At 39.4% G+C, this 72,089-nt stretch overlaps 3 protein-coding genes across 4 annotated transcripts in view; 2 read left to right on the top strand and 1 right to left on the bottom strand.

The window, feature by feature from the left end:
- Nucleotides 1-16,698, top strand: part of TMED10 (transmembrane p24 trafficking protein 10) — a 22,463-nt gene extending 5,765 nt beyond the window's left edge. The window contains exons 2-5 of the mRNA XM_060758349.2: nucleotides 1,425-1,545; nucleotides 9,933-10,006; nucleotides 14,576-14,702; nucleotides 16,311-16,698. Of these exons, the coding sequence (XP_060614332.1) occupies nucleotides 1,425-1,545; nucleotides 9,933-10,006; nucleotides 14,576-14,702; nucleotides 16,311-16,432 (444 nt within the window). The 3' untranslated portion in view covers nucleotides 16,433-16,698. The remainder of the gene's footprint in view (nucleotides 1-1,424; nucleotides 1,546-9,932; nucleotides 10,007-14,575; nucleotides 14,703-16,310) is intronic.
- Nucleotides 16,699-36,044: 19,346 nt separating this feature from the next.
- NEK9 (NIMA related kinase 9) lies at nucleotides 36,045-68,388 on the top strand. Its single transcript, XM_060758450.2, has 22 exons — nucleotides 36,045-36,391; nucleotides 41,327-41,504; nucleotides 42,392-42,447; nucleotides 43,399-43,469; nucleotides 46,068-46,173; nucleotides 49,351-49,482; nucleotides 49,809-49,919; nucleotides 50,282-50,346; nucleotides 52,183-52,233; nucleotides 53,304-53,496; nucleotides 55,812-55,956; nucleotides 57,059-57,259; nucleotides 57,593-57,639; nucleotides 59,319-59,474; nucleotides 60,055-60,163; nucleotides 62,365-62,526; nucleotides 62,857-63,027; nucleotides 63,218-63,277; nucleotides 64,657-64,847; nucleotides 65,778-65,939; nucleotides 67,265-67,474; nucleotides 68,182-68,388. The coding sequence occupies exons 1-22, from the start codon at nucleotides 36,173-36,175 to the stop codon at nucleotides 68,302-68,304; spliced, it is 2,919 nt and encodes a 972-aa protein (XP_060614433.2). The 5' UTR covers nucleotides 36,045-36,172; the 3' UTR covers nucleotides 68,305-68,388.
- Nucleotides 68,389-70,782: 2,394 nt separating this feature from the next.
- The window catches only part of ZC2HC1C (zinc finger C2HC-type containing 1C), a 6,959-nt gene continuing 5,652 nt past the window's right edge, over nucleotides 70,783-72,089 (bottom strand). For both annotated transcript variants that reach the window (XM_060758479.2, XM_067462892.1), the window contains one exon: nucleotides 70,783-71,232. In XM_060758479.2, the coding sequence (XP_060614462.2) occupies nucleotides 70,927-71,232 (306 nt within the window). In that variant the 3' untranslated portion in view covers nucleotides 70,783-70,926. The remainder of the gene's footprint in view (nucleotides 71,233-72,089) is intronic.

Here is a 72,089-nt window from a genome sequence, read left to right as displayed (position 1 = left end):
GTGGACTCAGATAACCCAGATCAAAGCAGATACTGTGAGGTTTTCTTCCTTGATATTCTGGATTATATGGCTGTGTGGAAGGGCCATAAGACTGCATTTGACTGTGGATCAATAAAGTTTTAGCTTCATTGCAAATCATGTGTTAGGTTTTCATGTCCTCCAGAAGGTCACGAAGGTGCAACAGGGTACACTGTATTAGAAATATGTGTTGCTATCATGTCTTTAATTGTTTTTTAATACCAGGTGGACAGCCAGGTTATTTGTTTTGCAAGGGCACACGTGTTCACCTGATATAAAAATTCCAAGATTGTTTTCCAACAGCAATACACACAGGCATTTTCATTGTCTGGTTTAGGGTTTCTACTTATTAGTGATGACACAATACTTAATTTTTTTCAGAGAAAGAAAATACAGTTAACTTTTATGTTCCGGAAGAATGTATCTAGTGTGCCAATTGACTGCGCAGAGGAGGTTTTTTAATAGATATCTTCCCACTGAATCAGTGATATGTGGGTGTTTATTGTTCAAAGTAGCAGCCTGGCAGGCAGATCTATGAATGTGAACATGATGATGTTACTGTGCATAATGTAGAGCACTGTGGCACATCATTCAAGCTGGGTGCACCCCCGCTAGTGTGTAGGCTGCCTTTTAAGCTGTTTGCCCTACATGGACTTAGTTTGATGGGCAACGTGCCTGGCTGTGTGTAGGCAACTATCATCTGGTGCCAGAAGAAGGGAAAAGTAGACATGGACCAATATACTTATGGGAAGGAATTAGTGTAGCATCTGAATGAGAACCGTTTCAGTGCATGATTTATGTATGTGTGTTTTTTTTTTCTCTTCAAATCATCTATTGACTTTTGTTAATTCCATGAATTTCAAAGATTTTCTTAGGAAAGGAATACCCAAAGATAGTTTTGCTAGTTCCTTCCTCTGAAATACCAAGACCTGATGTTCGTTGGTCTTCTCCCATCCAAGTACTAACCAGGGCTGACTCTGCTTAGCTTCCCAGAACAGATAGGATCTGGTGCCATTAGGGGCCAGATTTGAGAATATTCTTATCTGTTCACTGTATTTAGCAATACCTGAATTGACTTTTAATAAGCTTTCAGAAGTCATTTTAAAGCTTTTGTAATTGTGTTCATTTTTACAATTATTGCTTGGTAATGTAATCTATAACTCAGTCTTTTTAGTGAACTGGTTCTCTTTTATGTATTTTGAGAGAGGCTATCTCCCAGTTTCACTAAATTATTCAGATAATGAATCTAAGGAAGTATAATTTATTTTGATAACCTAATTCACCAATAATAAAATCATGATGACAATAATTTCTTCAGATATGAAGAGAGCAAGTTAAACCCAGATAGCTCTCATAGGACTTGTTTATAAACATGATTTTCTCTCATTTTCTTCATTTTTCTACAGATTACTGACTCATCTGGGCACATTCTCTATTCCAAGGAGGATGCTGTTAAAGGCAAATTTGCTTTCACCACAGAAGACTATGATATGTTTGAGGCCTGCTTTGAGAGCAAACTCCCTGTAGGTGAGTGTGAGCAACCCTTTGGGATACCTTTTGCATGTTTTCCCCTTCTTTTCATTCCCTCTATGTGCAGTACATTTTAAAAAATAACTTTTCTTTGGCAAACAGGAATGTCTTCCAATTGGGTTGTTGTAGGTTTTTTGGGCTATTTGGCCATGTTCTATAGCCCGAAAAATCTACAACAACCCAGTGATTCCAGCCATACCCAAAGGTATGAAAACATTGTCTTCCAATTCTTTACTGAAACAAAAATTAAGAATTGTCAGTTGCTAAAATTACTGATGAAGCCAATATTTTATTTATTTATTTATTTACAGTATTTATATACTGCTTTTCTCCCTCTGGGGACGGGGACTCTAAGCGGCTTACAAAAAATAATGGCAAAATTGCATAATAAGCCAATAAATAATTACTTCCCAGAAGTTCTTGAGTTTGAATGAGAATTCAGAAAAGTCTGGAGAAATATGCAGTTTAAAATTTGGAATGAAACTTGAGAAAGAATAGGCTAACGAAAAGGGAATTATGGCTGCGTCCTAACTCTCATGAGTCATTACAAGTAAGAGTCCTCTTCTGGCTCCCACATCAGACAGATGTGCACTCCTTAGTGTTTAAGCATAGAGTCCCAGAGTTCTCAGATCTTACCATCACATATCTAAAACTGGCAGGATGTGGAACTGCTTTCAACCTGTTCACAACTGGAAAACATAAATTGATAAGGAAAGTACTTTAGTTTTACAATCAACTCCAGTTTCTTCCTATATGTGCAAGTAGAATACCACAGTGTTTATACTGATCGTGCTGTACATGTGGCATCTTTTTCTTTTTCTTTTTTTCTTTTTTTTTTTTTTGCAGTCTGTCTATTACATCAGAACTGGGACTAATGTTTGTTCTCCCCATTCCCATTCATAGTTTGTTCCTCTGATAAAGCAGTGGAGAAAATGGAAAATCTGTCTTTTTATAAATCCATAGCTAACATTTTGGTGGTAGAGGCATGTCATGGTTGCAATGTCGTTTTGCACTACAAGATGAAGAGGAAGTGTGCAAGACGTCGATTATGAACCTAGATCTTGGGTACAGTTGCCTAACAAGTCATAGAGCTTACATTTCCTTTAGGAGTGACGCATTTGCCTCTTCTTTTTTTCTGGTGTCTGTGCTTTATGTGTTGAAGTTCAGGGCAAATAGTTTATATACCTTTGGGTATTTTCTTACTGCTTCTGATCATAAATCGGCATAGAATCATAGAGTTGGAAGAGACCTCATGGGCCATCCAGTCCAACCCCCTGCCAAGAAGCAGGAAAATCTCATTCAAACCACCCCCAACAAATGGCCATCCAGCCTCTGTTTAAAAGCCTCCAAAGAAGGAGCCTCCACCACACTCCGAGGCAAAGAGTTCCACTGCTGAACAGCTCTCACAGTTAGGAAGTTCTTCCTAATGTTCAGGTGGAATCTCCTTTCCTGTAGTTTGAAGCCATTATTCCATGTCCTAGTCTCTAGGGCAGCAGAAAACAAGCTTACTCCCTCCTCCCTATGACTTCCGCTCACATATTGTCTCCTCTCAGCCTTCTCTTCTTCAGGCTAAACATTCCCAGCTCTTTAAGCCACTTCTCATAGGGCTTGTTCTCCAGAACCATGATCATTTTAGTTGCCCTCCTCTGGACATATTCCAGCTTGTCAACAACTCCCTTAAGTTTCAGTGCCCAGAATTGGACACACTATTCCAGGTGTGGTCTGACTAAGGTTGAATAGAGGGTATTCATCTTACAGAAGTTTTAATGTGACCTAAGGCTTTGCTTCTCACTATCCTGCTAGAAATCCCAGATCATGTGCCTCCTGTTTTATTAGCCCATAACGTTAAGTGAGAGAATCATAAGAAGTTTTATATGTCTCAATGTGTCTTCCATTTCTCCAATTAATACTGCTAATAATGCAATACACTAAATAGTGACAAAATTAAAAATAGATCCTATCAATCATCAGTATAAGCAATCAAAGCAGCTAGTGTTGGTTCCCCTCCATGGCTTCAGCTATAATAATTTTTTACATCTATATGAGTGTGGAACTAGTAACATGAGATGCACATTTAAAAAACATTAAAGTATTTACCAGTGTCCTGTCATGGTATTTAGCACAGTGTCCTGTTGTGGAATGTTTTGTACATATAAATGCCATTAAGTAAATAATCATAAAGTTTTTTGCTCGAGTTCTTGGTAGCATCAGCTGTCCTTGATGTGATTATCACTGACGATTTTGGATGCTGTAGCAATCATAGATGCAGGGTTATATTCCCCTGAGAAGTGAAAGTCAGTGTAACAGACAAGTTGGCCGTTGGGTCTCTGAACAACTGAGTTTTCTTATGCAATTAGCCACAAAAATGGGGAAGAGGAAGCGAAAGGAACAGCTTTTTGCGCAGAGAGTTTAGCAGAGGGAAGAGCTGATTTGCAAGACTTGAGGAGATCCTTGTAATAAGTGGTTTATTGCTATCACAAAACTCTTGCCTTGCGCCACTCACTTTGCTCTTTGACTTCAGGTCATTGCCTACGCAATTCTCTGCAGGTATTCTTGCTGTTCTTGTCACAAACTGAAGCATGGAAGGAAGAGATAATGTGTTTTGTTTGATGAAATTTTAACTCATTTGTCTTAAATGTAGCCCCATGTCCTTCAGTCCAGATTGTCTGGCAAAGCTCTCTATAGGATAAAAAATCCCATGATTTTCTTCTTTAATAGCAAGCAAATGTTCAAAGCCACATTATTTCACACTCAAATTCCTGATTCACCCTCTGGTTTATATCTTACTTGAAATTGCAATAGACACGTACTGTTGTCACTGAGACAATAAGCAGTAATTATTATGTAGCCATCAAGATATGGGGAGATTTTAGTGAGATCTTTGGAGAGTTGGGTGTGCTTTAGACTTGATAGTTGGTCTTCTAGAACCATCTGCTCCTGTGTATGTGTGTGTGAGAGAGAGAAAGTCCAGATTCCAGGCAAGCACAGAAACTGGTGTTCAGAAGTTTATTCATTTGGGGTAGTTTTATGGCCAAATAAAAAATGGTTAGCTTATAGCATGTCCATACTGTGGAGGGGAAAGTCGTGCCTCAACACTGGGCTACATCTTTGACATGTAGTCCATAGCCAAGAGAAAAGAGTGGTTGTTCCAGTTGGTGTTTCCCATTCTTGATCTTTTCATTCCTCCGGGAAACTCCAGATTGGTGTCACTTTTTGAAGATGTTCAGTATGAAATTGGTAAGAGACACCCAACATTTCATCCATTCTTTCTTGATAAAGATGCCTAATGGAATGGAGGAAACCAAATAGTGGGAGTGCCTGCTGATGGGTGTCATTTCCCAAAGTTGTACGGAGCACTTTTAGAAACCAGCAAAAATGCTCCTATCCTACAGACAAGTGAAGGGTAGATGTTTGCGAGCAGGGGCATGTGCTGTCAGGCACTGCCATTTGAAGGCAGTCATAGCTTTTGATGAGCAGTGCCCAGTGTTCCACTTACCCACTCTTTCTGGTTTTCTCTTTAGGATTGGAAAGACCTGTATATATAGTGTAGCTGTAGCATATGCTTATCATGATGTGTATATTTGTTATTTGGTCTTAGTCTTGTGGGTCAAAGGAACAAATTTAGAAGTGGATGCTGCATGATCTGCAGTTTTGGCCATTTTGATGTCAATGGCATATTAATTTTAGATTGATTATGTGCAGGATTTGTGTCAGAAATATTGTGCAAACTATCTGTCCTGTAAAGCGCCTTTTCTAGTTTTAAAGTAGATATATTGCAATTGTGGTAAATATCTTGTTGAGGCAAGAACATTGTAGTGCGTAGAGTGTTCTCCCTTTAAAGTGGAAAAGACCCATTGTGAGTTTTTATTTTTGTTTACTTATATATAGTTTTATTGTGAATCTGGTTGTTTTTAACTTTATGCAATTAGATATAGAATCATAGAAGTAGAGCGGGATATGTTTCTAGTTCACAATATGAATTTCTGTGGGTTCAGTCTTTTGATGTCCTTTTGGATAATTCATGATTGATACTTATCTATCAGGTGTTGAAAATCTATATTGTTTTCCATATGATTTCCACTATTATGTTTGCTGTGAGTTTAGCCTCATAACTGACCAAATGTTGGGTTGTTGTGAGTTTTCCAGGCTGTATGGACATATTCCAGAAGCATCACGAACCATTACGAAGTTTAAGATCATCTGGAGAGGCCCTGCTCTCAATCCCACCGCCATCGCAAATGCAATTGGTGGGGATGAGGGACAGGGCCTTCTCAGTGGTGGCCCTCCATCTGTGGAACTCTCTTCCCAGGGACATCAGATTGGCCACCTCCCTCTTGTCTTTTAGAAGGATACTCAAGACTTGGCAATGGGACCAAGCATTTAACCATTGAATAGCAGCAAGTGAGAAGAAGACTTAAGCAACTCGTGACAATGTATTGACCCGGACTTGGATTTGGATTTTAATTGGCGTGTTTTAATTAACAGTTTTTAATGTCTTTTAATGTACTTGTTGAATGTTTTTATGATGGTGATGGCATTGAGTGGTGCTTGTTGTGAGGCCACTCTCGCCTGACGTTTTGCCCACGTCTATTGCAGCCATTCTCAGAAGTTGTGAGGTCTGTTGGAAACTAGGCAAGTGGGGTTTATATCTCTGTGGAGCATCCAGACATGGGACATTCCACAGATATTTCCCATGATTCCAACCGTAAAAGCCTTCGACAACACATTGACAAAATGTTTTTTTCTGATAAATGTCTGCCATCTTAGCCCAGAGACCCAAAGCTGCTGCTATTTGCTGCTATTTAATATTTACATTTATTCTGAAGTTATGCAACTGCTCATTCAGAGCAAAACATATACGAATAAAATATATTGCCGTTATGAAAAATGCTTGTAATATTTTGTGCTAATAGAAGTAGTTCATCCTATCCCATGAAGAATGCAATTTCTCTCCCTACCCATTCCATGTCTTTCTTTTGCAGTGCTTTGCTGCCACCTATCTGTGAAGTGGGCCTAAAATAAATATTTCCAGGTTAAGGGGGAAAGGGTTAGTGTTCATTACATAAAGCCAGAGTTCATTATATAAAGACTTCTCATGTGGTTGTTCTTGACAGATAAAGGGGTGGATCAGAGGGAATAAGGAGATCCCCTTTCTCCTCCCTCCCCAAGTACATTTGTCTGCTGGTTGTATTCCATCATACCAGGATGTGGATTTTTGTTGCTTTTACATACCTTGTAATCTCTGATTTATAGCACACACTAGCATAGAGGTTTTTGGTAAGATTTACTTAGAAGAGGCTTGCCAAGCTGAGTGAGTGTGGCTTTTCCAGGACATCCAGTGGCTTCTGTGGACGAGCAGAGATTTGAATGCTGGTATCCTTGAGCAGAGCTTCTTAAACCAGCCTCATAATGGAGCAGGAAAGGGAAATGTGTGGAATGACAAAATGAGGGTGGCGGGGGGGACGGGACCCTACATGCCTCTCCAGGCATTTCTCCCCCCCCCCCAATCCACATCTTGGGGCCCTTCAGCTATGTGGAAGGGGCCCTAATATTTCTGCAGAGCTTGGCTTGGAATAGGGTGGGCCCTCCATATCCACAAGTTCAACCATCTGCAGCTTGAATGAATATATCTCTCTCCAAAAAGCAAACCCCAACCTTGTCCTTTTGTATATGGGACACCACTTTACTACACCATTTATTTGGAACTTAGACATGCACTCATTGTTATTGCTGTGGTACAGTTGGCTCTCCACATTCATGGATTCAGTCATCCAATATTTTTTAAAACTTTGATTTGTATACCTATTTTATATACTTGTGGTCTTATAGAAAGGGCTCATGAATTGAAAAAAGTTTTAAGAAGTCCTGTCCTAGAGTCCTAGCCCAAGATTCAAACCACTACGCCTCCCTGGCTGTCAGGAGATCAACATATACAACTGTTTTTCTTTTTTATGGCAACCTACGTACTCATTTATTCCCCCTCCCCCTCCAAAATAAGTCAGAGCTGTACTGCTAATGGTTTAGCTTTTCCATAAAAGAGGTGGAACCCTGAAGGGTTCTTTGCAGGGTGAAGTGAGTATGTTGGTTAGCTGTCTAGCCTCCTACCCATATTATTTTTAGCAGGGGGAAAATCTCATCTTACAATGCAAAACAAGCTATATGCAGACACCTAGACTTTTGCAAACTCCAATAATCCTGCACTGTCAATTGCATGAGGGTATGTCAGGGAAAATGTTTATCTTTTTAAAAAATTGCTGAAGTTGGCAAGTACATTCCCCAATATATTAATAAATAAACAAAAATGAAAACCAAAGTACCTTGTGCCCATCTTCGGGTGGTTTGGCCCACGACATGGATGAAAATTGACCCCACACATTTCACATTTGTCCACCTTGGATCCTTTTTACTAAATAGAAGCCAAATTTGCATTTTTGTGCAGTTTACCCCCACAGTGGGTGCATTATCTATGATTTTCATTTGTAAAAATTAGAATAACTAATGTTCTGATAGAATAGGTCTCCTACTGTATCTTTTTATTATATCCTACTCTTGTTTAAGTTAACTCCTAACCTCACCAATGGGTCTAACAACAATAATTTATTTATTTGTAGAACACCCTATCTCCCCCAAGGGATTCAGGGGTAAATTTCTTGATTTGGGACCCCCAGCGGGCAATGTGGACTGCCAAAATGCTACCTAAAACCATAACTAAGCCAATGGACAGAAATCAATGTATAGTTTTGAAAAATGAGATCCTTTATGTTCACCAGTAAAGGAACCCCCGAGATCTATTCAGAATATGGGTGGACATGGCTTATTCCCCCAAAGTCCCCTAGCCCTCCAATTGTTCAAGAATTTGCATGATTTTTAAAACCACACAATAAGAGACCCACACAAAAATGTGCAGAACCACCCACATCAGTTACCACCAGTCATAGAGATTTCACCACTTCAAAATATGTATGTGTTGGAGTCCCTTTTGAAATGTTGACAGGGGAAAAAAAGATATTTTATATGTTGGGCAATATGGCCCACAAGGGACCTTGGGAGAATTTCCTCCCAGTCTCCATGATGTTGCCAACACCTAATTTAGAAGGTGAATTGCTGGTTCTGGAGACTTCCAAGAGAAACAGTTTACTTTTTAAAAACTTGCTATTTCTGTGCCATAAAGCTTCCATTTGACATATTTACCTTTTTATGAGTCTCCTCTTAAAATCAGATTAATAATGTTAAAAAGTGAAAGGTATCAACACAGCTCATCTGGAATTGAAGTAATAAATAAAAATATGTTGACATAACCTTAGGGTACAAAACGTTCCTAAAAGACCATAGCTCTTTTCTCTTCTGAAAGTCGAAGACTAGAGAACCAACCTACCTCCAAAAAAGGCAACCTATTAATTTTCTTGCCCAAAATGATGTATATAGCCATATCCATGCATATGTGGCATTGGGAGACAAGAGTTTTAGTAGCTTTTATTCTAACATAAGTACTGTATATAATAGTAGTAAGCCCCATTAGACTCAATGGGACCTGCTTCCGAGTAAACTTGCATAAAATCTCTCTCTAACTTATATTTCAAAGATTTTTTCAGGAAAGAGCCTACCAACTCTATAATTTCATCCTTCTTGATAGTTCCTGGGATTGGTTGCTAATATCTGGCATAACCAATCAGACAAATCCAAAAACAAGTCAGCTGAAATTAAACCTCATAGTTACACCCACTAAGCCAGTCTGGCTGCTTGAGAAATATGTATACATGTCCCAGGTTAATTGCAATCAGAGGCCGCGAAGAAAGAATCTGAATGAGGGGGAAATAGACTGGAGGAAGGGGGAAAATTTTGGTAGCAATGTGACTGTCGTACTCCAAATGATCCTGTATTTATCTAGGTGACCTGCAGTCCTAGAAGCATGATTTCTGATTATTTTTATTTGTTCAGTCCAATATACAACTTTGGGTTTGTTTATATGTTTGTTTATTAAATTTATATTTCACCATTTCCCAAAGACAGGACCTAAAAACAGCTATACTAGCTTTTTCATTTAGCTAGGGATAGCTATTTAGCTCCCTCCAACTTGTCTGGCTCTATGTTCTGTGTGTTTCCTTATTATGAAGAGGAGGAACAAAGCTCAGAAAGCTGGAGTGCCTTGTGTTCTGCATGCTTCATGTGCTTACTTGCAGTTTGATCTCATTACTTTTGGAAGTTCTTCATCCTATATGCAGATTATTTCTGTAATTTTAGGCATAAAGGAGCTGCTGCATTTGCTATTCATAGGCTTCTATGAGAACAGAGCTGCAAATCCCTCCTGAATGGGATGGAGGGGAGTAGGAATTTCCTGGCAGCCTGAGCATTGCATACAATGAATCCTTTCATTCCATTTCCAGGAACAGGGCGGATGCCAGACCAGCTCGTGACCTTGACTATGAAGCATGGAGTAGAAGCAAAGAACTACGAGGAGGTACAGCACTGCCTTTGCTGTTTGTGGCTCTAATTCTCTTCCTGTCGCCCGTGATGTTGTGTGTGGCCTTATGGCTCACGGTGTGATTTTGCTTTTCCTAGCCAATTTAATAGCCTGCCTGCTTCATAGAGTAGACTTCTCTCTTAGTGGGGTTATTAAATTTGGCTGAATTCATTGTGGTGAGGAGGTGGGAAGAATCTCTTGCTTGGCAGTGAGTTTACTAGCTGTGACAAATCCAAAAGGCCTATGCATTTTATGTTAGAACATTTTATATTAAAATAGCCTGTGTGCCTACTTAAATAGTGAATCGTGTATTTAAAGACATGGCTGCAAATGTTAGGCAATTTTTAAAACATTAGACTCCAAGTATGGGAAGATTCCTTTGTCACAACTCTACGAAGCATCTGACATAAAATCTAATTTAATCAAGGTTGCATTAGTTGTTACCATGGGGTAAATCCAATTTTAATTCCAACAAGAGTAGACCTGCCATACACACTCGTATAGAAGTCAACCTCACGTATAAGTTGAAGCCAGGTTTTAGGGCCTAAATTTTGGGTTTCGGTATGAGCTGTGAATACGAGCTATTGGAGGTAAAAGTTGAGGTTTGACACGGGACTTCTTGGATCCATTTCATGGTGAAACAAAAATACTTTCACCACAGGCCCTTGGCCACTACCATTTCCCTAAGCAGGCACTCAAAAATGGAGCAGGGAGATGAAAGGCTAGATCTTTGTCCATCCCAGGAAAACCTAAAAGAAACACTGACGACCCCCCCCCCCCCTTTACTTTGTCTACTGTATTGCCACATCTGGCAACATATTTTTGAATGCATGGACAAGAAAATAGTGATGTTAGTGATTGCTCTTTTGCATTACGCTGCCATGGAAGGGGAGCAGATGGAGATGGTGTTTCTTTTGGGATAGGCTCTTCCTGGACAGACTGTTAAGTCACACTAACAGACTTGTTAGAGTACACATTATGTTAAGGCAGTGGTTTTCAACATGTGGATCCCCAGGTGTTTTGGCTTATAACTCCCAGACATGCCAGCCAGTTTACCAGCTGTTAGGATTTCTAGGAGTTGAAGGCCAAGAGATCTGGGGACCCACAGGTTGAGAACTATTGTGTTAAGGCGTGAGGGCAAAGTGGAGCTACTGGCTGATATCTGGAGGAGTTCTGCAGATCTTTTTAGATTACCATTTGTGCAAAAGGTATTTCCACATTCACAATATTTTTTCTTTTTCCTTGTAGAATATTTACCTTTTTGTTTCTTCATCTTATTTTTAAAACTATCAGATTTTGGTTGATTAAAGTTAGGGTAGATTGCTTTCTTGAACCTACTCCTAACCTTTAGAACTAAAATGCAGGGGGTCTTACTAAAAAGGCTGATTAACCCTGTTATCACCATTATTTATAATGTAGTATTATCTGTGTACATCACGCTTTACATGAGTGATTGGTCTACAGTTGTTAATTTGCTAGTTTCCTGTCCCTTAGTCTTCTTGTTGCCCCATGCTTTCGAGTAGTTTCCAACCGACTGTGCCTGCCCCCTTTTTCTCTCCCTCTATGCCCCCTGTTGGGATGGAGGGGTGGGGTGTCCTTCCATCATTCAAGGATGCTATTATGTTCACAACTGCTGAGCTTTCATTGTCCCCTTGTGGCCTTGCAGCACAGACTGATTGTTGCAACACTGTCCTTTGTGCTATTATATTATGAGTTCTGTTCAACGCGTCCTACACTATGCAAGACCTATTGTGTTCAGTCATGCTCTCCCACTAAATGCGTTGAGAAATGTTCTTTAAACCAACTTACAGTTTGAAGCTGGAGGTTCTGAATCTGAATGACTACTGTTCCTCAAATAATTCTGTTCCTCTCATGTGGTTTTTCTGGTCTGTTACACTTATTCTGTGAGTGATAGACTAATATATATTTATTTTGTTAAGGACTATTAAAATGTTAACTGAAGTAAATAATCAGAAACCATCAAGTTTTCTCTAAATTGAAAAGTGAATACAATACATTCATGGGTATGGTTCACAAGTGAAGAGAAAAAAATATTCATCCCATACATTATGTTTGTTGTAGCTGACAAAGGAGAGAAGTAGAGAAATGTTGCCCTTCTCCTTATGGTGTTGCTGTATACAACTCAGGACAAGGTATCTCCTATTCTGGGATAACTGGTATACAGCTTGGAAGAATAAATGCTAAAACTCCACAATAAAATCCTATTTAACTTTATTCAGAAGTAAGTTCCATTATATTGAGTCATTCTTATCACTATTTTGGAAATAAAGTCCTACCTAACCCAAGGCCTGCCATCAATTGTCAATTTTCAAAACAGGATTCACTTCTTACTTCTGACAAGTGTGGCAAAAATCTGTCACACCTCCCTCTTCAGTACAGTTGTTACTGCTTTGAGTTCTTTTATTTGTTTTCTTTCTCACAAGCTGTCCTAAAATAACAAGTTTGTGTAAGTTGCTTGAACTGATGATAAGTATTTTCCTTCTGAGTGCTAAAAACTTATTACCCAAGTTATTGTAATAAAATGATGTGGGTGTTTAGCTAGGGCAAACACTTAATTTACCTGAGAATTAGCCCAGTTGAACTCAGTGGAATCTCCGAGTTAGAGATTTAAAAGATTGTGCTCTTCATCTATAAGATCGCTTTCTTTGTTGGAATAAGAGCTTTGGTGGACTTTAACTATATAAACTCATTTCAGTCTTAAAACCAAGAACTGTTCTGTTTCCTTGTCTTTTAATGATGATATGGATGTGTGTAAGAACAAATATGTGCACTAAAAAGGATGTTCTTAAAGCATTTGTTGTCCTTTTAATTATGAACACATTCTTGATTAATTTAATCTAATTAATTGATTCAGTAGTGTACACACAAGTTAAGAGACTTCAAAAGAAACTATCTTTGGCATACATCAGACAGTTACGCCAAGCTTGTCAAGATACTGCAGTTTACAGCAGTAGACGGGTCATCCTGCTGAGACCAGCCACAGTGAGGTGATGACCGCACTCTTGTGTACAGCTGTAGTGGTTCTCAACCTGTGGGTCCCCAGATGTTTTGGCCTTCAACTCCCAGAAATCCTAACAGTTATAGGCTAAAACTCCTGGGGACCCACAGGTTGAGAACCATTGAGCTAGAGCTTCATACCTCAGAAAATAGGAGGAAAGACTTGCTTGGTTATGGACAAGAACATGTTTCCTGTTGTTGAAAATACTTCAAACTATTAGAAGTGCAGCAAGTACTTGATGTTTGCATTTAAAGATTTTTGTGGGGTGGATTTAAAATAGGATTTCCGAGAATTCTGCAAAGTCAAGAAAAGGGCTGTATGCATTTAATGTTTAATGTTTTCCTAGTCATGTGTTCCTTATTTTGTGATGTGATCTCAGCCAAATGGAAATCACTTTAAAATATCCAGTAGAATTCTGCTTCGTGTCAAAATGAGAGCTTTGGCCCATTTACGTTGTACAATCCATTTAGACTGAAGGGAAATTATCAGCGTCATTTTTTTTCAGCTGATGTCACACAGCCAAATCAGATTAGCTTGGTAGTACTATGGCATCATGACCTTCCTGGTATGATCTTGATTGGTTAGACCACATTCTGAAGGGGGAAGTTTAAGATGGCAACTGAAGCATTCTCATTTCCAAACATTTTGGGCTCCTGCAAAATTCTCCCTCTGAAAATAGTCAAAATAAGAAGGGGAAAAGGTCCTTACTTACACATTTTTAAAAGTCCTGTGTTATTTTAATACAACTACCAGTACTTACATTGTTTTATAATAATGTTAAAATATACAAATCAGAAAGAATATGAGAGGGCTGTGTAATGCAGTAGTAGAATAGTGTTGTACATAGGGGAACCCAGCCAATGAAAAAGGCTATCTAATATCAATGACAAGCTAGTCAGTGGAAAAAATAAGCTGATTTTAGAGTCAGGGCTCTGCCCTTTAGTGTTGGGCGCACAGTCTTGTTTTTCAGTCATGCCAAACCTAAAAAATGAGATGAATTCAAAAATCTTTAGGCCAGTGGTTCTCAACCTGTGGGTCCCCAGGTGTTTTGGCCTACAACTCCCAGAAATCCATACCAGTTTACCAGGTATTAGAATTTCTGGAGGGTGAAGGCCAAAACACCTGGGGATCTACAGGTTGAGAACCACTGCTTTAAGCAAAGGGAGGAATATTTATCTTTGGAAGGGTGGTCAGTAATTCTATTAGCCACAGTATTTATATGCTCATTACCTAAGTGCTGAAAAGTTCTCCAATAAAAGAAATGTTTTAATGGGAATAAGGCTTAGAGTGCCTCCTTGTGGCAAGGCTTTCACTAGTTTGATCATAGACCCATAGAAGACTCTTAATAGTGAAAACTTTTAATATTTCAACCCAAACCTACATTAGTCACACATTTCTATTATATGTGTGTGTGTGTGTATCTGTAGCTAATGTCATATATGCACATTGTGTTTTATGTTATATACCAGTATGTGTGAAAGGTAAAGGCAATTCATGACCTTTCAACTTTGGTATCTTAATTTGACCTACATTTCTTCCTTGATCAGATTGCTAAAGTTGAGAAGTTGAAGCCATTGGAGCTGGAGCTGCGAAGACTAGAAGATCTTTCAGAATCTATTGTCAATGACTTTGCCTATATGAAGAAGCGAGAGGAAGAGATGCGAGATACAAATGGTAAGTATATGTGTACGTCTAACATATGTTGTTATGTGGCATACTTGGGTGATATCAGCATAGTTGGCTGATAATTTAAATCAGGCTGTCCAGTCCACCACATCATTATAGCCGATTCCTCATGGCTGAGTATGATTGCCTTCTGGATCTGTGTGGTCTATCACAATGACATAGATTTCCAGATGAAAGGTGGTTCCAAGAGGTCCACCTATGTATAGATGAATTATCAACTTGTAAAGTTGCTGTAAAGATTTAAAAAGATTCCACCACCATAAATAAGGTATTATGAAATGATTTGGTGCTGTGTTGCTGATGAAGAAGTGGTGGTCAACATTTGACCAACCATATATTGTTGGCCTGCAATTCCCGTTATCTTTTGCCATTGTCTATCCTAACCAAGGCTCATGGGCATTACAGATAAACAACTTCTGGAGGGCCTTTCTCCAGTAAGCCTTTTACCACCTATCTGCTGTAGATGAGTTAATCCTTTCTGTGCACTCTCATATTAATCTCGCTATTTTCATTTTATCCACACAATTCATGTTCATGTTGACTTCTTAAGAGTGTGTACATTTTGTGTTTTAGATAATATAGGTGGAATAGTCTTAAATTAAATAACTATTAATTTTTTTCATGTCAGAGGCGACTTGAGAAACTGCAAGTCGCTTCTGGTGTGTGAGAGAATTGGCCATCTACAAGGACGTTGCCCACGGAATGCCCAGATTGTTGATGTTTTTAGCATCTTTGTCGGAGACTTCTGTCATGTCCCCACATGGGGAGCTGGAGTGACAGAGGGAGCTCAGCCCGCTCTCGTCGGATTCCAACTGCTGACCTATCGGTCAGCAGTCCTGCTGACACAAGGGTTTAACCTTTTGCACCACCAAGGACTCCCACTTTGATATTAAAGTAATCTTTGTAGAGTGTGACACACAGACACACACTGCTTTCAGAAAGCTTTCAGAATACCTGAGCGAGGCAGCTGAAATATGAAAATGTCACCATGGAGAAATTTTACACAATATTTAAAATATATTCTGCCCTGTTTCCAAGGGTCCAAGTAAATGTTCAAAACATCATAGACTCTGATCACTGGAGTCCTTTTTGACACTGCTTGCATCATTTTTAAGTGAGCATGTGTTAATACCATTTGTGAGTCCTTTTTAGATTCACCTTTATGTGAAGCACTCAGAGAATTGTGTTACCTTTGCATCCAATCATTTTGGTGCTTATTTTCATGTCAGTGCTTTAGGCGAAGAGATATTACATAATAATAACAATAATATTATACTATACTGTTTGTGAGATTGAAGTCATTAAAGGTTTATGAGACTGATATTGATTGCAGTTTGTTTTGTTCTGCAGCTATTGTTGCATTTTACTGATCTTAAAGGGGAGAGGGGGTTATGATGTTTATGTTAGTTGTTATTGCTTTGTGTTTTGTCTTCCACTTTTTGTGTTTTGCGTGTTTGCACCTTGAGTGCTTATGAGATGCCCCGAGTCCCTCCGGTAGATGGTGGCGGGGTATACATAAATTTGTTGTTGTTGTTGTTAGGGTTGTAGGGTACCATGGTATCTTTTTGAGTAATAGACTTTCTTTCTTTGTTTCAGAGTCTACCAACATTCGAGTATTATACTTCAGCATTTTCTCCATGTTCTGCCTCATTGGATTGGCTACCTGGCAGGTCTTCTATCTGCGTCATTTCTTCAAAGCCAAGAAGCTTATTGAATAGCAAGAGGAGCATTTTTTTTTAATTTTTAAATTGAAACCCCAACAGGACAAAACAGAGATCTGGCAATGTTTGTTTATAGCTAACTTGGAGTTAGCATGCCAAACAGAACTTTTTCTGCATTTGGCTCCCAAAGGGAGGGAAGATAACGTTGGCATAGGAAAAAAAGTGAGGAGTCTCCTGAACTATTTTTGGATAATGTTGGGAGGGACTGCAGTTGTGATTTGAGGGGGACTCTTGAACAGAGATGAAATAAAACTGCAGTTGGATTTTGCGCTGTCTTTTTCCTCTCCTTTACAGATAAGGTTAGGTGACCTCTTTTTTGTATATCAAGAAACTGACTATCATGCCAGTTGAAAACATAGTTTGTGAAACTTGAAACAGTCTGCTTGTTGCTGTTCTGCATTTTGTGAAGGAATGGCACAAATGTGCTTGACACCAGTTCTTCCAGAAGCAGGCCTTGTCGCAAAATAATTAGTAGCTATACCTTAAGAGTAGGAAACATGACCTTTCGTAGTTATCTATCAAAATGTTCACTGTTTCTATTGGTGAAATCATAAAAGATTTAAGGAAATTAAAGAGATCATATGACACAAGTTAAAAAAGATGAGCTGTTGAGCAGGCTTTAAATCACAAGAAGCAATTGCCAGATGCATAATTGAAATGCACACTCAGGTTAATTCCTCTGTGAGGAATATTCTTGTCTTCTCTCCTTCACTCCAATCCACCATCAACGTAAAGCTCTGTGATCTGCCAAAGATAAAAGTAAAATGGCTACCTGGTTGATACCAGACCTGCATTGCAACATAACTTAAGTTATATCCATGTACTTCTAGCCGTACATTTACATGGACACTATTGTGTGATTACCTAATGGCAGTGACATGAGCCAATGTGAGGTATTTAGATCAACTCTAGTTGTGTGTTGATTTCATAATAATGTAAAATGGTTTAATGCATATTAAATATTTACAGTTACAACACAACAGAAGTATGCAGAAGTTCTCTCTTTCCACACCTCCCTATCTCTGTCCCTATCCCCCAGCCCCTATCTACAGTTGTATCTGTCTGTAAAAATACCATATGAGTACATACACATGACCCTTGAGATACCTTATTTTGAAAGGGGCCGTGGTGCTGCCTCCCAGCTATGAATGATTATGTGGGGATGCAGTGCACTTACAATTTCCTTCAGTCTTTTCTGGCTCGACAAGGAGATTGATTTGTCAGTCATTGCTACCCAATTCTCAACAAGTGGAAGGCTTCTTTGGGGTTTATCTCTTTTACTAGAAGACAAGATTACCATCCAGGCTACAGGAGAGTCTCAAACCAGGAATTGAATAAAGAACTGGACCAGACTTGATCTTTCAAGGAAGGTAAGTTTTCTTAGGCAATGAATGCTCTGGGGGTGGATTGACATTGCCTTCCTCTGAATGGAGCCTACAGCATGTCATGTTTCCTGCAGTCTCCCTTCCAAGTGCTAACAGGAACTGGCACTGTTTAGCTTCCAAGATCAAACAGGATCTAGTTCCTTAGTACTTGGAATGGAATACAAAATGCTGTAGATTCTATTCAGAGGAAAGCAGTAGTAAATCTCCTATGAATAAATGTTGCCAAGAAAACCCTGTGATAGGGTCACGAAAAATAAGAGTGGACTTGAAGACACATAAAACACAAGGAAGCTTTATTCAGCAGGCATATAAGGAAAGATTACAGGCATTACCTTAGAATGTAGGCATCATATGATCTCAGGAGTTTCTCCTGTTGGGTCTAACAACTTGAAAAGACAAATTAATTTGAGCAAAGTACAGGCAGTCCTTACGAACAATATAGGTTCTGTAGGTTTGTTCTTAAGTTGAATTTGTATGTATGTTGGAACAGGTACCTATTTAAAGTGTAGCTTTGGATAGCATAGGGAAGAGTTAACACCCCTGTGGTGTTTGTTTTGTTGTCTGTGCCCCAGTTCAGAAGATTTCACCTCACTTTCTGCCTCTGTGATCATTGGGTTTTGGAAATTTTGGCTTGTGGAAACGAGAATTCAATTTTCCCCATTATGGCTTTTTAAGGAGTGAATTTCCCTTCGGAGAGGTAGATTTCTCTCATTTCCTTTTGTCTCAACCTCTTTCTTAAATATAAGTCTGATCTTGGTAACTCTGGGACTGTCTGTACAATGATGCATCTGATCCAACTAATCCCAGTTCTTAACATATTTATTACAGCCATTTTTTCTGGGCTTGCAGCCATATTTTTAGAAGACAGTAGCCTAACAGAGGAATGCTGATCTGGAGTGGTTGTGACTTTCCGAGAGGTATTCTCTCCAGGACAAAGTAAAGCAGTCTATTCTGAGTCCTACTGACATGCTTTTCCTGTTGTAACACTTACGTTTACTTCCAGACCTGACAGTGGGGGGGCTTCCTGAGAGAGTCACTTGGTGGAGCCTGTATCCTCATATAGAAGAAGAGAGACAGATGTGAAATGAGATACTTTGAGACTGCAAATGGAGAAGGACATTTTTATTGCTTTAATTTTACTACCTTTATTTTCAATTACTTCATGACCATTTGAAAGTGTGGTCTGGTCTTTCTGTCTTCCTAAACTGTCACTCTATAACAGGCACAGGAGTTGTTAGGAATTGTGGGACTTTGGAGGGCCAAAACACCTGGAGGGCCAACGTTTGCCCATGCCTGCTCTATAACAACCCAAGCAAGCACTCAAGATTCAGGCCTATGACTCTAAATTATTTTTTTTATCTTTGCCGGATGAAGAAGCAAATGAGCTTCACAAATAATGTGATTAATTTTGTATAGGATAGTTTGCCTAATAAAAGAACACCGATATGTGTATTTCAGATTTTGTATTCTATTTTATTGGCTACTTTGCATTTTATATGCCTTGTATTTCCTTCATACTGAGTAAAGAACAATACAATAAAAACAGTTCACGCTGCTAGATTAAATACCCTCAGTGCATCTGATTGACAAATTTCTCTTTGACCATTGATTTCATAGGCAGGAGAATGATCAGTGTTTAAACTACTATTATTTATTTATTTCCTATATTTATATCCCGCCCTTCTCCCCCCAAAGGGGGACTCCTCTTCCATTGTAAAAAGCACTGTCCTCAATTTTTTTCTTTCTTTGAGTAAAATAAATTAAAACCTAGTGCAAAAGACAAGTATAGCATAGCAGTACTATTGCTATATACCTGGCTTAGTTTCAGGAAGAGGGTGAACCATGTATTATAGATCATATACCAAGTTGTAAAGTCTTCCTAAGTAGGGAAACCATTTAGCATTTTTATTATCTTTAGAATAAAAAGAACACTACATTCTACCATTATATAAAAAACAACCTGAAAAGCAAAACACAACAGAGAGAAAACAGCAAAAAAGAAAAAAACAATAGAGAAAAAAACAGCAAAAAATTACCCCAAACCTTCTATATGCCACTTAAACCCAGCAAAAAGGTTAATACTACTGCGTGAAGAGAATCCTGCAGACTACCCTCTTCAGAAGGTCTTTGGCGCTCTTAATTCTGGGTACAAAACAGGAATGCCTGGGCTGCATTTGGGTATCACTGAACTAGACATCTGAAGATTTTGTCCAGTGCTTGTTGGTTGATTAGAATATCCATAACTCATTGTTGATGTTTTGGTAAGGAACAGAGGCATCCATAAATCTCTCTCCCAGTTCCTCTCTTTGTTCTGCAACTCAGTAAATCTCCACTTATGAGCACACAGTAATTAATCAGTCCAGTCTCAGTTCAGCAAAGAATGAGTTTTCCCCCTTTATTTATATTTTGCACAAAAACTCAACAGACAGAAGTAGCAGACTTAACATTGCAATGCACAAACATATTGTTTACTTGTCTTGTCGAAGGCTTTCATGGCCGGAATCACTGACTTGTGGTAGGTTTGTCGGGCTGTATGGCCATGTTCTAGAAGCATTCTCTCCTGACGTTTTGCCTGCATCTATGCCAGGCATCCTCAGAGGTTGTGAGGTCTGCATCCTATTCAAGTTGCATACAGAACACATCATGCAACGGGCGGGGCTTGACGAATCCAAGGCTGGAGTTAAAATTGCTGGAAGAACCATATTCTCATATCCATAGAGACATACAACTCTATCACTCCTTTTCACCTACAACTAAGGAGGCTGTTCAGGTCCTAAACCAGTGCTTGGCTGTTGTGACGATCTGGATGGGGGCAAACAAATTGAAATTGCATCCAGACAAGACAGAGGTACTCCTGGTCAGTCGAAAGGCCAAACAGGGTATAGGGTTACAGCCTGTGCTGGATTGGGTTACACTCCCTCTGAAAGCACAGGTTCACAGCTTGGGAGTGATCCTGGAGTCATTGTTGAGCCTGGAACCTTAGGTTTCAGCAGTGACCAGGGGAGCTTTCATACCATTAATATTTGCGCCCGTACCTTGGGAATCCAGACTTGGCCATGGTGGTCCACACTCTTTTTACATCTAGAATAGATTACTGCAACACACTCTACATGGGGTTGCCTTAGAAGACTATTCGGAAGCTTCAAATGGTCCAACGAGCGGCAGCCAGATTTCTAACTGGGCTGGCATACAGGGAGCACACAACTCCACTGTTACATCAACTCCACTAGCTGCCAGTTTGCTACTGAGCACAATTCAAAGTGCTGTCTTTAGTCTATGTAGCCCTAAATAGTTCTGGCTCATCTTACCTGTCTGAACATATCTTCCTCTATGAACCATCACAGAGGTTAAGATCTGGGGAGGCCCTGCTCTAGGTCCCGCCTCCATCGCAGGTGTGGTTGGTGGGTACAAGAGACAGGGCCTTCTCAGTGGTGGCTCCTCAGCTATGGAACTCTCACCAGTGAGATTAGATCGGTGCCCTCCCTCCTAGCCTTTAGAAAAAAAAAACAAAGACATGGTTGTGGGACCAAGCCTTTGGCCAGTAAAATAATTCAGTGCAAGAATAATTAGGAAATATGTGCAATGACAATTGGAATGACTATGGTGTACAATTTGTGGATCATGTGATTTTAATATTAATACTTGGATGTTTTTAATGCTTGTCTTAATGTTTAAATGTTGTTTGTCTTGTGTTTAATGGTTTTTAATTATTTTAATTTATAATTATATGTTACTATTTAGTTATTATAATTTTTCTTTCTACATGTATATTGGCATTGAATTTTCGCCATTAATATGTTGAGTTCCCCCTGGGGTAAGAAAGGCAGTATATAAATATAGTAAATAAATAAATAGATAGATAGATAGATAGATAGATAAATACTAAGGACTTCTACTACTGGAAACAGCATAGATAATTTAACTGGAAAATAATATAAATTATATACAATATTTTAAAAGTGATGTGACATTGCAGCCAAGTAATTACATGCCTCCCTCATACTTCTTTTGCCTTTTCTGTTGATCATGGGTACTTCAGCTAATACTGTATAGCTAGAACCAAGAAGAACCCAGAATGTCTCCATATTGGTTCAGCAAATTTGTATTTCTTCCAAATCTATTGTTCAATAGATTTTATAATTTTGTTTTTTGGAAACTGTCAATCTTTTGTACTGGATTTTCTGATAAATATTAATGCAATTTGTTGTCAAAACCAAATTAGTTGTCCTTTCCACTCCTTTGAGGGCAATGGTGAGTGCTCAAAACAGTACCTGAGACGCTGCTAGGGATGGATCTTGAACCAATTTTCCTGATATTGTTTTTCTTGCATATTCTTCAGTGTGGATTGCCTGCAACACAGTCAAATGGCAGCAGCTGGCTCTTCCACACATATTTCAGCTGTCTCCAAGATTGTGCTGTGTGTCAAAATACATTTTTGCACTTTCCTGGCTGTGCAAATTGTGGCAAAAATAACTTCAACAAAGGAGTTGAATCACACCTGTTGATTCCATATGGTTTGCACAACAGCTGTTGAGCCTTGCTTCAATTTTTAAAAGAATTCCAGTTCCAAATATGTGTGCAGTTTTGGCTCTCATACATGAGGGTTAAAGAGCAAATGCCTTCTTTCTACTGTTTGAACCATCAACTGCATAATGTGCTGCTGAAAAGACTGAGTGGGTTAATTTTGTGAAGCTATTAAGCAATATGATAACGCACCAGCCATTATCCCTCTTCCCGCAATGGCGTTGGTCTTAGAAATCCAAAATATGCTCTTGCATACTCTGTCTCCAGCAAAGGGACATAAGAGAATTCTTTCCTGACAAAGGAATGTTTTGATTTAACATTATCCAAGAAGAGGAGGCCAGAGGAGAGGTTCTCATAAGAGAAATAATTGTAGAAAACAGTATTGCTTGGGAAATCTCAAACTTCTTTGTTCTTTTGCTCTGTGAAGTTTTTTCCCCTTTGTTGCTGCCTGCCAGTTCTTTGTTTTAAAACAGATACGATAACTCTCCTCACTTACTCTTTTCAGTGTCTGGAAATAGTTCCATCCTGAAATAGAAATGGTGCTGAAAAGGTTGTGCTTCAGATGTACGAGTTATTTTTGACTTCACAATCAACTCTGCTGAACTATTAAAAGAAGATAATTTTAATTTTCTCATTTGTTCTTGTGATTTTTTTCAATCAAAACCAAACACACACACATATGCATAAATATACACATTAGATTTTTCCTTCAATGGTAGTGATACAGGTTGACCTAACCCATTTGTTTTAATTAATGCTAAATATAATTATTGTGGAAACTTGTACAAATGTCTTCTCTGTAACAAGTAAGTCAAGGATTTGTCAGTTTTTCTCAACAGTTTTTTCAGGGAGAAATACACCTCAGAACAATGTTGATTAACTTTTTCTTTCTAGCATCTGTCACTGGAGGAGCCCCCGGTGGCACAGTGGGTTAAACCCCTGTTCTGGCAGGACTGAAGACTGACAGGTCGCAGGTTCGAATCCGGGGAGAGCGCGGATGAGCTCCCTCTATCAGTTCCAGCTCCTCATGCGGGGACATGAGAAAAGCCTCCTACAAGGATGATAAAACATCAAATCAGCGTCCCCTGGGCAACGTCCTTGCAGACGGCCAATTCTCACACCAGAAGCGACTTGCAGTTTCTCAAGTCGCTCCTGCCACGACAAAAAAAAAAAAATCATCTGTCACTTGACTAGTTACTATAGAGAGAGAGAGAGGGAGCGCGCATGTGCATTTGTATTGGAAATTGACATAAGTCGGATGTTCTTCGGATGTTTTGGACTTAACTATGTGTGTTGTGACACGTATGTGTGGCATGCACCAAACATTAAGAAATTGAACCTTTTCATTGTTTTGATTCTTAAGTTTCAATTCTCTTGAAAGTAGCTGTGACGCAGTTAAAATTCACACAACTTTGCTAAAGCCAAGATAACATAAAGTGTTTAAAAACCTATTATTTTACCTTCGAGTTTTGCTGTGGGCGTGACTAAACTTAATGGAAATTGAGAACACAACCATCTTAAATGTAGTTTTGGAAAGTGAGATCCCCAGTAGCAGGTAATGCAAAAGACCCTGCCATAAACTACATTTCCCAGAATGCAATTCTGCGCAGGACCCAAATGGGCTTAAGGACCAAAGTGATAGCTGGCTGCAGCAGTAACCATTTAGAAGAAGAAGAAGAATATTGAATCGTTAAAGAGGATTAAAGTAAGTGTATTTCAAAACAATTCCTTTTACTTTGGACCATTGCCATAAGTAAGGCACTGTGGGGGGCAGCCAGCCATTTAAAGTCACTAATACATGAAATTATTGAATCTGCAAAGAGGACTAAAGTAAGTAAGCAATAGTATAAATCTGTGCTAAGTTGAAGTTCTGTGGTTGCGTGTCATAAAGACAGACGGACATTCAAGGAGATTGCTGTGGTCTTTTTGGGGATAAATTGTTTTGATCTAAACTTTTTAAAATCCCCCAAAATCTGTTAATGTGTGAATCTTGCTAAAATTTCTGAGGATTGATGCCCTGGTTATCTTGTGCATTGCATAGAAAATTAAAGTAGACCGCTCTTGCAGTTTTTTAAAAAAAATATTGTTTATAAAAACTTTGAAAATTTGCTAAAGGTCTTTGGATAAGTAAAGTGTTATGAAACTTGATGGGCAAAAAGTGGTAAATGTGTTCTACCATTGTAGCAAGTTTCACCCCAATAGCTTTAAAAATGAGAGAGATAGGAGCCCCTGAAGTTTCACCATTGACAGTGTTTTCATTAAATAATTACAAAGTTTCGTTAGTCTTGTTAGAGTTCCAAAATTTTCACCTCTCAAACAATAGAAACACTTTAGAAACAAAGCACCAGTACCCGCTAGTTTTGTAAGTACTTTAGAACCATTTTTAAGGATCGCACATGCCTAATACACATATTGCCCAGTAAACCAGTATACAGCTACAATTCTTAACTCTCACCCAAGACAGACTGATGGTGGAAGCAGAAGCTGTGAAGCTGCAGCTAAGCCTGAAACTGTATCCATTATGCCACACTGAATACAAATATATCAATTCCTAAAGAAGTTGAGTACTTGACGTATTCTCCATATTGCAACACCAGATTTGGCAAATGTTTTGCCAATAAATCAGTAAACAAAAATCAGAATGTTGGAAGATATTTTCCCAGAGAACTGAACAAGAAGAACAATACCAATAGGGAGATTCGTATTTGGTGGCAGCATAGTTGTATGTTTTTCCACTTCAAATTTCCTGAAGGAAGTCTGATATCTCTCTTTAAGTTATGTGAACCCCAAGGGCCACATACATAATTGTTTGTGGCTTTAATTGCCAAAGCGGTTATGTACAACTGACACTTCTTACATGTAATTTAACAAAAATAATTTGAAAGGTTCACTGTCATAATCTAACTTTTGGAGAATAACAGTAAGTCTTGAATAGTTCTCTTTAAAAACTTTCTTCAGTTTTTAGTGGAACAAAGGTAAGATCTACTTGCTGCTTTTCTCATCCTTATATATACTGCTTTTCTTGATATTTTGTTTCAGTAGCACATATTTGCAAAAACAAGACCTCTCATCTGTCAGAATATGTCCCATCAGTCCAAAAATAGAACAGCCAGTTAATTTCTGTTCTGAACATCCCATAAAGCAGGGACGGGAATTTATGATGTTCTCCAGATGACACTGATATACAGATGCCTAGATTCTTTGCCATTGGTTGCACTGATTAGGGCTTTTCCCAGTTACGGTATGATGATGGTTTCCATCTCTGCCCCAGAGCATTCTGCCCCTCATTCATGACTGTGGCAGATCTCGGACTTTATTGCAGGTGTGCTTTGATAGATACTTTATGATGGTGTGTTTTAACTGTGCCTGTGTCTTGCCTTGAGCTGTGAGGTAACAAAATAATAATCATCATCATTATTGATATATAGTGAAATGAGCACTTCCACAATCTCATTTCTTTTTACTCTCTCATTTGCTCCAATTTAAAAATCCATGGTCTCACAATCATTTGTTGTTGTTCATTCGTTCAGTCGTCTCCGACTCTTCGTGACCTCATGGACCAGCCCACGCCAGAGCTCCCTGTCGGCCGTTACCACCCCCAGCTCACAATCATACTTTTGCATATTATTGTTACCCCGCCTTCCTGTGCATTTGCTGTTCTCTTTTTTCATGGTTCTAGAAATAATTGACAGCAACAATAAAAGGTAAGTATTACTGCAATATATTTAAATAAACACAAAACTGGCAACTTGGTAGCGAGGGGGAAGTGGGAGAGAGGAAGATAGAACTTTATGGCCAGCATGCTGGCATAGAAGTGCAATGTATCCATTACATAAGATGGAGAATGGGAACATTGTAGGATTGCAAGCTATTGGTGGGTTTTGCCAGTCAATAATAGGAGATGGGTTAATTGTGGGGAAGAGGCAGATTGGTAGCAAGATGCACTCAGCATCGTGTGATAGGGACCATCAGCTTCAGTGTTGGATTATCAGCTTTGTGCAATAAAGTCCTACCTTTTTAGTCTAAATCAGGAAGAATACTGACATTCCCTTTTCAAACTCTGTGCCACACACAGTTGATGCCAAGATAAAGTCTAGTTCTGAAGTTAAATAGCTGCCAAGATCTTCTCAATATGGATAATGTAGAATGCTGCAGTGCTTGGCATGGATATAAAAACAGAAAAGGCAAAGCCTTGGTGCTCATGCTGCAGTTTGAAGATCTCTAAAACAATTAACAGTTAGTCTTGCACACACTTGGCTGGATAGGAAAAAGTGCACACTTAAAGAAATTATTACATTATTCCCAATGGTTTATAACAATTTATTCAGTTTATTTATTGTGTCAGAAGCAAATTGAGAATACAGTTATATAAAAACCCACAAACCAAGTTAAAAACAACATTATGCTAAATTTCCTTTGACCAGAAGCTGGCCACTTGGAGTGCCTATGTAACAAAGTCCTCTATTGTGCAAGTGGCAGGGCTCAGGCTGCATTGTAGTAAGTGGCCTGTGGTTTACTCTTCTCCACACTCGCATGTTGTGGACTCCACTTTGTAGCCCAGCTCTGCATCTCGTGGTACCGGAGTGCAGTCTGTTTAGCATCTTCCAGGTTATCCACTCTTGTGTGATCAGGAGGGAGTTTCTAATCCGGTATCAGCCACTGATTGAGTTTCTGGGTTTTTACCTGCCACTTTTGGACTCTCGGTTGCTGAGGTGTTCCTGAGAGTGGTGTAATACTAGCTAAACAGTTTAATTTCTCCAGTGGTGTTAGGTGCGGACATCCTGTGATAATGTGGCATGTCTCATTAAGGGCCGCATCCACTGTTTTAATGTGGTGAGATGTATTCCACACTGGGGATGGATACTCAGCATAATAATACATTCTATTTCTTGCCTGCCTCTCCTCACGGCTCGAGTTACAACATTGTAAAACACACACTCAGTCAAATAAACATATTAAAACTTATTTCCACAAAATACATATTAAAATATACATCATGTGAGCATGGAAACTGAGCTGAGCAAGGCTCTTGCGTTTTTATAACTGAGGGTAGGAACTGAAGTGTGAAGCTCCCAGTTCAAGATTTTATTTATTTATTTATTTATTATTTGAACTTATATGCCGCCACTCCCCTGGGCTCGGAGCGGCTTACAAGAATGGCTAAAATCTAGCAGCTTCTGTGCACATAATGCATATATCATGATTGCTCTGAACCTGACACAATATGAAAAAGTGTTATCTGTTGACTTTGCCTGTCTATCTCATGGAGAAGATCCCTATTGAGGCTGATTTGGGATGTATCAATATGTGAGTGCATGCTCTGTAATTGTGCATGTGCTAGCTGTGGGTCTTTCAAGATTCTGAACTGAGTTTGTGCAATTTAGGTTAGAGGTTCTTGGCGTTTTCTGTTTTGTTTTGTTTTTACCCTAAAGATATTGTAGTATCGTTTAACTCCTTTTCCAGCCTAATTAAAACAGTAAAAATAAACCAAAAAGTTGCAGAGCATTGTTATGAATTAAACAAGATTCTATTTGTGTTGTAAAAGAAATTATAAAAAAACCCCAGTAACCTATCTGGGGTGTTGTGTGATTTCCGAGCTGTATGGCTATGTACACACACACAACACCCCAGTGATTCTTCCGGTGAAAGCCTTTGACAATATAGTAACCGATGTAATTAAGCCCCCGGAGGTGCAATGGGTTAAACCCTTCTGGCGGCAGGACTGCTGACCGAAAGGTTGGTGGTTCGAATCCACAAGACAAGGTGAGCTGCTGTCTTTCAGCTCCAGCTTCTCATGTGGGGACATGAGAGAAGCCTCCCACAGGATGGTAACACATCTGGATGTCCCCTGGGCAATGTCCTTGCAAACAGCCAATTCTCTCATACCAGAGGCAACTTGCAGTTTCTCAAGTTGCTCCTGACATGAAAAAAGAAATCCAGGCTAATGGGATTTCACTGATACATTTGCCACAGTCCAAGACGCAACAGCATAATTAAATGAGGAATGTCAGATTTTGTGAGGATGTGTCTCTTCTGGCAGTAGCCAGCTAATTCATATCAGATGCATGAAGTATAATAGGGAAAGATTTAAATGCTTGAATAAGCATTTTGAAAGGAATTGGCAACAAGCAAATGCAGCTAATGGTTTTCGGTATTTTTTGTGGCCAGTCACATTGCACAAGAAATGTGCAGTGCAGGCCGAAACTAGCTTGCTTCCCTATAATGCCATATTTTGAATAATGCAGAACAAAACAGTTCTGAGGCTGCTAGATTAATGTAAATCAATCTGGTTTGATAAAGCAATATGTCAGATTTCTTAAGAAGGGAAATTCCCAGTGTCTTCAATAACCAGCCTTGCAACAAGTGCTTGCTTGAATATCTTTAAGCATATGAATAATGCAAAGCTTTCTTCCAAATGCTAATAATTTAAATATGATTAGGACTTTCCAGTTCCACGAAGCATGGATTATTTATGTTGCCATTCTTCCACTGATATTGGAAAAGAAGCAATATAAGTATTTCCCTGGGATATTTACTGTTTTCAAATGGTTTGTGGCCTATCATCAAAATAATAGGTTATTTTTTTAATCACAAGGAGCTGACTAGGGCAGTATTTAATTATCTGAGTATTGAAAATAATAATAATAATAATAATAATAATAATAATAATAAAAACAATAAGAACAATAAAAACAACAACAACAACAACAATAATAATAGTAATAAACTTTATTTATATACTGCTCTATCTCCCCAAGGGGACTCAGGGCAGTTTCCAAGTAACAACACTGGAACAGACAGAGTAAACAACGTAAGCATAAAATTAACAAAACAACATAAGCATGAAATAACACACACACACATAAAAAAAAATAATCCTGCCTGTTCTTCATGCCTGTTTGTTAGGGCGAGGAAAAAGGGTCAAGGCAATTAAAAAGGCCAGGCTGAGGCTAGTGCAACATCAGAATATAGGGACCAGGGAATTGGGTAAAGTGCTATAACCAGCTAACAGCAATAGCAAGTATGGGTCTGTGGCTGCTCATTTCCAGGGCCTATTAGAGGAATGACCAGAGTAATAAGTAGGAAGCACAAGACCATATTCTAACAATGTCTAGGGCTGGGCTAGTACTGGTCATTCTCAAAGGCTTGTTGAAACCACCAGGTCTTCAAGCACTTACAAAAAGAGGGGAGGGATGGGGCCTGTCTTATTTCCTTTGGAAGGACATTTGAGGTGGGAGCCATCATTGAGAAGACCCTCTCTCTCATCCCCACCAACCGTACTTGTGACGATGGTGGGAGCGAAAGGAGGGCCTCCCTGGAAGATCTTACGAGTTCACGCTGGTTCATAGGAAGAGATGCGATCGCAAAGATAGGTGGGGCCTGAACAGTTTAGGGCTTTATAGGTCATGACCTGCACCTTGAATTTGGCTCGGCAACTTATTGGCAGCCAATGAAGTTGTTTTAATAGGGGCGATGTATATAGTTTGCTCCAGTAAGGAGCCTGGCTGCCACCCATTGTACCAATTGAAACTTCCGGGCTGTCTTCAAGGGCAGCCCCACATAGAGCACATTGCAATAGTCTAGTCTGGATGTAACCAAGGCAAGGACCACCCTGGCCAAGTCAGACTTCACGAGGTATGGTCGCAGCTGGCACACAAGTTTGAGTTGTGCAAAGGCTCTCCCGGCCACCACCGACACCTGAGCATCAAGCGACAGCGTTGAATCCAGGAGGACCTCCAAGCTACGGACCTGCGCCCTCAGAGGTAGTGTGAACCCACTGAGCACAGTGGTTCTGTGCTCGATGGGGTTCAATATGGTTTTGTAATGTATATCATTTTACTGTGGGATACACCCTACTGCTCTACCAGCTTTGCATTTGTTACTAGTTTGATAAAAACAGTACTAGAAAGCAAGTATGCTTCCAGCTGTTTCATTTGGATGCTTGAGAGAAACAGTGCAGACAATTCAACAGCAACAGCAGCATGTAATTACTGCAGAAAGAGCTAGTTGGGACATTTCTTTCTGAAGCATCCATCATGTTCCCCTTAGGGAATGCATGTAAATTTGTCATAACCATTGTGCTTCTTGTTGGCTTGTAAATAAAGCAGAAAGCAACAAATTACTCCTTCTGCAGTGGTGGTGCAACTAAAAAAAAGATTATCATTTTTTTTTCATTAGTATCATAATATTTCAGATGTTACTAACTGAAATTTTGGACCATCAGTGATTCAAATTTCACCTATTTGGATTACCTAAGAGAAGAATAGTCAGAAGTCTGTTTCACTCTCAGTTATTGCTTAGTGTTTTTAATGAGTTATGTGGCATGTTGAATAGAATTTTTATAATTACCACAATCAATAATAATCACTGCCATCTTCTGTAATTTTTTTCCTGTCCTGGGACTCAAAATAGCTTACAGAAGGTGAAACAAGTAGAAATAAAAGTTCACATTACTGAAACATACAAGAATTATAATTTAATGTGATTATGATTAAAAGCAACGTATACATAGGGTGGTGTGATTAAGATTTCTAGATTAAAATATAAATATTTTGAATAAGATGAAGGTATATTAAACATGGTAACAATTAAAATAACTTTAAATGCAACTGTTCCTGCCAAATCAGAACAATTCTACGGCCTGCCACTGCTGCCTTTGAGAAAGTATTTCATTCTCTATTAAAATAGTGTTGGTAGTTCCTTTGGCACACCTATGAGTTCAGCTAATCTACATTTAGTGCATGGAAATGAATTGGAATAGAGGGAAACAAGAAGATTTCCCCCTCCCAGGCCTCTTCTCTCAGAACAAGCAACCACAAAACAAGCAAAGACAAGTTGCATTTCCAGATCATCTGCATCTTCAACAGAGCTTGCACGACATGAAGGGCACGTGCAGCATATGGCTTTTGGCATACCTAAGGGCTAAATATCCTAAAGGCAAAAGCTCCAGTGTAATCTTGGAAGCTAAGAAGGGTCAGCCCTGGTTAATATTTGGGCAGGAGATCGCCAACAAATACTAGGTGCTGCAGACTATATTTCAGAGGAAGGAACAGGCAAAGCCACCTCTGAGTACTCCTTGCCTAAGAAAGTCTATGGAATTCATGGGGTCAATGAGTTGGTAGGTGGCTTAAAGGCAAACACCTACTCACATATTGTGTAGGAAACCAATTGCAGGCTTACATCATTTCCACTGGTGGTACTGCTCTGAAGCTAGATGGATAATGAACAGCACCACCTCATAATTTCTGTTTAGATCAAATCAATAGGAACATGTTAAGTCAGCATTTTGTAAGTCCCTTTTATTTTTTATTTATTTATTTATGCATTGGTTAATATGCATTCCCACAGACCTCTGAACAAACCTCTGAAGATGTTTGCCATAGAAGCAGGCGATATATCAGGAGAGAATGCTATGGAACATGGCCGAAAAATGCAAAATGCAGGGCAACCCAATGATTCTGGCCATGAAAGACTTTGACAATGCATTGGTTTCCTTTGCTTTGAGACAGTTTAGAATGGTCCATTAATACTGCAAGATTATAATTTTAAAAGGGCAATGAAAGGAGCTTAGAATAATGTATCTATTGTTATTTATTGTTAATATAACTATCAATGGCTTGTTTAATAAAGGTGTTGTGTTTTATTTCAATGAGAAACTTCCAAAGTGCCTCATCTAAATGTAATAATCTCCACCTACAGACATCCTATTTATGTGATGCCACATAAATGAATGCTTAAATACACATCATGCAATGTGTGACAGTCTCACATAAAGACAACATTATTTCCAGACTGTACTGTAGTAATAGAAGTATTGGATTAGGTTCAAAAGTATCAAGTTTAAATTGTCATGCAGTCAAGAAGATCACTGGCTTTTGACTAGTCTGTATCTCTCAGCCAGACTTATCACACAAGGGAGAAATAGAAGGGTGGCTTAGAAACAATACAAATAAATGAAAAATAAAATAGGTGAGACAGAAAATTAATAGGATTACGCAAGATAATAATTGTCAGAAATGTTACACTCTCAATACCTGCTTAATGTTTTTTAAAGTCAGCACAAGATTGCTTTCTCATTGTTGCATCACTCCTTGCTTGGGAAATGGTTATGCTGCTGGATTCCTTCCTGTCACGCAGCTGCTGAAAAGAACAGGAGCTGTGCCAGAAGAAAATATTCACAATGCTAGGAAATGGCAATGCTGACTCTGAGCCAAACTTCTATCATACAATGTGCTGGTATTGCTATACAACTTGTTTCTAGATCCATGTAAAGTAGAGGTGTGAAATGGGTGAGCTTCCATCTGTCATCTCCAGCTTCTCATACAGAGATATGAGAGACTCCTCCCACAGAATGGTAAAACATCCGAGTGTCCACTGGGCAATGTCCTTGCAGATAGCCAATCCTCTCACACCAGAAATGACTTGCAGTTTCTCAGATCGCTCCTGACACGAAAAATAATTGTCTTCACTTTCTCTCACACACTGAACTCAACCCTTTTTTCACATACACTAGTCCCCCCAGTCTTCCTGGAATATGACATTATGGATAAATTAATGAATTAGTTTGACTTCACTTTGACTGGCATCTTTCCACGCTATGGAATCCCAGGAGTTGTAATTTTATATTTCTTGACTTCTGTGCCAAGGGTGCGAATGCATCCCCAAGCTACAACTCTCTGAATTCCATAACATTGATCCAGTTAAAGTGGTGCTAATCTGCATTAATTCTTTTGTACAACTTCACCTTATAAAATCTTCCCTGAAGTTTAATGTCTAAAGCTTTGTGCCATGCATTTCTTTCAGGAGTGGAAATTGTGCAGCAATCCAGATTTTGATGGACTACTGTTCCCAACAACCTTAACCAGCAAAGTCAGTGCTGAGGAATACTGAGAATTGCAGTTCAGCAAGATGTGGAGAACCACCAATTTCACACCTCTACTTTGTGCATTTACTGTGTTATAACTGAGTATTATAAAAAGATAGAGATCCACCCAGGTTTCTGTGTACACTGATTATTGTCCTGGAGGAAATATACAACTAAAGGTTGGTGTAGCTGGTGCAGCCAGGTGTAGTGATTTGAAAGTGAAACAATGACTCTCCTCCTCAGTTATGGAATTCCACTGGATTACCTTGGACAAGTCACACTCTCTCAGCATTAGAGGAAGGCAAAGGTATTCCCCCAAATAAATCTTGCCAAGAAAACCCCATAATCAGTTCATTTTTGACTCACCATAAATCAGAAATGATGTGAAAACACCTAACAACGGTGTATACTGTTTTTGTCTATGGGGATGGAATATTTCTAATCTTTAAAAGAAGCACGCTTGCATTGCAAATGTCTTATTTGCAATGCTCCAATCTCTCTGCAGCAGCTGCTGATTGAAGCAGTGAGGTTTCCCCTTCCCCAACCCAGATTTCTTTAGTAGTTTCTTCTAATAAAGTTTCTGGGAAGCCTGAGCACATTTGTGTGCTCTTTCGATTGGTCCAATAGAAATATTACATAAATACAGATTTTTAAACTAGTTTCAATAAGTTCTCGTTTGTATCGGCAGATACATACATTTTAAGATGATAAAACAAAAACTGGAGAGCATAATAAGCTTTAAGTGGAGCAGCAAAAACGGAAGAACATCACACAAAATCCAAAAGATAAAGGGAAGACGGAAGATGCTCTGAATTCTTTATTTATAATTTTAATTCACATGTTTTCATTTGATTACCAAATGGTATTGGGAGTCCCTTTATCAGAAATTTCAAGGGATTTTACTAGGTATGTACAAGGTATTAGTAATGTGTTAATGCAATAACATGTAAATATAATAACACTGACCTGTTGTATTGCTGGTTCGGCTGCTGGACAAGACTTGGGGAGATCAGGGTTTAGATCTTTACCCAGCCTTTCATAAGTCATAATCAGCTTTTGAGGAAAATGACAAAACTCCTGAATAAATCTTGACAAGAACATCATATCACAGGGTCGCTGTAACTTTGGGTTGACTTAAAGGTACACAACAAAAACAATTTATAATATTATTTAATTAAGCATTGTCCTATTCCTCCCACATCACTTGAAAACGGCCTTGGAATATTAATGTGTCAAAGCATGTTGGGTTTTTTTTAGTGAATATTTATTCCAGCATCTGGAAGTATGTCTCCCCTTTCTCTTGTGTATTATCATAACAGCAGCTATTGATTGTCTTATAATGCTGTGTTTCCTTAACATATCTTGTCACCATTCTCTATCCCATCTTGTAGGTGCATACTCAAGAAGTTGATGTAGAAGGAATAAAGAAATGGGGGTGTCATAGGGAGAGCAATGAAGGGATGGAGAACTACCTCTCCTCCAAACCTGGAGATTGAGGATCCCTTATTTTATTTTTTAAAGAGAAAACTTTTCTTGCTTTTGAAGAAAAAACTTCTCATGAAACTAGATAGAATGTTTCAAAGTGCTGCTATCTAGTGAGCCAAGTAATTTCCCTTCGGCAGGGAGAGAATTGCTGGGGAATAGAAGCTACAGAAAGAGAAAAAAACTGCCCTCCCTAAGGCAAGTAAGCCATGCGGGGATACTAAAACAAATTGCAGGAAGATCACTACCCCTCATCTTCCATTTCCTTTTTTCAAAAGTAGGATAATAGTGGCCTGCTGAGACCTCTTCCACACAGCTGAATAAAATCCACACTATCTGCTTTGAACTGGGATATATGACAGCATGGACTCAGAAAACCCAGTTCAAAGGGATTTTCTGCCTTGATATTCTGGGCGATATGGCTGTGTGGAAGGGCAACAACAACATGAGGCTGTTAGGAATGGTGGGAGCTGAAGTCCAAAACACCTGGAGGGAGGGCCCAAGTTTGCCCAGGTCTGGTATATAAATGTAGTTTCTTGAGGGCCAGTATGGAAAAGACCTGAGGCTGTCAGGAATGGTGGGAGCTGAAGTTCAAACCCCTGGAGGGAGGGCCCAAGTTTGCCCAGGCCTAGTATATAAATGTAGTTTCTTGCGAGCCAGTATGGAAAGGGCCTGGGAGTGTTAGGAATAGTGGGAGTCCAAACCCCCGGAGGGAGGGCCCAAATTTGCCCAGGCCTGGTATATAAATGTAGTTTCTTGAGGGCCAGTATGGAAAGGGCCTGAGGCTGTGAGGAATGGTGGGAGCTGAAGTCCAAAACCCCTGGAGGGAGGGCCCAAATTTGCCCAGGCCTGGTATATAAATGTAGTTTCTTGAAGGCCAATATGGAAAGGGCCTGGGAGTGTTAGGAATGGTGGGAGCCGAAGTCCAAACCCCTGGAGGGAGGGCCCAAGTTTGCCCTGGCCTGGGTAGCTTCTTGAGAGTCAGTATGGAAAGGGCCTGAGGTTGTTAGGAATGGTGGGAACTGGAGGGAGGGCCCAAGTTTGCCCAGGCCTGGTACATAAATGTAATGTTTTGAAGGCCAGCATGGAAGGGGCCTGGGGCTGTTAGGAATGGTAAGAACTGAAGTCCAAACCCCCTGGAGAGAGGGCCCAAATTTGCCCAGGCCTGGCCCAAAGTCTTACAAGAAACGGCTCCGTTCCTCCACTTCCTCCGCCGAAGGAAAGGCACCCGATGCTGGAGTGCTTCCGGGTCAGCGGGAGGCACGCGCGGGGAGGGGGGGGGGTCGCGGAGAGGAGGAGGAGGGGGAGGAGAGGCCGCGAGAGGGGAAGGAAGGAAGGAAGGGGGCTCGTGCGTATATGCGCATGCGCAGGGGGCCAGGCCCGTTCTGCCTCGTCGAAGGAGTCTGAGGGAAGGAGCCGCCGCGGGAGCAGGAAGCAGCCCTGGCTTCTTCCCCCGCCGCCGCCGCCGCCGCTGCTGCAGCCATGTCCCTGGGCCAGTACGAGCGGCACTGCGACTCCATCAACTCCCTCGACTTCGATAACGACTCCTCCGGCCGCAGCAGCAGCAGCATTAACAGTATTAACAGCGCCCCCCGGCCTGCCCCGGCCTTGGCTGGCGAGCAAGAGGAGCTGCACTACGCCCCCATCCGCACCCTGGGCCGCGGCGCCTTCGGGGAGGCCACGCTCTACCGCCGGACGGAGGTAAACACTGCCAAGGAATGCCATGGCTCGTGGGAGATGTAGTTTTTCAAGGCCTTGCCTGCCAAAGAGCGCTGGGGCCTCACCAGACTACAACTCCCAGGATTCCATGGTAGTCAAAGGGTTCCTTAATGGTACAGCAGGTATGGGCAAGCTTGGGCCCTCCAGGTGTTTTGGACTCCAACTCCCACCATTCCTAACAGCCTCAGGCCCCTTCCTTTCCCCCCTCAGCCGCTTAAGCGGCTGAGGGGGGGAAAGGAAAGGGCCTGAGGCTGTTAGGAATGGTGGGAGTTGGAGTCCAAAACACTTGGAGGGCCCAAGCTTGCCCCTACCTGTGCCACAGCATAGGTGTGCCCCAGGTTTGTTGTCATGTAAAAGTAGCGCAAGGGAAATTGACACACAAAGTGTGATGTCATGTCACATCAAAGAAAGTGGACAGAATGGAACTCATATTGAAATAACATAAACACAAATGGGAATCATGATGTGAGCAGAATTCAAAACAATCTTACCAACCAAGATCACTGCACGCTGCACTTACTTTATAATCCTACATTCCTTCCGGCACTTCAGCACTTTTAACCCTGTACCCCTATCCTGGCCGGCCCAGTTTTAATAGTGTCTTGTTGTATTGTTATTGTTATTGTTTTCTGCTTTACTGTTTTAATTTGCTTTAGGTATTGTATTGTTGTATTGTGTTTTGTGGCTTCGGCCTGTGTAAGCCGCATCAAATCCTTCGGGAGATGCTAGCGGGGTACAAATAAAGTTATAATAATAATAATAATAATAATAGTAATAGAGAGATGATTGGCCAAAACTAACAAACTGAAGTTCAACAGGGACAAATGCAAGATACTCCATTTAGGCAGAAAAAAATGAAATGCAAAGATACAGAATTATTATTATTATTATTATTAACTTTATTTGTACCCCGCTAGCATCTCCCGAAGGACTCGATGCGGCTTACAAAGGCCAAGGCCTCAAAACACAACAATACAACAACTAAAGCAAATTAAAAACAATTAAAGCAATATTAAACAACAAGCAATAGACAATACATCAAGACACTATAAAACTGGGCCGGGCCAGAGTAACGGGTACAGGATTAAAAGTGCTGATGTGACAGGTGATATGTAAGGATTATAGGGTAAGTGCAGTGTAACCTTTTAATGCATGTTCTTTGTTTGATCTCTGTTTTGTCTGTTTTGATGTGTATTTTTTAGAGGTGCCTTTTGGTGTGTGGTGTTTATGGAGGTACATTTTATTGTATGTATTTGTAGTGTTTTTGCTGTGTTTATATATTTCGTTTTGTAACCCACCTTGAGCCAGGAGGAGAGGCGGGTAAGAAATAAAATTATTATTATTATTATTTACCTTAATTCCTCATCAAAAAAGAAACCATCCCCTTTTCTGAGTAGAGTGGCAAAAGGAAAGCACTTAGGCCCCTTCTACACTGCTGTGTAATCCAGAATCTCAAAGCAGATAATCCATATTATCTGATTTGAACTGGATTATATGAGTTTACACTGCCATATAATCCAGTTCAAAGCAGATCATATGTATTTTATATGGCAGTGTAGAAGGAGCCTGAGTCTACCCCTGTAGAACCTAAAAGAAGCAATGATCTCCTCTACTCTCTCTGCTATGGCACCACTTCTGGCCTTTTTGAGGCCCTGGCTGTGGAAATAATAACAACAATTATATATTAATATTAATAATAATAATAATAATAATAATTTTTCTTTATTACTCACCTCTCCTGATGAGAATGGTGGCGGAGGCCAAGGGCAGCTCGCCCTGGGGTAGCATTGATGCTTTCCCCTCTCTGCAGAGATACTGAATAGATAGTTCAGTTTTAATTTGTGTGACAAGATTTGTTGCTCACAGATTTGTGACCAGAGTTGTGTCTTATGGTTTAGAATAAGTCTTTACAGAATCTGTAGAATCATAGAGTTGGGAGATGCTACAAGGATCAACCAGTCCAACCTCCTTCTGTCACACAGGATCATAGAATCAAAGCACTCCCAACAGATGACCATCCAGCTTCTGCTTAAAAACCTCCAGAGGAGGAGACTCCACCACACTCCCAAGGAGGTAGCATGTATCACTGCCAAACAGCTCTTACTGACAGGAAGTTCTCCTTAATGTTTTGGTGGAATCTTCTCTTCTGTAATTTGAATCCATTGCCCCGTTGTGCCCTTATCTTTGGAGCACTAGAAAACAAGCTTGCTTTCTCCTCAAGCTGGAATCCTTTTGAAAATGTAAACCTGGCTGTCATGTGTAGAATGGCCCTCATCTTATCAATGGGTTGTATCAAAACCCATATTTTTTTCACCCAAGACCTACCGTGAACACATACACGAGGTCAGCTTATATGAGTATATACGATAAATTGTCATCCAACTGTGTTTCCATATACAGAATCCTTTCTAATCTGTCTGCCTTTTGTCCTGGCTGCCAAGTTTACCCTTTTGTCAGATAGGGCAACATTTATCCCATATTTTGAAATAAGGAACTGGAAAAGGACAGATATTTCAGCTAGCTTTCTACTTGCTGTGGATGGTCCAGATAACATTTTTCCAACTCCCTGTCTCCCGACAATTATTTTCTGTCTTCTAAATGCCTACGTTTCTGGACTATTATGGAGTACAAAAAATAGTTGGCAGTTGTCATCCAATCAACATGTGGTTTCGTGCAGATGTGAAATCTTTATTTTCAAAATATTTGAGAATGGTTTTTCTTGAGAAATGAACTCAAGAGCTCCTCACTTGTCAGTTTATTTTTACATTTTCTTCCCTTAGCCGATCCCTATGATATCTTCTTTCTTGTGCCACCCACAGACATTGGGGGGAAGGGGCTTCCTTTCTCTCCAACATATTTGTTACATTTCCAAAGTGTATTCAGAGGCACATGGTACTCCTTTTCATAGCTGTCCATACACTTTATAATGTATTTGTTGTCTTTGGCATTTTTTTCCTTGTCCAGACACAAACTCTCAGTTTCTGCACTGAGAACTCCCCTCCCCATTTTCTGGAGGACCACATGGTTCCCATCCTTGCTTTATTGTCCCAAAACTGCCAGGCAATAGTTTGGAAGACAAAGCTTTGGTTAGGTTTGGTGTAGATTTAGTTTTACCATTTGTAAATTTTTCTCAGGATCAGCTAAAATCACTATGCAGTTAAAAGCATTCTAGCTCCCCTCTTATAGTGAGAAGGGGATTTATAGCTGATTGTCCAGAGAATGATTAGTATGATAATGTATTTTCCCTGAAACCGTATGGCATAATATATCAAAAGCAAGATTATGATATTAATCTGGAACTAAACACCGGGTTTAACAAACTTCCTGCAAATAGCTGCCCTATGGTGAGAAGCTAAACTGTGCACTGATAGAAGAATTTAAAACTATGCTATATAGTTATGATTGAAAATGTCTCCAAAACTGCCATTTGGCATGGAAACAAAGGGAATGTCCTTTGATACCACTTATTAGTTTTCAGTTCTATTTTGGCATCTGGAAAACTAGGGCATCTAAAATGTTTGAAAGTGAAATGTCATAGAAGGATGTAGAGGTGTTGCTTCCTTTCTAACAACTTCCTGCAGAGGGCAGAAAAGGAATGACAGGAAGGAAGAGAGGAAAGATAAAGCAGCTGTAGCGTTGTATCATATTTCGGTAAGGATTTGCAAGTATTTCAGTTATAGTTCACAGAGTCTGATAACAAAGGCTATTTGTGTTGATGAAGGAAGTGGAATATTTAAGAAAGACTTCTTAAACAAGATTATTAATAAGGTTTTCATGCAGTACCCAAATTAATCCTAATCTTAAGTGAATCAGAAAAAATTAAGTGCAACTTGGATTTACACCTCATTGCTTTCCTGAGGTGAAAATGGTTTAACAGGACCAGGTTAGTTCAAAGGACTCAGTAATATGTAGTGCTGTTTTGTGAGATAGAGCTGGAAGTTTTTCCAGTCATGTAGCTATCTATTAAACAATGCAATGCCAAACTTTTCCATTGTTTTCTTGCTTATTAAAATTCTATTAATAGGTTTACATCATTAGTACATGCATTCCCTGTGACAGAAGGGAATCTTGAAGTGCCCAATTAAAATAATGTTCTTTTTAATAGGGTAAGAATCAGATGTTCAAAGTCCTTGATATAGATTCAAAGACTACAATAGTGTTAGTTCACCTTATAATCTTGTTGTTGTTCATTCGTTCAGTCGTCTCCGACTCTTCGTGACCTCATGAACCAGCCCACGCCAGAGCTCCCTGTCGGCCGTCACCACCCCCAGCTCCTTCAAGGTCAGTCCAGTCACTTCAAGGATGCCATCCATCCATCTTGCCCTTGGTCGGCCCCTCTTCCTTTTGCCTTCCACTTTCCCCAGCATAATTGTCTTCTCTAGGCTTTGCTGTCTCCTCATGATGTGGCCAAAGTACTTCAACTTTGTCTCTAGTATCCTTCCCTCCAATGAGCAGTCAGGCTTTATTTCCTGGAGGATGGACTGGTTGGATCTTCTCGCAGTCCAAGGCACCTTATAGTCTAGCTGGTTGAAATCACAGTATGATTGCAGGCCTCAGCTTCAGAGATTGAATATTGCTACAAAATATACTTTTTTTGTATTTTTCTCTGTAAAGCAATGACTGAAATGTCTGATGATTCCCATGTCCTTGTTGTTTCCTGTTATGGAATGTAGGTTTTATTTGGGTGGAATTGGATATGAAATAAAAACATAATCCCTCCTTTGTAACATAATAAAAAAAAGGAAGAGTGTCAGCTGTAGATACTTATTCTTGGCATTAGAAATCGGGGACATTCACTTGAATTCCATTGAGAATTTTTGTTGGGTCAGAAAGTAAATAAACAGTAAGAAAAAAAACTCCTGAGAAATGAACTGTGAAAGACTAGGTATGCATTTAATTGAATTTCTTATATTCTAGGATGACTCACTTGTTGTGTGGAAGGAAGTGGATCTTACCAGATTATCAGAAAAAGAACGTCGTGATGCTTTGAATGAGATTGTTATCCTTGCTCTGCTGCAACATGACAACATCATTGCCTATTATAATCATTTCATGGATAATAACACGCTGCTGATTGAATTGGAGTACTGTAATGGTGAGCGTTCTGTCTTGTAAACAGCAAGCACCTCTTCCATTTTGGGTGCTGTGAGGAAAGACAAAACACAGAGAAGCTTCTCTTTGTTTATAGATATGCGTCTGTGCTGGCAAATGTAGAAACACAAACCAGACTTGACTTGGAGCACTGACACTTATGTTTCACAGATATATAATCTCCCAGATATATAAACTATAAAATATTTTTAGTGGCAGAGTAAACTAAGATAAATCAGATCAAGTATTAAAAAATTAAATGTGTACTAGAAAATAGAGTCTGAACCTAAGGTCCTAGGTTAATTGTTGTGGCTGAATGGTTGCACTTTACTATTGCATATAGTGATCACAAAAGTGGGTCGACAAGTCTTAAAGCTAACACAGAAAATCAATACATATGTGGCATAATGGATGTTCTTGAAATTTTCCTGGTTTTTTTAAAATATTGATCTGTGATGGCTTCCTTTTGGGTGATATTTTTAGCTCACCCCAGATAATCCTAGCCAGCATTAATATTCTTATACTTTTTTGCATTTGAACAACATTAGAATGTTCATGGTAAGATAAACTAAACTCAACTGTTTTAATGCATGTCATCATAATGATAATAATTCTGAAAGCAATAATGCCACTTTCCAGGTTGACATAACTAATACATATATTGAAGAAGAGCTTTTACAGATGTTAACAGATAGGTCTGTTTCACTGAAACTTTTGTCTAAACTTGCATCCACTTGGCTTAGGATGGTTTATGGTAAGCAAAAGTGGAGAAAAGGAACATCCTATTTCTATGGAAAGGAAATAGTATTAGAAGATACTTAGATAATGTCAGGTAGACACTTGTGTCACATTTGCAGTTAGTAATTAAGCATTTCGTTCTTTTAATTGCAGGAGGAAATCTCTATGATAAGATCCTACGACAGAAAGACAAGTTGTTTGAGGAAGAGGTAACTTGAACCATTTCAGAAGAAAAAAAAGAGTCTAGCTCTACTTGCTCACCATAATAATATTTCATACTTTTTTCCATAGGATCAACAGAATGTGTCACTTGTGCATGAAACAAGAAGCCTTTTCTTTTATATTCTAGTACTAAATGAAGATTCTGATTCTTGATATTAATCATTCCCTAGCAGAAACAAAAATTAGAAAACTATACTGATGCTTCCTTATAGCTGCAAACACTTCCAATATCCTTTGTCACTGCCTTTCAAACAGGTTTTGAAGAAATATATAAAACATCTGATTATGTTGATTTTAAATACTTTGGGGATACTACTGTTACAGAGAATTCTACTATTCTTATGTAAGAGAGAAACCACATGCTGATAAGGCCTGCTGTATTATTTGATTGATGTCAGAGATTCTGCAGATTCCTAAAAGCAACACTAACTACTTAAGCTGTTTTAATTATATCTGCTTTAGTGTATCTTAAAGGGTTTTTTTTATAGATTAGTTAACATTTTACCCATTGTACATTATCATTTGCTAATAGCAAGGATGGAGAAAGCATGGCCCTCCAGATGTTGTTGGACTGCAACTTGTATCAGCCATAGCACAGTGAAGAGGGATAATGGGAGTTGTAGTTCAACAATATGAGAGGGTTACATGTTCTCCATCACTAACTGACAGCATGAATTTCTGAATTGCAGAATGAGCCTTAAGAACTCAGTTTGAAGATTCTAAAGATGTAAAGATGTCATGGTAGCTTTGAAGTATTAGTTGTCACTCCCAATTATTCTTTGTATTTAGGTTGAATCTTGAAGGCCTTCTGAGCTCATAATCGTGGAAAGAATACCTTTTGAAAAGATCTTAGGGAAACAACAGTTTTTAATGTGGTTCAGCTAGAGTATGTACTGTTTTCTAAAATGTCTTATTTATCTGTGAATCTTTCTTTGCAGATGGTGCTGTGGTACCTTTTTCAGATTGTATCAGCAGTGAGTTGTATCCACAGGGAAGGAATACTTCACAGGTGAGTTTTCAGTGAAGTGAAGGTTCTTTGGCTTAGAGTCTGAAAATAAGAATTTAATAGGTCATGGAATGTGAAGGCTTCTTTTCAATTGTTCTTGTTTTCAAACCACAACAAATCTACAGTTACTTTTGCCTCCTGGTTCTTTTTTTGTTTACAAAAGCTAGCAATACCAATTAAACAATTAGGGGCATTTTTGTAGCTACATCCTGCTGTGGAGCTTGCTTCCTGTCTTGTTTCCTTGTTAATAGACACATTGTGTAAATATCTTAATTTTTCAGCAGACCTTTAATCTGCTGAGTTTGCTGTACTCTTTACCCTACTATCAATCTCTGCTTTTGTTCCTGTTTCTTAAATTGTCTTTGTAATTTTTAAAATGATTTATTGTATTTATTCCTGGATATTTCATGTGGCAAGGCGAAGCATAAACATTGTGAATAAATTAATAACAGTGTATATTAGAATGGATGAAAAGTGGTTTGCTTTGTGTTCCTTTGAGTACAGAAACTAGATTTCTCAATAGGGATTACTTCCTGCTTTTGTAGACTGGATGTCTGGATTATGCATGTATGCATTTCTATTATAATTTATTCTACTATTATTTCCTTATTCATATTTGAACACTACATTTCTAGATGAGACATAGGAGAGTCCTATCAGATTAAGTGCTTCTTGGAGTGCAGTGTTTTTATGCCAAATGATCAGTGAAACCGGCATGTAATTTGTCTGCATTTTCCCTAAAAAGAATTCATCTTACATTTAGAGTGGCTATGCTATTCATGTCCAGAAGTGCCACTGAATTCAATGGGACATAGTACTAGGAAGCTGATCATAAAACTGTATCCTTATTGTGGTTTTTCAGGTCTCCTTCAGACATTCCTTCAGATCAAACAAAATATGATTAGAACCTGTGTTTCAAGTTGCTTTTATTTTAACATTAACTAGCTGTGCCCTGCCACGCGTTGCTGTGGTCTTTAGTAAGAGTTTTGAAGTCTCTGCCTGGCCTCTCTTCCTTCCTTCCCTTGCTCTCTTTCCCTCTTTCTCTCTCTCACACTCCTTCCTTTCCCCCCCCTCTCTCTCTCTCTCTCTCTCTCTCTCTCTCTGGCATCCCTCCTTCCTCCCCCTTCTTTATGCTTGTGTGTAAACTTAAGTATTTTCTGTTGGTCATGGGGGTTCAGTGTGGCATATTTGCCCCAATTCTGTCATTGGTGGGGTTCAGGATGCTCTTTGAGTGTTGGTGAACTCTGAATCCCAGTGACTACAGCTCCCAAATGTCAAGGTCTATTTCCCTCAAACTCCATCTGTGTTCATATTTGGGCGTATTGAATGCTTATGCCAAGTTTGCTCCGGATCCATCATTGTTTGAGTCCACAGTGCTGTCTGGATGTCGGTGAACTACAACTCCCATACTCAAGGTCACGGAGGGAAGGGGTGGGGTGAAGGGAGGGGGTGTGTCTTTCCGGAGAGGGAGGGAGGAGGGAAGGAGTGAGTCAGGGAAGGAAGGGGTGGGGCGAAGGGAGGGGGCATGTCTTCAAAGTCGCCCCCTCCCTTCACCCCCACCCCTTCCCTCCCTGACTCACCTTCCCTCCTCCCTCCCCCTCCGGAAAGATACGCCCCCTCCCTTCGCCCCACCCCTTCCCTCCGTGATTCACTCCTGGAAGGAAAGGGGTGGGGTGAAGGGAGGGGGCGTGTCTTTCCGGTGGGGATGCGGCGCGGCGAGGCTTGGAGTGTGCGGAGTGGGGCTTGGAGGCAGCGTGGGAGGTGTAAGATGAGGGAGGGGGTGGAGGGAACGGGGCGGGGGGAAGTTGCGTTGTTTGTGTGTGTGTGTGTGGGTGGCGACGTGTTCGTGCTGGGTGGGGCGAGGGAGGGAGGGAAGTGCGGAGGGTGCGTTAGCCGTTCGGCCATGTGTGCGCGTGCGCTGGGGACTTTGCTCCAGTGCGCATGCTCAGTTGTTTTGGCGATTTATCGCTGTGTTGTTGTGTTGTTTTCAATTCTGAGTGAATTAGTTTGTACCGAGTGGGTTGTCCTTGGGGCATGGCAATTTTGGTGCAGTTTCGTTGGGGGGTTGTGGAGTTTTCTGTCCCATTGAACCAACCTAACAGATTTATATATATAGATGTATTATGTTTTCCATGAAATTAGAAACAAACTAGGGACTGTTTCTAAAAGCTGGGGAATAAAATCATTAACATTAGTCAATATTAATCAGCATCACAAATTAAAATAATACTGTTTTTTATTTATATCACCATATCATAGAAAGTACTTTGACTGATGGATACTACAGTCAAAAAATTAAGGATTTGGGAACTAGCAGTTGGCTTTGGGGTTGAGACTCCAATAATTAAAAAGAATGAGTGAATGGTTTCATATTGACAGTAATATAAATGGAATGGAAGCATATTAAGATCGGAACACTGTTGATTAATGCCAACTAGATTAGACTCTTTGAATCAATTGTTCAGAGATAAGTCATCTCATAAGTAAAACCCACAGGTTTAATGGGTTTATTCTAGTCAGGACTAACAATAATATTTAGGTCTAAGTCTTTTGGCAGGTAATTTGAAGAAATATATCAAAATTTAATTCTTTCTTTTCTAGAGATATAAAGACATTGAATATCTTCCTTACCAAAGTAAATCTTATCAAACTGGGTGACTATGGCTTGGCAAAAAAGCTGAACTCGGAGTATTCCATGGCTGAAACTGTGAGTGTTTGCTGATTCATTATATTGATAGAATAGTTTTCCTGCTCACCTATTTGAGAATTATAAGCATGTTGTCAGTGGTTTGACATGATTTGATGCTATCACTTACTCATTTTTCATGTCATGACAGCTAGGGTTCTAGGGTAACCCTATTTTATCTTTCATGAGCAGTGCACAGTTGTGTGCTGGCTGATCTCAAGAAATAAAATCATTGAATGTTTTGTTAATAGTTTGTTTAGTGTAACAGTGTTGCAGGTGTGACTCCCAAGCTGCATGTGATACCCATACCCTATGTTTGTGGACTTTAAAGCACCTAAGCAGTCCCCAAAGCTCCCTCATCCCCACAATTTTGATATTTGGTGCAATTTTAAAAATTATTTTCAAATTGAAAATTATTTTCAAATTATCATATGAAAATTATGCCTGGAGTTCCACAAATGTGTGCAAACATGGAAAACACCCTTAGAACACTGTTCACACTCTTAAAATACTTTTTTTCTCTGGACTCTCCAAAGTAGTTACAGAAAGTGGTGGACTTTGACTATGAAATGGAGAGAGGAAAAAGATACTTTGGGAGGTTTTTGAGGGTGCACACTGTTCACATTTGAAGTCAGGATGGAAAATTGGCCATTGGCTTCCACACAGTTGCCCTTACCTTCTTTAATAGGAGATCTGAACCTGTCAAGGCCTAGCACTCTGGCTTGTTTCCCACATCTTCCCCACCAACAAGTGAATAGTAATCAGTGGATTGTTTCTCTAGCTCATTGGGGCTGATGGGGGAGCCAGAGTGCTGAATCCTTCTTGGTTTGTTGATTACATTAAACCAGGTATAGATAACTTTGGTAGTCCAAAAGCTCGTTTCTATGCCTTGAACTCTCTAAGGTTTTCATAGACTGTCAAAATGGCTATGAAATGAAAAGCAAACAAATTGCATTGGCTTTTGAAAAACCATTTTAATGTTAAATCCAATTGTATAATTTCCATAGTCAGATTTTATAATTACTGATATGTCTGTATTGTTTAATAACAATTCTTGTTAAAATAATTTTGAATTAGATACTGTAAATCTGTGCTTCTTAGCTCCTTGCAGAATATCATAGGTATTGTTGACAAGGAGCAGTGGACATTCTTGCTTCCCTGATGAATATTGCTGTTTAATGTATGCATCACATATACAACTCATAAAAGGAAGTACAGTGTATGAAATAGCCTCATAGTTTTGCATTTTCCAAAAAGGAATGTTAGCACCAAAATATTAGAGCAGGATCTGTTTACTGTTATTATTGTGCAAGTAGAATATATTTTGAAAGAAATAAGTGAAACTGGCTACATTTTTCTATATTTTCTTCATAAATGTATATGCAGTATCCAGTGATTTAAATTAGAATGTTTGTTATTTTAATGGTCCCTGCACTTTTAGTAGCAAATCATTACATATCATATTCTATTTCTCCTATTATGAAAAAACGGGAATTTTGGCTAGATTAGGAATCAAATTATCATGTCAGAGACACACCATTGTCCACACTGAAAACAAAAAATACAGGAAAAATTGAAAGCAGAAGTTAGAAGGCAAACACTTTCAGATCTGAAGTGAAGTGAAGATCTGATTTTAGTATGCGGGGGCAATGAGGTTGTGAAGAGGGGCAGCCTGCCTAAATAGAAGACTGCTCCTGAGTTCTTCCAGAATCAGAATATAACAAATTTGTATCCTCACTTATGCTGGCAGGTCTGTGAGTTCCCATTCATTTTGCTTCCTTTTACAAGCTTTTAGACTTTGCTTTAATAACTATGAATCATCAGTTGTTTGGGGATAGACTTATTTATGCATCCCCAAAATACAGTTTACCTATAATTTAAAGGTTTTGGACAGGATGCTAGATGTACTAAATCATGGTTAAAACATGGTTATTTATTTATTTGTCATGTCAGAGCAACCAATCCATTATATTACATTTTTAACAGAATAAAGCAAACAAACAGACAAATACAAAACTTGTGAGTTTGGTAGTTGGTTAAATGTCCTTTGACCAGTATCTGGTCACTTGGAGTGCATCCGGTGTTGCTGCAAGAAGGTCCTCCATTGTGCATGTGGCAGGGCTCAGGTTGCATTGCAGCAGGTGGTCAGTGGTTTGCTCTTCTCCACACTTGCATGTCGAGGATTCCACTTTGTAGCCCCATTTCTCAAGATTGGCTCTGCATCTCGTGGTGCCAGAGCGCAGTCTGTTCAGTGCCTTCCAAGTCGCCCAGTCTGTGTGCCCAGGAGGGAGTCTCTCATTTGGTATCAGCCATTGGTTGAGGTTCTGGGTTTGAGCCTGCCACTTTTGGACTCTCTTTTGCTGAGGTGTTCCAGCAAGTGTCTCTGTAGATCTTAGAAAACTATTTCTAGATTTAAGTCGTTGACGTGCTGGCTGATACCCAAACAGGGGATGAGCTGGAGATGTCTCTGCCTTGGTCCTTTCGCTATTGGCTGCTACTTCCTGGCGGATGTCAGGTGGTGCAATACCGGCTAAACAGTGTAATTTCTCCAGTAGTGTAGGGCGCAGACACCCCGTGATAATGCGGCATGTCTCATTCAGAGCCACAGCCACTGTTTTAGTGTGGTGAGATGTGTTCCACACTGGGCATGCATACTCAGCAGCAGAGTAGCACAGTGCAAGGGCAGATGTCTTCACTGTATCTGGTTGTGATCCCCAGGTTGTGCCAGTCAGCTTTCGTATGATATTGTTTCTGGCACCCACTTTTTGCTTGATGTTCAGGCAGTGCTTCTTGTAGGTAAGAGCATGGTCCAGAGTGACTCCCAGGTATTTGGGTGCGCTGCAATGCTCCAGTGGGATTCCTTCCCAGGTGATAATTTTTATTTTCTATTTTGTGTGTAGCGGTGACTCTAACAACAACAACAACAACAACAACAACAACTTTATATTTGTATCCCGCCACCATCTCCCCGAAGGGACTTGGGGCGGCTTACATGGGGACCAGGCTCCGTCAAATAGATTAAAATAAAAACACTGTAAAAATACAGATACAATACATCATAAAAGCATAAACCATCAATAGCAACCAGTAGACAAAATGATTGGATATTGGCACTTGCAGTAAAACACTAAATAATGTCTAATCATCATATATGAAGGAGTGGGCAACATATTGCTAACATTATCCTTTGTTTTGTAGTTGGTAGGAACTCCGTATTACATGTCTCCAGAGCTTTGCCAGGGAGTAAAATACAACTTTAAATCTGATATCTGGGCAGTTGGCTGTGTTGCCTTTGAGCTCCTCACACTGAAGAGAACTTTTGATGCAACAGTAAGTCACAGTTATACAACAATTTTGTCAGTGATTAACATTGTATGAGTATCCTTTGTCTTTTTTACTTTGTGTGTGTGTGTTTAGAATCACCTCTCCAATTTTAGTAGTGTATGTCAGTGAAACATCCAGATCAATAGGATATCTCTTCTGGGATATTTTAGAGATGCCAGTTTTTTGGTCTATTTCTGAAGTCTCTTACCTGTCTAGAATAGTTATTGTATATGAACCAAAGTGAGAAAGTACACAAGCCAGATCCACAGGCCATCTTCCCAGTCATTTTTTCTCCAGCTTCATTCAGATTTTTTTTCTGGTTTCCTTCCTAGAATCCCTTGAATCTCTGTGTGAAAATTGTGCAAGGGAACCGGGCAATGGAAGTTGATTCCAGTGTTTATTCTCCAGATTTCATCCAGATGGTACACTCCTGCCTTGATCAGGTTGGTGAGATTCCGTTTTCTTTCAACTTCCTTAATCTTTGTCACAGAGCTTCAAAATGAAGTGCAGGAAAGGCCTTAGAACAATTTAAAATCTGAAAATGTACATCTGTGAGCATACTATTTGAGCTTTGCACATTTAGTACTCCTGGATGCTCAAAAACAATCTGGAAGCTGCTAAAATACCTCTACCTTTGAAGAGCCTTTGCTATTGAACTTTTGACTAATTCTATACTTTTGATTCTCTTTATTTTGGGAAACTGGGGAAAGACCACAAGGACGTGGTTAGTTAATCTGACCTAAAACTTAATTGCTGAAAAATGATCCCTTTCCTTAGGGAGTGACCTGTCACTCACCTCTTTCAGGATCCTGAGAAGAGGCCTACTGCTGATGAGCTGCTTGAGAACCCTGTTATCAGCAAGCGCAGGAGGTAAACTTCCTTACGTGCCTTGGACATGAGTTGGTCTTATAGGTTAAGTGTGGCCACAGAATCATCTACATCAAGGGTGGATTATTTGTTGTGTTGCGTTTGTTAGGCTACTAAGAGTTGCAGTTCAATACAACAGTTTTCATCTCTATTATACTGCTTAGTTTAGAGCTGGACAGCTTCAGTGGGTTTGGGAGCCATTCTTTTACCCCTGGGGCCTTCTAGAAGCTATGTGAACTGCCAAAAAATGGAAAACACCTTTTGGTCCCGTCCCCCCTTCATGTCAACAGTTGTACTGGAGGATGTGCTATGTAACAAATTGATAATAATAATAATTCTCTATTTATATTACTTATTGTTTCTAGAAAGTAGTGGTTGGGGCTAACATAGGGACTGCACATGACCCTCGGGATGCAATGTACCTACCCCTGGTGTATTCTTACTGGTATTTCACATATTTTCTCACCTGGTCTGGCTATTTACTGATGGTTGACTGCTTTTCATAATAATATTACATACATGAACACTTTTCTATATTTCTCTGGAGTATTTAACAGTGCAGAATTTATGTCAGAGATTTATTTAATATTTACTATATTTGTGTACCGCCTTTCTCACCCTGGGGGCGGGGGACAGGGCGATGGACTGAAGGCAGTTTACAACATACTAATGGCAAAAATTCAATGCCGACATACATGTAAACAGAAAAAATCATAATAACGAAACACTAACATATAACTATAAATTAAAATCATTAAAACCATGAAACATGAGACATAAACAACATTTAAGCATTTAAAAAGCATTAAAAGTATCCTAGTATATATTTTAAAATCACATAATGCAAAAATTCTACACCGTGTACGTTCTCATTGTCATTGCACATCTTTCCTAATTATTTTTTGCACTGCTTTATTTTACTGGCCAAATGTTTGCTCCCCCAACACACACACACATGCATATATATTTAGACAGCCTCAGATTTGACTGACTGGTCCCAGATTTCCATGTCTTTAGACTTGCAGAATCGTTATTAGAGGAGTATATTGGACATCCCACTGGAAAGCAATTTTTCACAGATTGCAGGGTCCTGTGAAATGCAGTGTTCTGTGATTCTAAAATACACCCAGAGATTTTTTGTTTTGTTTTACCAGCCTCCTCCTTTCTTAATATTTATTTTTTGTGGCTGAAACAAAAGGTGCAGATCTTTAAACCTCTGCAAATGGATTATTTTTTTAGTTTGGGGAGAGAGAAGTTTGGATCTATCCTACAGCACTTAGTTGTTTGGTTTTGAGTCTAAGACTGAACTACTGCACAGTTGTAGAGAGACTCAAACAGCTATGAGACAGTAAGCACTAGCAGAGGTTTCCTTTTGGAGAAGGAGGAAAGGGAAGCAATTTTTGTCAATTCCCCTTTAATCTCAGTACTATCTTGCCTGCTGTTCAGGAGAATATCCTGATGTTTCAGAGTAACCTTAATAAAGGAAATGTGGAATTGCTAAAAATTGCTTTCCTTTCCAATAAGTCTGGATCCATACTCTCCAAGCCTAATTCCATTCAGGACAAATAAATATTTTCTGGGCGTGAGGTATTATAAAATACTGGGTTGGAATTTTGTTTCTCTGTGGTGTTTATTGTTTTTGTTTTTTTGTTTATGTGCACAGTATGAACAGACTTGGTCATGTTTCACCACTGTCAGTGATGTGGTATAGTTTGGCTGAAGGGAGTGATTCTTCTGTTTTGCTTGATGTGTTTGTAGCTTGTGTTGGGATTCCCTGTCCAGAGTGCTATACTAATAGATTATTATTGGTCTTTAATCACTTGTTCTTTGTCCTGGCAGGGAAATGGAGGAGAAAGTTGTACTGCTTAATGGCCCAAATAAACGACCAAGGTAACGAAATAGGTGCTGAAGAGTGTAACTGAAGATAATAGATTTCTAGCTTTACCGGTATTTACTCTTTACTTGGCTATAGAGCAATATTATATTTAATATATTTTCAGAGTATAGCTGCCCCATCACGTTTGTGGTTTTGACTTTTCCAGATTTGATTATTCACAGATTTGATTTTAAATGTTATCTCTAGGAATATCCATGTCCTTCAGTGTGAGTTGATAGTCAGCTTCCTCCAGTTATGCTGGAGGACCTAGAGATTTCAAGAGAGTAAACCTCTGTGAATCTCCAGGTCCTCCAATGTGATTCTATGGTCAGCTTCCAGCAGAAATAGATTATAGAGTCATGCTGGAAGACTTAGAAATGTATAGATAGATTAAAAAAATAGCAATTTCTTTTTTCATGGTTTTTCCACTTTTAACTCAGCAAATGTGGAGGTCTGACTGCATGTGTGAAAGTAGACTTCTAAGATAATTATATTTCACAGAACTTGGAATTTCTCCTTTAACTCTTGTTCCATTTATCCTTCATGATAGTTTTTTTACTTCATATCAAACCATATTTTAAAGCCATGTACTGTTGGATACTTCTGTTGGATACATTATCTTCATTGCAATGAAAGGAGAAGGGCCCTAAAATTGGAAATATATACATCTGTATGTTATGCTAATGGTCTGAGCAGCATCACCTTAGCATTTAATTTCTTTCTCATTGATTGCATTTTTTCATATTGCTGCTTGTGAAAGTTCCAAGCTGTCATGCCTTGTCAGAATAAAATCAGTTTCCGATTTTTACTTTATTTGCAACATTTACTTGCCTGTTTTTATGGTCCTTGCTTCAAAATTTCCAATTCTGTTTATGTTGCTTTCTAAAACATAAGTCTGTTTGAGAGACTCAATTGAACAGATGCTAGTTCTAAAATACACTAAGACAATCGATTGAACTTAGATGTTGAGTTCCCAATGATTCAGTAGACCTCTCCTAGTTGGGATTAGCAATTGGATGTGTGCTTTGAAAAACTGGTAGAATTTATACGAAGTGTCTTCATACTTGGCTCTTGTTTCTTACAGAACCAGTACCATGAATGATGCTCCCATTGCTGTGGTGACTTCACGTACCAGTGAAGTATATGTATGGGGGGGTGGGAAGTCCACTCCTCAGAAGCTGGACGTTATTAAAGGGGGCTGCAGTGCACGACAAGTCTGTGCAGGAAACACTCACTTTGCACTTGTGACAGTAGAGAAGGAGCTCTACACCTGGGTGGTAAGTAAAGAAATTGGAAATAAATAGGAAAAGTTAGAAGGAGATTGTAAAATGGATCATTGCATTTAAATTCAGAATCTTAAAATCAGTCATTAACTTAGAATTATTTATCACAATCGCACATTTGCTCCCTCTGCTTCCCAGGGAGAATATAATGCACAGGGGCGACCAGCTTGGCATCATCCATCTGCCAAAGAAAGAATATCAGGAGCAAGATTGCCCTGCACCCAGACCCCTCCAAAAAATGTCATTTGCTTCCAAATATTAGGTTGCCCTAGAATGGTGAAGCTGAAAGGAAAGACACTCTGGCCCTGTCCATGGACAAAGGACTCCTGGGTGGAGCTAGTGTTTTTCCTAATTAGCTTATATGGGTTTCGGACGTGTGTATGTATGTGTTACCATAATGTATTTTAAGTTACTTTGGTGGCCATTCAGTCAGAAAACAGAAAACAGGAAATAAACATTATTATTTCCAAATTATTATTATTATTATTATTATTATTATTATTATTAGTATTATTATTATTTCCAAATAAACAAATAACCCTAAAAACAGAAAATGGAATATAAACAAATAAGTTGAGGATGATGTCATCATTTATTTATTTGATTGTTTGCTTGCTTAGTGCCATTGCTGTGCATGATGCTTTAGAAGAAAAATAACAACAACAAAAACAGTTCCCTGCCCTTAGGTTTACAATCTAAAATAGTTGTTCCCAACCTGTGGGTCCCCAGGTGTTTTGGCCAACAACTCCCAGAAATCCCAGCCAGTTTACGAGCTGTTAGGATTTCTGGGGGTTGAAGGCCAAAACATCTGGGGACCCACAGGTTGAGAACCACTGATCTAAAGGCATGAAATCCAAGGAAAGGGGATTGAAGTTGGACAGGGGATTACATCCAGCAGATACTGCTCGTTCTTCTCTCCCTCTGATGACAGGGCAGTGACAGTTGAAATGGAAGCGAGGGCCTTTCATTTGTTTCTGGGCCTAGGCATGATGGAGCTGTCCCTGCCTCTTCTCTCCCTCAGGCCAATGCAGCAGCACAAAGGATGGATGGGTTGGACTTAGGCATGATGAAACCTTGGACTAAGGCATGATTAAACAGTGATTGATTCTCCTTCTATTCCTCCAAGGCTAGGACAGTGTCAGTTGGAATGGAGGGAAGGTCATTCGTAGTAGTCGCACATCTCGCACTTTATCCCATCCCCTCTCTCCATTACCGCAGCTGGCATTTATTTTATTCCAATGTTTACAGCCCAGCCTTGGTGCCAGTAATTTACCGCCACTGGTAGAGGATCGCAACTTGATTGAGTCTGAATTGATGTTTTTATATGTGCATGTGTTTTATTTTAGTGTATTTTATATTGTGTTTACTTTTATGTATGTTTTTAGGCACATTGTGCCATCTGTAAGCCTCCCCTAGTCTCTTTCGGGAGATGGTGGTGGGATATAAGAATAAAATTATTATTATTATTATTATTATTATTATTATTATTTCATCTGATATATAACAAGTATTGAGGCTGAAACTACCCATTTCAGTGTTTTGTTCTCATAGTATCAAGTCATATACTTATGGGAATTTTAGAAGCAGGAGGAGAGTGCAATATCACTCTTCTTGTGTTCTCCACAGCAACTATTTGGCCTTCAATACTGAAAATAATGACTGAGGTCCAATTAGCAAGTTAGCAGAGCATATGCCTTTGGAATGTCTGCAAAACCAGATAGATAGGTGTCACTGGGAGATTCTAGGTAATTGGATTCTAACTAATATTTGCCACCATTACTTATCCTCTCTGAAAACATTGCTTTTAATAAAAAAGAAATGTTCTGAGCGTCGGAAAGGAGGAGCAGAATAAACCTTGGATAAAGCTAGTACAAAATAAATCTTATCTAAGGCATAGTTTATATATTCTGTTTCAAAAAAGCTTTTCCCCCTTGCAAATGTATTACCATTTTGAAATGGCATCATGTCATTACTGGTACTACTGTACAGAAATCTTCCATTATTTTTGTAAATAGTTTTCATGTATGAAGTGATAAGGAGCATTAGCTTGATATGAGAGTTCAACCTTCACCTGCTTTAGGACAGTATACAAAGTATCTATCATACATGCACCAGGTCTTTTCAGATCAATCTTTGTGCTGTCAGCAACCCCCACCCACCAAAGCATGCCAGAAACCAGGTGGAATAAGGCCCTCTCTGGATCCAAGATGACATGCTTCTGGTTCCATTTTATCAAGTTGTTAACAATGCCACTTACAGTTCTAGTTTGCATACTTTTGTGTATTATGCAATGCTTTTGTTTTTTACAGAACATGCAGGGTGGCACCAAATTGCATGGTCAGCTAGGGCATGGAGACAAAGCCTCGTATCGACAGCCAAAGCATGTGGAAAAACTGCAGGGAAAAGCTATTCACCAAGTGTCTTGTGGAGATGACTTCACTGTTTGCATTACAGGTGAGAAACAGGTTAAACATACAAATATATATGCATTGGAAACTGAAATATACTGACCGAAAGAGAAAATATAATGTTCGATAACAAGAAAATATGAAATGCTCTGACACTGTCAAGATACAATTATTCTTGTAGTTGGTTTAATGCACTTTTGGAATTAGTTCTGTTTTCCAAAAACACAATTATGAATTTTTCTTATATAGTTTCATCTTGTATATGCTGTCCACATAATAGAGTATAATGTAAAACCAATAGAATAAAAGATAAAAAGTTAAGACGGTAGATGTTTTACATTCACAAAAGATTGCAGATGCCATCCTCTATATGTTTTCACAACATAGATATGGGTCAGATTACACTCTAGTCAATATGTGGCGGATTAACCCAAATGTGCAATTAGTCCAGCTTGATCTAAATCAGGGGTGGCAGATTGCTGGTGGCCTGACTACGCTGCCAACTATTTTTAGCTTCTTTGAACCCCTTCATTTTTTTCAGGCAACCCCCTCCCCCTGGGCAACAAAATGTAAATTACTGTATTTAGAGGTCTCAAGGAATGGCAAACTAAAATCATAACCTCTACCTCATCCACCCTGAAAAAACCATAAATTGCAAACTCTAAATAATTTTGGGTTGCTGTGAGTTTTCCGGGCTGTATGGCCATGTTCCAGAAGCATTCTCTCCTGGCATTTTGCCCAAATTTATGACAGGCATCCTCATAGGTTGTGAGGTCTGTTGGAAACTATGCAAGTGAGGTTTACCCTGTGGAATATCCAGGGTGGGAGAAAGAACTCTCGTCTTCTTGAGGCAAGTGTGAATGTTGGAAGTGGCCACCTTGATTAGCATTGAATGGCCTTGCAGCTTCAAAGCCTGGCTGATTGCTGCCTGGGGGAATCCTTTGTAAATAATTTTTTGCCTGCTGCTATACAGAGATAAACAGGAATGAAATTGACTCCCATCATAGTTTCCTACCCCAGTCTAGACAATCAAGTTATCCTATAGTCTTGTTTTCTCTTGTTAAAAATGAATATTACTTTCAGCAGCAAGTAGCATTCAAGAAGTGTTTGGAATTTACTAGATTCATTTGTCCCTTCCTTTACTGCAGATGAGGGTCAAGCCTTTGCCTTTGGCTCAGACTACTATGGCTGTATAGGTGTGAACAGAGCATTTGGCTCTGAAGTATTGGAGCCCAGGCAGCTGAATGTCTTCCTCAACAACCCAGTGGAGCAGGTTTCCTGTGGAGATAACCATGTTGCAGTGCTGACCCGAAATCGAGAAGTCTACACATGGGGCTGTGGAGAATATGGTATGTGACTGCACCTTTTGAGTGTGGTGAGGGTATGCTGGAGCAATGTATGCTGTTAAAGCCTCTGACAGAAAAAGAAACCTCATTTCCAGCTTATAGTGATAGGCATGTAACTCTACAGTGGAGCTGCATAGAGCAGGCAATTGGAAGGTACTATCCTGCTAAATCTTTTCTTGGGGTTGTTACTATGATACACTTCCGTTTAAAATGGGATGCATAGCTCTGGAAAGACATGATTATATCTCAGATGACAATTTATATCCTTCAGGAATGGATTGGTCTTAGAAATAAAGCAATTTGCTATTTCTCTTTAATGTCTTTCCCCAAATACAGGCCGCTTAGGTTTGGATTCAGAAGAAGATCACTGGCTCCCACAAAAGGTAAACTTTATTGGCTTTGGACTAGATAGGTTCCAAGTACATGTAGTGTATCTCTGTATAATCAGCTGCGATATGCATGTTAAATCAGTCTATTTGTCCATCTCATTGGGAATTGCTTGCTCCATAACTCCCTCCACAGTCCTGGTATATGATCCTTTTCTGTTGTCTAAATGCCAAAGAATGATGTTCTTTCTTCAACATTTGCACTCTACCATTCTCCTCCCTCTATAAATGGATGCACAGGACTTTAATACTTTCTCAACTGTTATCTCCCTACTCCAGATACTAAGAGATCCCAGATACTTAAAACTTGGGTTCAGGTTATTGAAGAACCATATTTCTCTTTATGGACCATTAGAGCTCTTAAAGGTCTTCTGGAAAGAGCCTTCTCTCGGTCCCAACACTCTTTCTGGCTTATTTGTTGGAAACAATGGAGAAGGCTTTTTCAGCAGCGTCTCTCAGACTTTTGGAAGGGTTGAAGCCTTCTTGTTCTCCTTCCTTCTGTCTGCAAGTTAAAACACTTCTGTGCCATTAGGCTATAAGAAAATTGATTAGGGTGGGCTTTTAATGCTGTATGATGCTGTTTTAAGTTTAATGCACAGCATTTTTATTAATTTTATTGTTTAGTGTTTTTGCTTAATAAATCGCTTGTTTTTAAAATAAGTCATATGTTTACAGTGTTTACAGTGGGCCCTTGATATCCACTAGGGTTTGTTTTAAAGACACATATATATGCACACTCCGTGGATACCAAAATCCATGAATACTTAAGACCCGTTAAATGCAGTAAAATAAAAGAGAAAAATAAAAATTTGCTATTTGGGTTATTAAAAAAAATTCAAGGTGTAGATCATTGAATTTACAGAATACAGAATCCGTGGATGTAGAGCAGTGGTTCTCAGCCTGTGGGTCCCCAGATGTTTTGGACTTCAACTCCCAGAAATCCTAACACCTGGTAAACTGGCTGGGTTTTCTGGGAGTTGTAGGGCAAAACACCTGGGGACCCACAGGTTGAGAACCACTGAATAGAGGGATGAGTACATACTTTTATTTACACCTTTCTATATTTTTAGCTTGTATTGTTTTTAAATATATTGCTAGCTTCCTTGAGGCCCACTATTGGGGGAAAGGCAGCATATACTCTGTAGTGTATGATGATGGTGGTGATGATGATGATGATGATGAGCTCTTCCCGCTGCTTGCTACAGGCAGTCCTCGAGTTAAAAATATCAAACTTACAAATGACTCATAGTTAAGAACGGAGTTGAGACAGTGTTAAGTGAGAGAAATCTATCCCTAAGAAGGGAAATTCTCTCCTGAAAGAGTTATGAGAAAAAAGTGTCACCACTGAAGCTTTCTCAAAAATCCTTTCCATAACAAGCGAAATTTTTCAAAATCCAATTATCACAGGGATAGAAAGCGAGGTGAAATTTTCTGAACAGGGGCACAGGCAGCAAAACAAACACCTCAGGGGTATTAACCCTTCCCTATCCTGTCCGAAGCTATCTATCTATCTATTGGCTGCAGTTACACTTTAAAAAGTACCTGTTCTGACTTACATACACATTCAACTTAAGAACAATCCTACAGAACATATCTTGTTCATACCTTGGGGATTGCCTGTACTTTGAAATAACTGGTAGTCATTTGCTGTGGTGTCTTATGGGTCTTGTTTATAGGTGGAAATCCAGAAGGCTTCCAATATTGTTTCAGTCCAGTGCGGCAGCGATGGAACGTTTTTGCTCACACAGACAGGCAAGGTCTTGGCTTGTGGTCTGAATGAATTCAACAAGCTGGGCCTGAACCAGTGTACTTCAGGGATCATTAATCATGATGTGAGTGGCACATTATTCTACTGATAATAGCAGAGAAGCTATTGTGGAGAACGCATAATATAGGATCATATATTGTTTATTGATAATAACTCTTATTAATTAGGACCATTATGTTGGACTAAGACTCCAGGGGACTATAGTTGTAATCCTCACTCAGCTATTGAAATCCACTGGATAGTCAAAACTTTCTCGGTCTCTGATGAAAGCAGTGGGAAACCCCCTCTTGCAATAAAACCCCATGACAGAGTCACCTTAAGGTTGCATAAGTCAGAATATATTTGGAAGCCCACAACAACTACATCAAAAACAAATAATTATTAATATATGATGTAATATTTACTAAGTGGCTTGAAACCCTGGCAAAAGGGGTAACACTGTGATGATTTGCCAAATTGGTTCATTTTAGTTACTGTGGCACAGTTGCAATGATGCATATATTTAGGAACCTAAACAAAAACCATAGCCTGTTAGAGACAGACATTACTTGCCTTGGAAGTATTTTGGCTTACCCGTGGGCTCCATGGATAGATCTTGAAGGAGATTGTGATATTTAATTCATGATACTGTTTTCTCCCCTTAGGCTTACCAAGAAATTCCTTATACGACTTGCTTTACTTTGGCCAAGAAACTCTCCTTTTACAAGATTCGCACCATTGCTCCAGGAAAGACACACACAGCTGCCATAGATGGTGAGACCTCAACACACAGCATTCACCCCTGCAGTGTATTTCTGTTTTCACTTACAGCTGCAGTGACCTTCTAAAAGACAGGCTCGTTGAAAGTAATGTACCTTTATGATCAATACTATACTTTTATTTTGCCTTATTAGATTAATTTCTCTGAAACTTCAACTCATCACCGCTAATAGGCCATTACAGTTTTAATGCTATCTAGTTCATTTACCCCATTAATGATTTAGAAGGGGCATAGACTTCTATGAAAGAGATTAAGAAACTTTATTTTTAGTTACTTTCTTAAATGGAAACCTCAGGCAGTAATGGCAATCTCCAAATTTTTTTCAGTCAGTATTTCAGTCATTGGGTTGCTGTGAGTTTTCTGGGCTGTGTGGCCATGTTCCAGAAACATTCTTTCTTGACATTTCATCCACATCTATGATAAGCATCTTCAGAGGTTTAGGGGTCTGTTGGAAACGAGGCAAGTGAAGTTTCTATGTCTGTGGAATGTCCAGGATGGGAGAAAGAACTCTGCTTGAAGCAAGTGTGAATATTGCCATTGGCCACCTTGATTAGCATTTAATGGTCTTTCATGGTCCTTGATTCATGTTTGGGTGCTGCGTTTGGTGGTCCTTGAACCTCTGAGGATGCCTGCGATAGATGTGGGTGAAACATCAGAGAATGCTTCTGGAACATGGCCATACAGCCTGGAAAACTCACAGTAACCCAGTGATTCTGGCCATGAAAGCCTTCAAAAACACATTTCAGTCATATTCATATGAGATGTGATGAAAGAATTCTGACATTTTAGCAACATGTGTTCTCTTGCTGTACCACACTAATACAGTAATCTAAAATCTGAAATATTCTTCATTTTATTTGTATGCTTTTCCCACTGAAAATAGCATACAAGATAGCTGATAGCACAGGCATCCTCAAACTTCAACCCTCCATTTGTTTGGGCCTCCAACTTCCAGAAGCCTCAATGAGCTTGTTCAATTGCCAGGAATTCTGGGAGTTGAAGGCCCAAGCAGCTGGAAGTCCGCAGTTTGAGGATGCCTGTGATAGCATCACTCAAGTAGTCTTTGAGTAATAAAATCATCACTTAAAACAAATGAGATCGTTAAGCCATTAAAATAAATAATCAGTAAATATCACAACAATTTTAAAAGTCAGTCTGAAAATCTATGTCTGCACACCTTCCTTAAAACACCAAGTGTGGTAAATGACTGCAATTCTGGTCAGAGTGCGTTCTATAATCTGAGAATAACACAAGACAAAGTCGTCTTCCAACTGCTCATTAAAAAGGCCACCATAGTCAATAGCATTCTAAAGTGGGCCTTTCTTGACAATCTTAACATCCAGACAGTTGTATAATATAATAGTCAGAACCACACCATATAGGATTTAAACATTTAAAATCAATGCCATGAATTGTTTGTTTGTTTGTTTATTTATTTATATCCCGCTTTTCTGCCACAGGTGGGACTCAAAGCAGTACTTAATAGAATAGAATAGCTTTATTTGTCATTGTGCGGTTTCACAATGTAATTACATGCCTTCCTCCACACACACCACAAAACAACACAGCCATCCCTCTACAGGCACCCAACCACCACTACACAGCCCCTGTGCCACATCACATGAAACCACAGAATTCAACATAGCAACAGCTCTAGAATAAAAATTATTATTCAGTCTGTTTCGCCTTGTCTTTGTCAACCTGTACTGTCTGTCAGATGACAATAAATAAAAAGGAATATGCTGGGTGAGATGGAACCCCAAGAATGCTCTGAGCTTTCTTAAGACAGTAGGAATTATAAAGTTCTTCCATTGAGGGGAGAGGGCAGCCAATGATTCACTTGGCAGAAATGGTGACCCTTTCGAGTGCCTTCCTATCGGCCACTGTGCAACTACCAAACGATGCGCAGATGCAGTAGGTTATGACTCTGTAGCACAGCAGTAGAAAGTCACCAGCAGTTTTTCATTCAGCTAGTGGGTTCCTTAGGAGTCTCAGGTAATACAGTCTCTGCTGGGCCCTCTTAACCAGCGCTGCCATGTCGGTGCCCCACGTCAGATCCTCTTAAACAGTAATTACCAGTAATGTACAAAACTACTTGTTATCTTATCTATGTAATGTCCTGCAGCCTTCAAATCCTTCAGAAGAGTTTAGTATCTTCCTAGCTTTCAAATAATATGCTTGTTCTTTCTTTCAGAACGGGGTCGTTTACTTACCTTTGGCTCCAACAAATGTGGGCAGCTGGGTGTTGGAAACTATAAGAAGCGGCTGGGTATTAATCTGCTGGGAGGACCACTTGGAGGGAAGCAGGTCATCAGGGTTTCCTGTGGTGATGAATTCACTATTGCTGCTACAGATGGTAAGTGTTGCCAGTAGCGAAAATGAATGGATCCTATACAAATAAATCCTATACATTGGGTCTCCAAAGTTGGATGCCAAAGATGGTTTCTTGACATCTTGAAAAAGAGTTGTATGAAAGGAGACTATTAAAAAAAAGTACTTCGTATTAGCAATGTGTGTAATAAAGCCACACAAACATAATAATCTTGCGGAAATTCCATATGAAGTTACTCTGGACTAGATTGTAATGTATTCCAAATAGAGCCTTCCAGCTGGAAAAGAAATGCAGATCATCGAGGTCTGAGTAGACTGACTAAATTTAAGCCAACAACTCTTTTTTTCTCCCCAGATAACCATATATTTGCCTGGGGTAATGGTGGGAATGGTCGTTTAGCAATGACACCAACAGAGAGAGCTCACAGTTCTGATATTTGTACATCATGGCCTCGGCCCATTTTTGGTTCCTTGCATTATGTCCCAGACTTGTCTTGTCGTGGATGGCACACCATAATAATTGTTGGTAAGTATAAAAAAGTTGGGGGAGTGGAGCCTGACCACTAATATATGTGTTTTCTAACTGTACATTAATGTAAAACACTAATGTAAAGTTCACACAAATGAACAGATCATGGTTTTTTTGCTGAGAAAATACGTTGGCATATGAAATTTTTGAAAATTTAGTTGATTTTCTCCCCTTTTTTCCTCTCCAGAAAAAGTTATAAATTCTAAAATCCTCCGTTCCAGTAGTAGTGGCCTGTCCATTGCAACAGGTAAGTAAACAGATTGTTTAATCACTAGCTGTTCATGATGCACAGTCTGAAAAGCTTTAAGTTAGGTTACAGCCTGTTTGAACTACTGTAATGCACTCTATATGGAGCTATATTCGGAACATGTTCGCATTACTGGACCTACTTAGTGAGTGAACAGAAACTTCTTGTTATGACACTGCTACTGGTTACCAATTCAAAGTGCTGGTTATGGCCTACCAAATACTATGTGGCTTGAATCCCAACTATCTGAAAAATCGTATCTCCTCATTTGAATCTGTCCAAGTGTGGCAACAGTCATTTGGAATTATCTTCCTTTATCGGCCTGATAGGCAACAACTTTAATTTTATTACAGCACCAGATTAAAAGGGTTTTGTTGTTGTTGTTGTTGTTAAAGACTTTGAGCCCTGATAATTTCATCTAAATTGGTATTATACAGGTCTTTACATTGGTTTAAGTTTTAAAATCTTACTGTACTGTAAACTACTTAGAGATCCTATTATGGAGGGATTGAATGAGTTAATCTGTATATTATATTTATTTATATAAATATTGAGACTGTTCTTAGTATTAGAGAACATAACCTTTCAGAGAAGAGCAAAAAAAAAAAAAACCCTTTAGAGTAGAATCTCTTCTTGTAGGATACATCCAAATATAATTATGCTAGGCAATTGTTTCACTTGTTAGACTGAATAACCAGCAATTTCTGATCTATCAGGAAAGCAGGGATTTGCCAGTGCATAAAAATAGCTGAGCTTTAGAAGTGTTTTTTTTTTTTTGCAGTGCCCAAAAACGTACTCTCCCATACAGCAACTTGTTTCATATGATGCACTCAAGAGACAAAAACGAAGTAGACCTCGATGGAAATAACATATTTGGTTTACTCACAACTTTCATGTGTCCAGCATACAAAGATACAAAAACTTACTAGTTTAATTTCAAATATCTTTGAGCTCGTTCCTTGTGCCAGCCAGCTGGGGCATTTCTTTTGTAACAAAACAGCTATCAACAGGTCACATAGTCACAAGGAGAGAGAGAGAGAGAGAGAGAGAGCATACATACAGGAAACTGTAAGCAACAAGATAATAGACATCAGATTGCTAGAGAAGGCTTGATGAATGTTATCATTTCCAACACTTAGATCTCTCTTTGCCTTCGGAGAGTTAGGCAGACCTCTGGCTGAAAATGTTTGGGGCTCAAGAGAATTGCTGGGATGGTGACTGTCTAGTCAGTGCCTTCTGGTTCAGTGTTCTGTTTTCATAGTTGACTGTGATTTTTTTATTGACTACATCATTACTATTCAGGAGCCTAACAATGTCTGTGTGATCAGGGTTGGAAATAACATATTTAGAGCTTTTAATACTCTGCTGTTTCTTGTTAGTGGCTCAAAGCTTGACAGCTGAAGGAGGAGAAGAGGAAGACAGTGAGCGAGAGACTGACATCCCTGATCCAAGCAGGGGTTTCCGGGGAACCATGGAAGCTGACCGTAAAATGGGAGATCGTATCTGTGCTAATGAAGCTATTGCAGATAGCAGTGCTGCCTGCAGCTCTTGCCCCAGTTGGCTGCGCAAGGTAATGACATTCATTAGCCTAGTGGTGAGAAGATAAAGCAAAATAACCTTTCTCCCACAGTGACTTTGAAACTTATTCCCAGCTTTTGAATCCTTGCTGTTGGAAATTTTTAAAACATTCTTTTAGGCACAAACTGACACTATGAAGATTCTACTACAGTTAGGATATTACTGCGCCTCAATTCTGATACTTGTATTCAGTTGAGAAGATATTTTCCAAGAGCAGGACGAATACTTCCAACAGTAGTTTACTGTGCTCATAATGACTATTAGTAATAATAGTATGTATAACAATCATTGTTGTGGGTTGCTATGAGTTTCCCGGGCTGTATCACAGAAAGATTGTGAACACAACAATGATTGTGTTGTTGAAGCCTTTCATGGCCAGAATCACTGGGTTGGTGTGAGTTTTCCGGGCTGTATGGCCATGTTCCAGAAGCGTTCTCTTCTGACGTTTCACTCACATCTGTGGCAGGCATCCTGAGAGGTTGTGCCAGACTTCACAACCTCTGAGGATGCCTGCTATAGATGTGGGTGAATTGTCAGGAGAAAATGCTTCTGGAACGTGACCAAACAGCCCAGAAAACTCACAGCAACCCAGTGATTCTGGCCATAAAAACCTTCATCAACACAATCATTGTTGCATTCAAAATCTTTCTGTGATGGCATAGATGGCACCTGCATTCAGTCCATTCTCTAAGCAGAAAGTTACTTACATCTCTCCTTTGTATTTCTCATATTACACTCATGGTAGGGTTTGTAGGTAAAACAGTTTGTAATAAGTTACCTTTTATGATAATAGAGATATTATGAGAGGTTTGGTCCCAAAGGATTGTTTTCCCAAGCAGATCCGTGCATAATGGTCCACGTGTTTTCCCAAGCTCTGGGAAACAATAGGAAGGAAATCTGATTGTCATCTCTTTCTGACTAGGAGTTGGAGAGTGCTGAGTTCATCCCCATGCCTGAAACTCCTTCTCTCGCAAGCCTAGAATCTGAATCTGACAAAGAAACCCTTCCCTATGATGAACTGAAAGGACTTCACATGGCTCCTCCAGCACCTATTGATAATAACAAGACCAATGCAGGTTCCTGGGTAATGTAAACCTCTATCAACATATAATCCTCTTGGGCTGAGATTCTCCATTGTATGTATGTATAATGAGCAGCTTTAAAAATCTTTCTCTATTAAGGATAAGAGGTATGTTAATAGAATGTTTATTAAACTGAAAGGATCTACAGAGCTCAGCAAGGATTATAAAACCAATCTCAAAGCATTACATGTAGTAAACAAAACAGGAAGATGGCAGTCTTTTTTACGATGGTTAATTAATGGCAACAACAAGCAGTTGATCTAGTGCAGTGGTTCATAACCTGTGGTCTGCAAGAACAAAAATATTGTCCACAGCCTCACTGTTACTACACTGTTGCAACAACAGCGACTGACCTTGTGAAACCCTCTTATAGTGCTGCAGCTTATTAAATATTGTTTTCTGTGGGTGAGCAAATGCCCACTGTCGGCCATAGCAACACCTCTTCGGCCCTGATTGCTTTACAACTTCTGGGCAGGGCACCACCATGGCTATACAGCCTTGTGGCGACAGTACTTCAATGGCCTAGCTGTCCGGCCATAGCAACGCCTATTGAATGACTTCTTCTGTCTTAATTGTATTACATCAAAACCAGAATGAAGTCCAAAGAAAATAGCGCAGAAATCTGAAACAATTTTATCTTGTAAGCCACTCTGAGTCCCTTTCGAGGTGAAAAGGGTGGCATATAAATGTAGTAAGTAAGTAAGTAAGTAAATAAATAAATAAAAGATGTTCTATAACAGAAACTTGAGCTGAAGTGGTCTATCCAATGCAGTTTTCTGAATCAGCACCCCAAATAACCAAACCAAATCTAAAATTCACCAAAAACTGATTTGAAACCCTTTTGGTACTTACGTTGAAGAGTGGTCCCTGGTCAAGTAGTCTCTGGTCAAATTGGAATTGAGGGGAATACTACTATGAACAATCAGGGGAAAATACCTTTTATCTCTGTTTTATGCCATCATACAAACTACCTATGAAATACCCTCTTTGATCACTCATCGCTTTCATAAATTAGATTACAGTTCAGAGTGGACGTTTTAAAATTAGTAACCACTCCAAGAGACAGGAATAAAAGTAAAAGATCTTCTAAAAAGGGGAATATATTTCAGGTTTATTGCTACAATCTGACAGTTAATTGTACAAGGACTAATAATTCAGTACAATAATTCATCTAGACTCCTGCTTTCAAACTTTAAGAACTTGGATTTCAATTTTTTCAGTAGCTCTCTTCTTATTTTCCAGCCGTAATATAGACAAGCACTTTCACATATTGTGCATAGATGTCTAAATTCGTACATACAAACTCATTTACCCTCTTTTGTTGCAGCACCTTCCGGATTCAGCAGAACCTTGTAGTGGCGAAAAGACCTCTGCAGTACCACCTCCATGTAAATGCAGTTTGCTGCAGGCTGAAGTGGAGCGCCTCAGTGGCTTAATCTCAAAGTGCTTGGCTGACCAGGAGAAGCTTCAGCAGGAAACCAGCCGTCTCAGTGCTCAGCTCCAGAGTCTCATCAGAAGTACACAAGGAGCCCAGGAGGTGACATTTCTACTGGAAGAATTTAGCAGATGAGAAAGCAGAGTTGTTCTGAGTATTCTTGAAGTTTTTAGCAATTGGTGCCGAGATGTAGAATCACTGTATAAGTGTGGGTTGCAGTGTGACTGAACACAGAATCAGGATTGTGCTGTAATAATCCAAGAATTTCAGACAATCTTGGCCTTTCACTTTCTATTATTTCAAGAGGCCATGTATGGTTAAAAAAACTGTGTTTTTGCAAGCAGTTAGGGAAAATGCCAAACTAATCTGGAATGCTAGTATCAGCCAGCACTGGAGACAGAGGAGGCCCCCACCTAAACCGCACCATTTTCATTCCCTTTTCTCTATCTTGGAGAACCCTGGGATCTAGCAGTCAGGATACAGTTCTAATTATCGGAATACAGTTGCTTTTTCTTTCAACTGCTTATCTAATACCTTGTACTTAATATTAGCCCAGTTAGCTAATGACAAGGGCAGACTGTCCCTGTGTGTGTGTTTTCTTAATATGTAGGAGACATTTAGTAATATTTAATTTGCAATGTGACACCATGCACTTTGCCATGTTATTCTTCGTAGATTTGCGAAATAACCAGGAATTCAGCACAACTGCATTCAAACTAAACATCTGATGAGCATAATTCATATTGTAATACATCACCCATACTTTTACTTAGCTGGCAGTAAATCTTTTTTTTTTCCTGTCTGGACAGATGGAGGCTAATTCCAAAGCCACGCAAACCACCAAAGAAGAGACAGAAATGGATCCAAAGCCTGACTTGGATTCTGACTCCTGGTGCCTCCTGGGAACTGAGTCATGCCGCTTCAGCCTGTAGTCTTCTGAGTCCACTGGGATCCATCCAATTTCACAGCATATTAACTGAATGCAGAGAGCAGCTTTCCTGGCTTCAGGTCCTTTGTGAACAAGGAGGTCAGGATTTTCACAGCATCCATGTATGGAAGAAGGGAAGCACTATGGGCTTAGGAGGTAATTCAGAGAGGCAGAGTCCCAGGTTCAAGCCTTGGTCTGCTTAGGCGTCCTGTTGGCAGCAAGCCCTCTCAATAAATACATTATGTCAGGCTGTCCTTGAGACCTGATAGCTATGCCACAAGAATAGCTCTAGTGCAGCACACCCTCAGTTTCTTTCACAACTTTTGACGGGTGGCATTGAACCCCTAGCAATAGTCACTTCAACTGAAGCAGGAAACATGGTTGAAAAGAGAAAAACAAATGAGCACCCACATTTTGAGTGAAACTGTCAGGTTAAACTCAGAGGGGCAGGACCCCAGTCTGTTGGGGGAAATTGCTTGCAGGTAGGGAGGTCTAAGAAAGATCTTGCTCTGAAAATGAATGAAGGCCATGTATCCTCCACCTTGTATGGAAGGCATTTGTAGCTTTTTTTTAAAAAAACTTAAGGAATGATTGGGAGAAGATCTCAGGCACATTTTCCTTAGCATTCCCACCAGGTAGTGTCAGCTTAGTATGGATACCAGAATGAGCTGCTGAAAGCCCCTTTGTGTCCTTTATTCTCTTTGTTGTTCTTATCCAGTACTTGTGGAAATTGGAGCCATATTGAGTTTAATAGAATTTCTCTATGCAGCCAAATTACAGGAAGCTATTATACATTGCTTCAGATCATTTCTTATATTTTCAATACTGAGCTGTGTATGAAGGAAATTTGAATATAGGATTTTCTATTTTCCCAAATTATGCTAATATCTTTGCTAAACTGTTCAGTTAATCAGTGTAAGACTTTGGTGCAGATGTGAGCTCTCGGAGCCATATCCATTTACCTCCCTATCATGGAATGAAATTCCCATTGTTCTTTGTTTTAAGAACATTATAGCTTTATATTCTAGAAAAGTTGCTGTATCAGCTTAGTGTCCCTTATTTTTTATTTGGTAATCGTACATTATAATTTCAACCTTTCATAAAATTATTCTTTGGATCCCCTCATCCACTCTTTTATACTACAGAGTTTTAAAAATTACTCTGCCTTGAGGTGAGTTTCTTGCCTCAAATAGTGCATTACAAAGGATTTACTTGATTACTCTCTTAATTCTCTGTTGGAACTGAATCAGATTTTTTTCTTCTGTTCAGCTCCAGGGGAAAAAAATTGTTGTGCCTTTCCTTCGTGGGAAAGAAGGAAAAAGAGCCTGCATATAAGAAATACCAAATGTTCAGTAAATTGTTATGCCATTTGGCTGATATTAAGTGTTGGATTGTTTAATCTCTTTCATATGAGAATATACTCTCCTATTATAAAATAGGAAGTGAAAGGGAATTAAGCACAGTCCATATCCTAACAGGAATCACTGTGTTAATGGGATTCCCTCTCCTACAGCATATGTACATTATTTCTCAGTACTCTGAATTTGAAAAATTAAGTGCATCGACAAGATTTCCCTGAAGTCTAGCAGGGGTATTGGTTATTGAGGGATGGTGACCTGTACTCCATGGCAATATATGTGCCTTAAAGGATTCACGCTGTTCAAGCTGTGCCTGTTACAGATCACAATATATGCACCAGTCCTGCTATGCAACCAAAGACACATTTTAAACACTGATTGTGCCCTGGAAGGCGAAGGGCAAGTAGGCCAACGTGCCTTAGAGCAGTTTCAGATCCAGTTCCTTTCTCCTTTTTCAGCAGTGCTAGTTCTGTAGATATCAATCTCTTGCTAACACTGCTGTTGATTTGTTATAGTGGAACACAACATATGCTTGCACTGGCACACTAGCAGCAACTAGTTTGTCATTATCTATGAAAGATTCAATGGTGAAGTGGTTTGAAGTTTTCTGTTTAAATAAATGTTCACACTCAGTTGCCTTTGTGCTTGATTCTTTCTGATACTGCGTCTCAGGGACAAATTTTGAAAGCAATATGAACACTGGATTTCAGATGATGATCAAGTCAAATATATGTGCTCATTTCCATGGAGATTATTTTTTCTCTATTTTGCATGGTCAGAGATGGGTTTCTTGCACTTAGATTTGCAAGTCAATGCTGCTGCTAAAACAAATTTCACACCATGATTTCATCCCTTTGCCACAGAAAGCATGTGACTTTGAAGAAAAGTATGGAATGAGAAAGAAGTTATCAAAACAAACAGATGTAGTTTTACAAGCTCTTTAGAATTCTCTGCCCAAGAGTGCCAGTGCCTCACCAAACGACAACTCCCATGGTTCCATTGCATTGAACAATGACAGTTAATGTAGTGTCAAACTGCATTAATTCGATAGTGTAGATGTAGCCTCTATTTTTTAAGATTCTGAATTTAACATCAACACAAAGGATTTAAAAATCTATTCACGGTTCATATTTTTTAATTTTATAGTTTAGTATTTTTAAAGCAACAATAATGGGAACACTTTCAGTTTTCTGTATTGTCAAACTGAAGGAAACAACAGTGGAGTCAATACAACTGGCAGTTTCAAAAGTCACCTTGGTTCATTACTATCATTGTTTCTTTTGCTGTGGTGGTGGGGGTCTGTTCTTAATGTTCTTGCACTTGGGAATGTGTCTCTCAGCCACCTTAGGTGCAAATTGACGGGTGCAATAAGGGCACAGTTTGTAGTCTGGGTTTTCCATGGCAGGTATTGGGGGAAGGTCTGAAGCTTTCCCTCCTTTGGAGATTACTCGCTGGACTTCACGAGCCCTGCGCAAAGTCTTGATGAAAGATTCATGCTTCTGTCGCCAGTTGCTTTGCTTAGATACATTACCGATTTGCTTGGAAGCCTCAGAGCACTGGTTGGAAGTTTTTTTCTGTAGTGATAAGGAGAAGTAGAGAAACCATTAGAACAAGCTGATAGCCAATATGATGTTCCTTGATACGATTTTTGCCCTGTGCATGGAAGACAGGATAGTTCTAATACAGTAAATTCCCAATTCCAATTGGACATCAAACCACACAATGTATGTGAAGACCAACGTTTTACTGGTTGGACTGAATGATTACTGCTTTTAAAAGTCATGTCATCTTGCTCGTGGGCCCACAGTGGACCCAAGCCATTCACTTTGCTTAATTCAAGTTATTAGAACATTGTCACTGGAGCATAAATGTTACTAGTTCTCTTGAATTATGAATATTTAAGTTAACTTGGCAGTGAAATTAGACATATAGTCTGAAACAGAAAACCTAATTACATTAGCCTTTGCTATTAATGACTCTTAAGTATGAATGGCTTTTTACTGCCATGAGCTCCTGACTATAATGCTATTTTGTCATTATGACTTTTAGAAATTGGTTATATATGACTTATAGTTACATGTTCTCCTATAGTAACTTGATAGTTCTGAGCGCTTGTTATTACATCTTCAGCACTGCTCATTTGTGTGTGACAAAAGAGGTCAAATAATTTGAAGCCTATACTCTCTAGACCAAATTTCAGAATCTTAAACTAAACTAACTGAGATTTCATGTTTCTTCCTGGAATCTTATCTTGCACCTTCTAGAAATTACCTTATCTGTAACTACATTTAAATATCTGAATGGAAGTTAAGAGGTGTTGAAGGCACTTAAACAGCTATCAGAAATTCTCCTTGCCTTCAGGGGGAATGTCTTCTCAGCAATACAAGGGGTATGCAACTGAGAAAAAATGATGCAGCTAGGTTGTTAAAGC

The sequence above is a fragment of the Anolis sagrei genome, chromosome 1, assembly GCF_037176765.1.
Source record: "Anolis sagrei isolate rAnoSag1 chromosome 1, rAnoSag1.mat, whole genome shotgun sequence".
Taxonomy (NCBI): domain Eukaryota; kingdom Metazoa; phylum Chordata; class Lepidosauria; order Squamata; family Dactyloidae; genus Anolis; species Anolis sagrei.
The sequence above is the reverse complement of the archived record's forward strand: the minus strand, read 5'-3'. Positions and strand labels throughout refer to the sequence as shown.

Excerpts from the sequence above, each read along its gene's own strand:
- NEK9 (XM_060758450.2), top strand. The coding sequence starts at position 36,173 with ATGTCCCTGGGCCAGTACGAGCGGCACTGCGACTCCATCAACTCCCTC. Across the intron at positions 36,392-41,326 it reads CGCTCTACCGCCGGACGGAG|GATGACTCACTTGTTGTGTG; the intron begins GTAAACACTGCC and ends CTTATATTCTAG. Across the intron at positions 42,448-43,398 it reads ACAAGTTGTTTGAGGAAGAG|ATGGTGCTGTGGTACCTTTT; the intron begins GTAACTTGAACC and ends CTTTCTTTGCAG.